The following is a 72,089-nucleotide window of genomic DNA, read 5'->3' on the forward strand; positions in this document are numbered from 1 at the left end:
ATGCTTTGGAATTGCTCAACTCTCTCCATAGAGGAGCTTTTCACGTTTTTGTGCAATTTCAAACATAACTTGTTCTATTCGCATCTTTATCTTATGAAAAGTGGCACGAAGGCTCAACTAGCAATTTAGACTTCTAAGAGCACTAAATAGAGTGTAACGGTCCACATTGATGCTTTGGAATTGCTCAACTCTCTCCATAGAGGAGCTTTTCACGTTTTTGTGCAATTTCAAACATAACTTGGTCTGTTGGCATCTTTACCTTACGAAACGTTGCATGAAGGCTAAACTACCAAGTTAGACTTGTAAGAACACAAAATAGAGTGCAACGGTTCACATTGATGCTTTTGAATTCCTCAACTCTCTCCACAGAGGAGCTTTTCACCTTTTTCTGCAATTTCAAACCTAAATTGGTCTATTCGCATCTTTTACTTACGAAACGTTGCACGAATGCTAAACTAGCAAGTTAGACTTCTAATAACAATAAATACAGTACAACGGTCCACATTGATGCTTTGGAATTGCTCAACTCTCTCCATAGAGGAGCTTTTCACGTTTTTGTGCAATTTCAAACATAACTTGGTCTGTTGGCATCTTTACCTTACGAAACGTTGCATGAAGGCTAAACTACCAAGTTAGACTTGTAAGAACACAAAATAGAGTGCAACGGTTCACATTGATGCTTTTGAATTGCTCAACTCTCTCCACAGAGGAGCTTTTCACCTTTTTCTGCAATTTCAAACCTAAATTGGTCTATTCGCATCTTTTACTTACGAAACGTTGCACGAAGGCTAAACTAGCAAGTTTCGGTTCTAAGAACAGTAAATAGAGTACAACGGTCCACATTGATGCTTTGGAATTACTCAACTCTCTCCATAGAGGAGCTTTTCACGTTTTTGTGCAATTTCAAACATAACTTGTTCTATTCGCATCTTTACCTTATGAAAAGTGGCACAAAGGCTCAACTAGCACTTTAGACTTTTAACAGCACTAAATAGAGTGTAACGGTCCACATTGATGCTTTGGAATTGCTCAACTCTCTCCATAGAGGAGCTTTTCACGTTTTTGTGCAATTTCAAACATAATTTGGTCTATTGGCATCTTTACCTTACGAAACGTTGCACGAAGGCTAAACTACAAAGTTAGACTTGTAAGAACACAAAATAGAGTGCAACGGTCCACATTGATGCTTTTGAATTGCTCAACTCTCTCCATAGAGGAGCTTTTCACTTTTTTGGGCAACTTCAAACACAAGTTGGTCTATTCGCATCTTTTACTTACGAAACGTTGCACGAATGCTAAACTAGCAAGTTAGACTTCTAAGAACAATAAATACAATACAACGGTCCACATTGATTCTTTGGAATTACTCAACTCTCTCCATAGAGGAGCTTTTCACGTTTTCGTGCAATTTCAAACATAACTTGTTCTATTCGCATCTTTACCTTATGAAAAGTGGCACAAAGGCTCAACTAGCACTTTAGACTTTTAAGAGCACTAAATAGAGTGTAACGGTCCACATTGATGCTTTGGAATTGTTCAACTCTCTCCATAGAGGAGCTTTTCACGTTTTTCTGCAATTTCAAACATAACTTGGTCTATTGGCATCTTTACCTTACGAAACGTTGCACGAAGGCTAAACTACCAAGTTAGACTTGTAATAACACAAAATAGTGTGCAACGGTCCACATTGATGCTTTTGAATTCCTCAAATCTCTCCATAGAGGAGCTTTTCACTTTTTTGTGCAACTTCAAACATAACTTGGTCTATTCGCATCTTTTACTTACGAAACGTTGCACGAATGCTAAACTAGCAAGTTAGACTTCTAATAACAATAAATACAGTACAACGGTCCACATTGATGCTTTGGAATTGCTCAACTCTCTCCATAGAGGAGCTTTTCACGTTTTTGTGCAATTTCAAACATAACTTGGTCTATCCGCGTCTTTACCTTACGAAACGTGGCACAAAGGCTCAAGTAGCAATTTAGACTTTTAAGAGCACTAAATAGAGCACAATTGTCGACATTGATGCTTTGGAAATGCTCAAATCTCTCCATGGAGGAGCTTTTCACGTTTTGGCACAATTTCAAAATCACTTGGTCTATTCGCATCTTTTACTTACGAAATGTTGCTCGAAGGCTAAAGTAGCAAGTTAGACTTCTAAGAACAATAAATAGAGTACAACGGTCCACAATGATGCTTTGTAATTGCTCAACTCTCTCCATAGATGAGCTTTTCACGTTTTTGTGCAATTTCAAACATAACTTGGTCTATTCGCATCTTTACTTTGCGAAAAGTGGCACGAATGCTTAACTCACAATTTAGACTTTTAATAGCACTAAATAGAGTACAACAGTACACATTGATGCTTTGGAATTCCTCAACTCTCTCCACGGAGGAGCTTTTCACGTTTTTGTGCAATTTGAGACATAACTTGGTCTATTCGAGTCTTTACCTTACGAAATGTGGCACGAAGCCTCAACTAGCAATTTAAAATTTTAAGAGCATTAAATAGATTACAACGGTCGACATTGATGCTTTGGAATTGCTCAACTGTCTCCATAGAGGAGCTTTTCACGTTTTTGTGCAATTTCAAACATAACTTGTTCTATTCGCATCTTTAACTTATGAAAAGTGGCACGAAGGCTCAACTAGCAATTTAGACTTTTAAGAGCACTAAATAGAGTGTAACGGTCCACATTGATGCTTTGGAATTGCTCAACTCTCTCCACGGAGGAGCTTTTCACGTTTTTGTGCAATTTCAAAAATAACTTGGTCTATTCGAGTCTTTACCTTACGAAATGTGGCACAAAGCCTCAACTAGCAATTTAAAATTTTAAGAGCACTAAATAGATTACAACGGTCGACATTGATGCTTTGGAATTGCTCAACTGTCTCCATAGAGGAGCTTTTCACGTTTTTGTGCAATTTCAAACATAACTTGTTCTATTCGCATCTTTAACTTATGAAAAGTGGCACGAAGGCTCAACTAGCAATTTAGACTTTTAAGAGCACTAAATAGAGTGTAACGGTCCACATTGATGCTTTGGAATTGCTCAACTCTCTCCATAGAGGAGCTTTTCACGTTTTTGTGCAATTTCAAACATAACTTGGTATATTGGCATCTTTACCTTACGAAACGTTGCACGAAGGCTAAACTAGCAAGTTAGACTTGTAAGAACACAAATAAAGAGTGCAACGGTCCACATTGATGCTTTTGAATTGCTCAACTCTCTCCATAGAGGAGCTTTTCACTTTTTTGTGCAACTTCAAACACAACTTGGTCTATTCACATCTTTTACTTACGAAACGTTGCACGAAGGCTAAACTAGCAGGTTAGACTTCTAAGAACAATAAATACAGTACAACGGTCCACATTGATGCTTTGGAATTATTCAACTCTCTCCATAGAGGAGCTTTTCACGTTTTTGTGCAATTTCAAACATAATTTGTTCTATTCGCATCTTTATCTTATGAAAAGTGGCACAAAGGCTCAACTAGCACTTTAGACTTTTAAGAGCACTAAATAGAGTGTAACGGTCCACATTGATGCTTTGGAATTGCTCAACTCTCTCCATGGAGGAGCTTTTCACGTTTTTGTGCAACTTCAAACATAACTTGGTCTATTGGCATCTTTACCTTACGAAACGTTGCACGAAGGCTTAACTACCAAGTTAGACTTGTAAGAACACAAAATAGAGTGCAACGGTCCACATTGATGCTTTTGAATTGCTCAACTCTCTCCATAGAGGAGCTTTTCACTTTTTTGTGCAACTTCAAACATAACTTGGTCTATTTGCATCTTTTACTTACGAAACGTTGCACGAAGGCTAAACTAGCAAGTTGGACTTATAAGAACAATAAATACAGTACAACTGTCCGCATTGATGCTTTGGAATTGCTCAACTCTCTCCATAGAGGAGCTTTTCACGTTTTTGTGCAATTTCAAACATAACTTGGTCTATTCGCGTCTTTACCTTACGAAAAGTGGCACGAAGGTTCAACTTGTAATTTAGACTTTTAAGAGCACTAAATAGAGTACAGCGGTCGACATTGATGCTTCGGACTTGCTCAACTCTCTCCATAGAGGAGCTTTTCACTTTTTTGTGCAATTCAAACATAACTTGGTCTATTCGGAACTTTACCTTACGAAACGTTGAACGAAGGCTCAACTAGCAAGTTAGACTTTTAAGGGCACTAAATGGAGTACAACGATCCACAATGATGTTTTGGAATTGCTCAACTCTCTCCATCGAGGAGCTTTTCACGTTTTTGTGCAATTTAAAACATAACTTGTTCTATTCGCATCTTTACCTTATGAAAAGTAGCACGAAGGCTCAACTAGCAATTTAGTCTTTTAAGAGCACTAAATAGAGTGTAACGGTTCACATTGATGCTTTGGTATTGCTCAACTCTCTCCATAGAGGAGCTTTTCACGTTTTTGTGCAATTTCAAACATAACTTGGTCTATTAGCATCTTTTATTTACAAAACGTTGCACGAAGGCTAAACTAGCAAGTTAGGCTTCTGAGAACAATAAATAGAGTACAACTGTCCACATTGATGCTTTCGAATTACTCAACTCTCTCCATAGAGGAGCGTTTCTCGTTTTTGTACAATTTCAAACATAACTTGTTTTATTCGCATCTTTACCTTATGAAAAGTGCCACAAAGGCTCAACTAGCACTTTAGACTTTTAAGAGCACTAAATAGAGTGTAACGGTCCACATTGATGCTTTTGAATTGCTCAACTCTCTCCATGGAGTAGCTTTTCACGTTTTTGTGCAATTTCAAACATAACTTGGTCTATTGGCATCTTTACCTTACGAAACGTTGCACGAAGGCTAAACTACCAAGTTAGACTTGTAAGAACACAAAATAGAGTGCAACGGTCCACATTGATGCTTTTGAATTGCTCAACTCTCTCCATAGAGGAGCTTTTCACTTTTTTGTCCAACTTCAAACACAACTTGGTCTATTCACATCTTTTACTTACGAAACGTTGCACGAATGATAAACTAGCAAGTTAGACTTCTAAGAACAATAAATACAGTACAACGGTCCACATTGATGCTTTGGAATTATTCAACTCTCTCCATAGAGGAGCTTTTCACGTTTTTGTGCAATTTCAAACATAATTTGTTCTATTCGCATCTTTACCTTATGAAAAGTGGCACAAAGGCTCAACTAGCACTTTAGACTTTTAAGAGCACTAAATAGAGTGTAACGGTCCACATTGATGCTTTGGAATTGCTCAACTCTCTCCATGGAGGAGCTTTTCACGTTTTTGTGCAATTTCAAACATAACTTGGTCTATTGGCATCTTTACCTTACAAAACGTTGCACGAAGGCTTAACTACCAAGTTAGACTTGTAAGAACACAAAATAGAGTGCAACGGTCCACATTGATGCTTTTGAATTGCTCAACTCTCTCCATAGAGAAGCTTTTCACTTTTTTGTGCAACTTCAAACATAACTTGGTCTATTTGCATCTTTTACTTACGAAACGTTGCACGAAGGCTAAACTAGCAAGTTGGACTTCTAAGAACAATAAATACAGTACAACAGTCCGCATTGATACTTTGGAATTGCTCAACTCTCTCCATAGAGGAGCTTTTCACGTTTTTGTGCAATTTCAAACATAACTTGGTCTATTCGAGTCTTTACCTTACGAAAAGTGGCACGAAGGTTCAACTCGTAATTTAGACTTTTAAGAGCACTAAATAGAGTACAGCGGTCGACATTGATGCTTCGGACTTCCTCAACTCTCTCCATCGAGGAGCTTTTCACGTTTTTGTGCAATTTAAAACATAACTTGTTCTATTCGCATCTTTACCTTATGAAAAGTGGCACGAAGGCTCAACTAGCAATTTAGAGTTTTAAGAGAACTAAATAGAGTGTAACAGTCCACATTGATGCTTTGGAATTGCTCAACTCTCTCCATAGAGGAGCTTTTCACGTTTTTGTGCAATTTCAAACTTAACTTGGTCTATTGGCATCTTTACCTTACGAAACGTTGCATGAAGGCTAAACTACCAAGTTAGACTTGTAAGAACACAAAATAGAGTGCAACGGTCCACATTGATGCTTTTGAATTGCTCAAATCTCTCCATAGAGGAGCTTTTAACCTTTTTTTGCAATTTCAAACATAAATTGGTCTATTCGCATCTTTTACTTACAAAACGTTGCACGAAGGCTAAACTAGCAAGTTAGGCTTCTGAGAACAATAAATAGAGTACAACGGTACACATTGATGCTTTGGAATTACTCAACTCTCTCCATAGAGGAGCGTTTCTCGTTTTTGTGCAATTTCAAACATAACTTGTTCTATTCGCATCTTTACCTTATGAAAAGTGGCACAAAGGCTCAACTAGCACTTTAGACTTTTAAGAGCACTAAATAGAGTGTAACGGTCCACATTGATGAGTTGGAATTGCTCAACTCTCTCCATAGAGGAGCTTTTCACGTTTTTGTGCAATTTCAAACATAACTTGGTCTATTGGCATCTTTACCTTACGAAACGTTGCATGAAGGCTAAACTACCAAGTTAGACTTGTAAGAACACAAAATAGAGTGCAACGGTACACATTGATGCTTTTGAATTGCTCAACTCTCTCCATAGAGGAGCTTTTCACTTTTTTGTGCAACTTCAAACATAACTTGGTCTATTCGCATCTTTTACTTACGAAACGTTGCACGAAGGCTAAACTAGCAAGTTAGACTTCTAAGAACAATAAATACATTACAACGGTCCACATTGATGCTTTGGAATTGCTCAACTCTCTCCATAGAAGAAGAGCTTTTCACGTTTTTGTGCAATTTCAGACATAACTTGGTCTATTCGCGTCTTTACCTTACGAAACGTGGCACAAAGGCTCAACTATCAATTTAGACTTTTAAGAGCACTAAATAGAGTACAATGGTCAACATTGATGCTTTGGAATTGCTCAAATCTCTCCATACAGGAGCTTTTCACGTTTTGGTGCAATTTGAAACATCACTTGGTCTATTCGCATCTTTTACTTACGAAATGTTGCACGAAGGCTAAACTAGCAAGTTAGACTTCTAAGAACAATAAATAGAGTACAACGGTCCATATTGACGCTTTGAAATTGCTCAACTCTCTCCATAGATGAGCTTTTCACGTTTTTGTGCAATTTCGAACGTAACTTGGTCTATTCGCATCTTTACTTTGCGAAAAGTGGCACGAATGCTCAACTCGCAATTTAGACTTTTAAGAGCACTAAATAGAGTACAACAGTACACATTGATGCTTTCGAATTGCTCAACTCTCTCCACGAAGGAGCTTTTCACGTTTTTGTGCAATTTGAGACATAACTTGGTCTATTCGAGTCTTTACCATACGAAATGTGGCACGAAGCCTCAACTAGCAATTTAAAATTTTAAGAGCACTAAATAGAGTACAACGGTCGACATTGATGCTTTGGAATTGCTCAACTCTCTCCATAGAGGAGCTTTTCACGTTTTTGTGCAATTTCAAACATAACTTGTTCTATTCGCATCTTTACCTTATGAAAAGTGGCACGAAGGCTCAACTAGCAATTTAGACTTTTAAGAGCACTAAATAGAGTGTAACTGTCCACATTGATGCTTTGGAATTGCTCAACTCTCTCCATAGAGGAGCTTTTCACGTTTTTGTGCAATTTCAAACATAACTTGGTCTACTGGCATCTTTACCTTACGAAACGTTGCACGAAGGCTAAACTAGCAAGTTAGACTGCTAAGAACAATAAATACAGTACAACAGTCCACATTTATGCTTTGGAATTGCTCAACTCTCTCCATAGAGGAGCTTTTCACGTTTTTGTGCAATTTCAAACATAACTTGGTCTATTCGCGTTTTTACCTTATGAAAAGTGGCACAAAGGTTCAACTAGCACTTTAGACTTTTAAGAACACTAAATATAGTACAAAGGTCCACATTGATGCTTTGGAATTGCTCAACTCTCTCCCTAGAGGAGCTTTTAACGTTTTTGTGCAATTTCAAACATAACTTGGTCTATTAACATTTTTAACTTACGAAACGTTGCACGAAGGCTAAATTAGCAAGTTGGACTTCTAAGAACATTAAATAGAGTACAACGGTCCACATTGATACTTTGGAATTGCTCAACTCTCTCCATAGAGGAGCTTTTCACCCTTTTCTGCAATTTCAAACATAACTTGGTCTATTCGCGCCTTTACCTTACGAAACGTGGCACGAAGGCTCAGCTAGCAAGTTAGACTTTTAATAGCACTAAATAGAGTACAATGGTACACATTGATGCTTTGGAATTGCTTAACTCTCTCCATAGAGGAGCTTTTCACGTTTTTCTACAATTTGAGACATAACTTGGTCTATTCGAGTCTTTACCTTACGAAACGTGGCACGAAGGCTCAACTAGCAAGTTAGACATGTAAAAGCACTAAATAGATTACAACGGCCCACATTGATGCTTTGAAATTGCTCAACTCTTTCCATAGGGGAGCTTTTCACGTTTTTGTGCAATTTTACACATAACTTGGCCTATTCGCATCTTTTACTTATGAAACGTGGCACGAAGGCTCAACTAGCAAGTTAGACTTTTAAAAGCACTAAATAGAGTACAACGTCCCACATTGATGCTTGAAATTGCTCATCTCTCTCCATATAGAAGCTTTTCACGTTTTTGTGCAATTTCAAACATAACTTGGTCTATTCGCATCTTTCACTTACGAAACGTTGCACGAAGGCTAAACCAGCAAGTTAGACTTGTAAGAACAATAAATAGAGTACAACGGTCCGCATTGATGCTTTGGAATTGCTCAACTCTCTCAATAGATGAGCTTTTCACATTTTTGTGCAATTTCGAACATCACTTGGTCTATTCGCATCTTTACTTTACGAAAGGTGGCACGAAGGCTAAACAACCAAGTTAGACTTGTAAGAACACTAAATAGAGTGCAATGGTCCACATTGATGCTTTGGAATTGCTCAACTCTCTCCATAGAAGAGCTTTTCACATTTTTGTGCAATTTCAAACATAGCTTGGTCTATTCGCATCTTTTACTTACGAAACGTTGCACGAAGGCTAAACTAGCAAGTTAGACTTCTAAGAACAATAAATAGAGTACAACGGTCCACATTGATGGTTTGGATTTTCTCAACTCTCTCCATAGAGGAGCTATTCACATTTTTGTGCAATTTCAAACATAACTTGGTCTATTCGCAACTTTACCTTATGAAACGTGGCACGAAGTCTCAACTACTAATTTAGACTTTTAAGAGCACTAAATAGAGTACAACGGTCGACATTGATGCTTTGGAATTGCTCGACTCTCTCCATAGAGGAGCTTTTCACGTTTTTGTGCAATTTCAAACATAACTTGGTCTATTCGCGTCTTTAGCTTACGAAACGTGGCACAAAGGCTCAAGTAGCAATTTAGACATTTAAGAGCACTAAATAGAGTCCAACGGTCCACATTGATGCTTTGGAATTGCTCAGCTCTCTCCATAGAGGAGCTTTTCACTCTTTTAGGCAATTTCAAACATATCTTGGTCTATTCGCATATTTACCTTACGAAATGTGGCACGAAGACTCAACTAGCAATTTAGACTTTTAACAGCACTAAATAAAGTACAACGGGCAACATTGACGTTTTGGTATTGCTCAACTCTCTCCATATAGTAGCTTTTCACGTTTTTGAGCAATTTCAAACATAACTTGGTCTATTCCCATCTTTACCTTACAAAACGTTGCACGAATGCTCAACTAGCAAATTAGACTCTTAAGAGCACTAAATAGAGTACAACGATCCACAATGATGTTTTGGAATTGCTCAACTCTCTCCATAGAGGAGCTTTTCACGTTCTTGTGCAATTTCAAACATAACTTGGTCTATTCGCATCTTTACCTTACGAAACGTTGCACGAAGGCTCAACTAGCAAATTAGACTTTTAAGAGCACTAAATCGAGTACAACGGTCCACATTGATGCTTTGGAATTGCTCAAATCTCTCCATAGAGTAGCTTTTCATGTTTTTGTGCAATTTGAGACATAACTTGGTCTATTCGAGTCTTTATCTTACGAAACGTGGCACGAAGGCTCAACTAGCAAGTTAGACTTTTAAAAGCACTAAATAGAGTACAACGGCCCTCATTGATGCTTTGAAATTGCTCAACTCTCTCCATAGAAGTGCTTTTCACGTTTTTGTGCAATTTCAAACATAACTTGGTCTATTCGCATCTTTTACTTACGAAACGTGGCACGAAGGCTCAACTAGCAACTTAGACTTTTAAAAGCACTAAATAGAGTAAAACGGCCCACATTGATGCTTTGAAATTGCTCAACTCTCTCCGTAGAGGAGCTTTTCATGTTTTTGTGCAATTTGGAACATAACTTGGTCTATTCGCGTCTTTAGCTTACGAAACATGGCACAAATGCTCAAGTAGCAATTTAGACTTTTAAGAGCACTAAAAAGAGTACAACGGTCCACATTGATGTTTTGGAATTGCTCAACTCTCTCCATAGAGGAGCTTTTCACGTTTTGGTGCAATTTCAAACATAACTTGATCTATTCGCATCTTTTACTTACGAAACGTTGCACGAAGGCTAAACTAGCAAGTTAGACTTCTAAGAACAATAAAGAGAGTACAACGGTACACATTGATGCTTTGTAATTGCTCAACTCTCTCCATAGATGAGCTTTTCACGTTTTTGTGCAATTTAAAACATAACTTGGTCTATTCGCATCTTTACCTTACGAAACGTGGCTCGAAGGCTCAACTAGCAATTTAGACTTTTCAGGGCACTAAATAGAGTACAACGGTCCACATTGATGCTTTGGAATTGCTCAACTCTCTCCATAGAGGAGCTTTTCACGTTTTTGTGCAATTTCAAACATAAATTGGTCTATTCGCATCTTTTACTTACGAAACGTTGCATGAAGGCTAAACTAGAAAGTTAGACTTCTAAGAACAATAAATAGAGTACAATGGTCTACAATGATGCTTTGGAATTGCTCAACTCTCTCCATAGATGAGCTTTTCACGTTTTTGTGCAATTTCAAACATAACTTGGTCTATTCGCATCTTTGCCTTACGAAACGTGGCACGAAGGCTCAACAAGTAATTTAGACTTTTTAGAGCACTAAATAGAGTACAACGGTCGACATTGGTGCTTCGGAGTTGCTCAACTCTCTCCATAGAGGAGCTTTTCACGTTTTTGTGCAATTTCAAACAGAACTTGGTCTATTAACATCTTTAACTTACGAAACGTTGCACGAAGGCTAAATTAGCAAGTTGGACTTCTAAGAACACTAAATAGAGTACAACGGTCCACATTGATGCTTTGGAATTGCTCAACTCTCTCCATAGAGTAGCTTTTCACCCTTTTATGCAATTCCAAACATAACATGGTCTATTCTCGCATTTATCTTACGAAATGTGGCACGAAGGCTTAGCTAGCAAGTTAGACTTTTAATAGCACTAAATAGAGTACAACGGTCCACATTGATGCTTTGGAATTGCTTAACTCTCTCCATAGAGGAGCTTTTCACATTTTTGTGCAATTTGAGACATAACTTGGTCTATTCGAGTCTTTACCTTACGAAACGTGGCATGAAGGCTCAACTAGCAAGTTAGACATGTAAAAGCACTAAATATATTACAACGGCCCACATTGATGCTTTGAAATTGCTCAACTCTCTCCATAGAGGAGCTTTTTACGTTTTTGTACATTTTCAAACATAACTTGGCCTATTCGCATCTTTTACTTACAAAACGTGGCACGAAGGCTCAACTAGCAAGTTAGACTTTTAAAAGCACTAAATAGAGTACAACGGCCCACATTGATGCTTTGAAATTGCTCATCTCTCTACATATAGGAGCTTTTCATGTTTTTGTGCAATTTCAAACATAACTTGGTCTATTCGCATCTTTTACTTACGAAACGTTGCACGAAGGCTAAATTAGCGAGTTAGACTTCTAACAACAATAAATAGAGTACAACGGTTCGCATTGATGCTTTTGAATTGCTCAACTCTCTCAATAGATGAGCTTTTCACGTTTTTGTGCAATTTCAAACATAACTTGGTCTATTCGCATCTTTTACATACGAAACGTTGCACGAAGGCTAAACTAGCAAGTTAGACTTCTAAGAACAATAAATAGACTACAACAGTCCACATTGATGGTTTGGATTTGCTCAATTCTCTCCATAGAGGAGCTATTCACGTTTTTGTGCAATTTCAAACATGACTTGCTATATTCGCAACTTTACCTTATGAAACGTGGCACGAAGGCTCAACTCGTAATTAAGACTTTTAAGAGCACTAAATAGAGTACAACGGTCGACATTGATGCTTTGGAATTGCTCGACTCTCTCCATAGAAGAGCTTTTCACGTTTTTGTACAATTTCAAACATAACTTGGTCTATTCGCATCTTTTACTTACAAAACGTTGCACGAAGGCTAAACTACCAAGTTAGACTTCTAAGAACAATAAGTAGAGTACAACGGTCCACATTGATGCTTTGGAATTGCTCAACTCTCTCCATGGATGAGCTTTTCACGTTTTTGTGCAATTTCAAACATAACTTGGTCGATTCGCATCTTTACCTTACGAAACGTGGCACGAAGGCTCCACTAGCAATTTAGACTTTCAAGAGCACTAAATAGAGTACAACGGTCGACATTGGTGCTTCGGTCTTGCTCAACTCTCTCCATAGAGGAGCTTTTCACGTTTTTGTGCAATTTCAAACATAACTTGGTCTATTCGCATCTTTACCTTACGAAACGTTGCACGAAGGCTCAGCTAGCAAGTTAGAATTTTAAGAGCACTAAATAGAGTACAACGATCCACAATGATGTTTTGGAATTGCTCAACTCTCTCCATAGAGGAGCTTTTCATGTTTTTGTGCAATTTCAAACCTAACTTGGTCTATTCGCATCTTTACCTTACGAAACGTGGCACGAATGCTTAACTAGCAGGTTAGACTTTTCAGACCACTAAATAGAGTACAACGCTTCACATTGATTCTTTGGAATTGCTCAACCCTCTCCATTGAGGAGCTTTTCACGTTTTTGTGCAATTTCAAACATAACTTGGTCTATTCGCATCTTCAACTTACGAAACGTTGCACGAAGGCTAAACTACCAATTTATACCTGTAAGAACACTAAATAGAGTGCAACGGTTCACATTGATGCTTTGGAATTGCTCAGCTCTCTTCATAGAGGAGATTTTCACCTTTTTGTGCAATTTCAAACATAACTTGGTCTATTCGCATATTTACCTTACGAAATGTGGCACGAAGGCTCAACTAGCAATTTAGACTTTTAACAGCACTAAACAGAGTACAACGGGCAACATTGACGTTTTGGAATTGCTCAACTCTCTCCATAGAGGAGCTTTTCACGTTTTTGATCAATTTCAAACATAACTTGGTCTATTCGAATCTTTACCTTACAAAACGTTGCACGAAGGCTCAACTAGCAAATTAGACTCTTAAGAGCACTAAATAGAGTACAACGATCCACAATGATGTTTTGGAATTGCTCAAATCTCTCCATAGAGGAGCATTTCACGTTTTTGTGCAAATTCAAACATAACTTGGTCTATTCGCATCTTTACCTTACGAAACGTTGCCCGAAGGCTCAGCTAGCAAGTTAGACTTTTAAGAGCACTAAATAGAGTACAACGATCCACATTGATGTTTTGGAATTGCTCAACTCTCTCCATAGAGGAGCTTTTCATGTTTTTGTGCAATTTCAAACCTAACTTGGTCTATTCGCATCTTTACCTTACGAAACGTGGCACGAAGGCTTAACAAGCAAATTAGACTTTTCAGAGCACTAAATAGAGTACAACGCTCCACATTGATTCTTTGGAATTGCTCAACTCTCTCCATTGAGGAGCTTTTCACGTTTTTGTGCAATTTCAAACATAACTTGGTCTATTCGCATATTTAACTTACGAAACGTTGCACGAAGGCTAAACTACCAAGTTAGACTTGTAAGAACACTAAATAGAGTGCAACGGTCCACATTGATGCTTTGGAATTGCTCAGCTCTCTCCATAGAGGAGATTTTCACCTTTTTGTGCAATTTCAAACATAACTTGGTCTATTCGCATATTTACCTTACGAAATGTGGCACGAAGGCTCAACTAGCAATTTAGACTTTTAACAGCAGTAAATAGAGTACAACGGGCAACATTGACGTTTTGGAATTGCTCAACTCTCTCCATAGAGGAGCTTTTCACGTTTTTGAGCAATTTCAAACGTAACATGGTCTATTCGAATCTTTACCTTACAAAACGTTGCACGAAGGCTCAGCTAGCAAATTAGACTCTTCAGAGCAATAAATAGAGTACAACGATCCACAATGATGTTTTGAAATTGCTCAACTCTCTCCATAGAGAAGCATTTCACGTTTTTGTGCAATTTCAAACATAACTTGGTCTATTCGCATCTTTGCCTTACGAAACGTTGCCCGAAAGCTCAGCTAGCAAGTTAGACTTTTAAGAGCACTAAATAGAGTACAACGATCCACATTGATGCTTTGGAATTGCTCAACTCTCTCCATAGAGGAGCTTTTCATGTTTTTGTGCAATTTCAAACCTAACTTGGTCTATTCGCATCTTTACCTTACGAAACGTGGCACGAAGGCTTAACAAGCAAATTAGACTTTTCAGAGCACTAAATAGAGTACAACGCTCCACATTGATTCTTTGGAATTGCTCAACTCTCTCCATTGAGGAGCTTTTCACGTTTTTGTGCAATTTCAAACATAACTTGGTCTATTCGCATATTTAACTTACGAAACGTTGCACGAAGGCTAAACTACCAAGTTAGACTTGTAAGAACACTAAATAGAGTGCAACGGTCCACATTGATGCTTTGGAATTGCTCAGCTCTCTCCATAGAGGAGATTTTCACCTTTTTGTGCAATTTCAAACATAACTTGGTCTATTCGCATATTTACCTTACGAAATGTGGCACGAAGGCTCAACTAGCAATTTAGACTTTTAACAGCAGTAAATAGAGTACAACGGGCAACATTGACGTTTTGGAATTGCTCAACTCTCTCCATAGAGGAGCTTTTCACGTTTTTGAGCAATTTCAAACGTAACATGGTCTATTCGAATCTTTACCTTACAAAACGTTGCACGAAGGCTCAGCTAGCAAATTAGACTCTTCAGAGCAATAAATAGAGTACAACGATCCACAATGATGTTTTGAAATTGCTCAACTCTCTCCATAGAGAAGCATTTCACGTTTTTGTGCAATTTCAAACATAACTTGGTCTATTCGCATCTTTGCCTTACGAAACGTTGCCCGAAAGCTCAGCTAGCAAGTTAGACTTTTAAGAGCACTAAATAGAGTACAACGATCCACATTGATGCTTTGGAATTGCTCAACTCTCTCCATAGAGGAGCTTTTCATGTTTTTGTGCAATTTCAAACCTAACTTGGTCTATTCGCATCTTTACCTTACGAAACGTGGCACGAAGGCTTAACAAGCAAATTAGACTTTTCAGAGCACTAAATAGAGTACAACGCTCCACATTGATTCTTTGGAATTGCTCAACTCTCTCCATTGAGGAGCTTTTCACGTTTTTGTGCAATTTCAAACATAACTTGGTCTATTCGCATATTTAACTTACGAAACGTTGCACGAAGGCTAAACTACCAAGTTAGACTTGTAAGAACACTAAATAGAGTGCAACGGTCCACATTGATGCTTTGGAATTGCTCAGCTCTCTCCATAGAGGAGATTTTCACCTTTTTGTGCAATTTCAAACATAACTTGGTCTATTCGCATATTTACCTTACGAAATGTGGCACGAAGGCTCAACTAGCAATTTAGACTTTTAACAGCAGTAAATAGAGTACAACGGGCAACATTGACGTTTTGGAATTGCTCAACTCTCTCCATAGAGGAGCTTTTCACGTTTTTGAGCAATTTCAAACGTAACATGGTCTATTCGAATCTTTACCTTACAAAACGTTGCACGAAGGCTCAGCTAGCAAATTAGACTCTTCAGAGCAATAAATAGAGTACAACGATCCACAATGATGTTTTGAAATTGCTCAACTCTCTCCATAGAGAAGCATTTCACGTTTTTGTGCAATTTCAAACATAACTTGGTCTATTCGCATCTTTGCCTTACGAAACGTTGCCCGAAAGCTCAGCTAGCAAGTTAGACTTTTAAGAGCACTAAATAGAGCACAACGATCCACAATGATGTTTTGGAATTGCTCAACTCTCTCCATAGAGGAGCTTTTCATGTTTTTGTGCAATTTCAAACCTAACTTGGTCTATTCGCTTCTTTACCTTACGAAACGTGGCACGAAGGCTCAACTAGCAACTTAGACTTTTAAAAGCACTAAATAGAGTAAAACGGCCCACATTGATGCTTTGAAATTGCTCAACTCTCTCCGTAGAGGAGCTTTTCATGTTTTTGTGCAATTTGGAACATAACTTGGTCTATTCGCGTCTTTCGCTTACGAAACATGGCACAAATGCTCAAGTAGCAATTTAGACTTTTAAGAGCACTAAAAAGAGTACAACGGTCCACATTGATGTTTTGGAATTGCTCAACTCTCTCCATAGAGGAGCTTTTCACGTTTTGGTGCAATTTCAAACATAACTTGATCTATTCGCATCTTTTACTTACGAAACGTTGCACGAAGGCTAAACTAGCAAGTTAGACTTCTAAGAACAATAAAGAGAGTACAACGGTACACATTGATGCTTTGTAATTGCTCAACTCTCTCCATAGATGAGCTTTTCACGTTTTTGTGCAATTTAAAACATAACTTGGTCTATTCGCATCTTTACCTTACGAAACGTGGCACGAAGGCTCAACAAGTAATTTAGACTTTTTAGAGCACTAAATAGAGTACAACGGTCGACATTGGTGCTTCGGAGTTGCTCAACTCTCTCCATAGAGGAGCTTTTCACGTTTTTGTGCAATTTCAAACATAACTTGGTCTATTAACATCTTTAACTTACGAAACGTTGCACGAAGGCTAAATTAGCAAGTTGGACTTCTAAGAACACTAAATAGAGTACAACGGTCCACATTGATGCTTTGGAATTGCTCAACTCTCTCCATAGAGTAGCTTTTCACCCTTTTATGCAATTCCAAACATAACATGGTCTATTCTCGCATTTATCTTACGAAATGTCGCACGAAGGCTTAGCTAGCAAGTTAGACTTTTAATAGCACTAAATAGAGTACAACGGTCCACATTGATGCTTTGGAATTGCTTAACTCTCTCCATGGAGGAGCTTTTCACATTTTTGTGCAATTTGAGACATAACTTGGTCTATTCGAGTCTTTACCTTACGAAACGTGGCATGAAGGCTCAACTAGCAAGTTAGACATGTAAAAGCACTAAATATATTACAACGGCCCACATTGATGCTTTGAAATTGCTCAACTCTCTCCATAGAGGAGCTTTTTACGTTTTTGTACATTTTCAAACATAACTTGGCCAATTCGCATCTTTTACTTACAAAACGTGGCACGAAGGCTCAACTAGCAAGTTAGACTTTTAAAAGCACTAAATAGAGTACAACGGCCCACATTGATGCTTTGAAATTGCTCATCTCTCTACATATAGGAGCTTTTCATGTTTTTGTGCAATTTCAAACATAACTTGGTCTATTCGCATCTTTTACTTACGAAACGTTGCACGAAGGCTAAATTAGCGAGTTAGACTTCTAACAACAATAAATAGAGTACAACGGTTCGCATTGATGCTTTTGAATTGCTCAACTCTCTCAATAGATGAGCTTTTCACGTTTTTGTGCAATTTCAAACATAACTTGGTCTATTCGCATCTTTTACATACGAAACGTTGCACGAAGGCTAAACTAGCAAGTTAGACTTCTAAGAACAATAAATAGACTACAACAGTCCACATTGATGGTTTGGATTTGCTCAATTCTCTCCATAGAGGAGCTATTCACGTTTTTGTGCAATTTCAAACATGACTTGCTATATTCGCAACTTTACCTTATGAAACGTGGCACGAAGGCTCAACTCGTAATTAAGACTTTTAAGAGCACTAAATAGAGTACAACGGTCGACATTGATGCTTTGGAATTGCTCGACTCTCTCCATAGAAGAGCTTTTCACGTTTTTCAAACATAACTTGGTCTATTCGCATCTTTTACTTACAAAACGTTGCACGAAGGCTAAACTACCAAGTTAGACTTCTAAGAACAATAAGTAGAGTACAACGGTCCACATTGATGCTTTGGAATTGCTCAACTCTCTCCATAGATGAGCTTTTCACGTTTTTGTGCAATTTCAAACATAACTTGGTCGATTCGCATCTTTACCTTACGAAACGTGGCACGAAGGCTCCACTAGCAATTTAGACTTTCAAGAGCACTAAATAGAGTACAACGGTCGACATTGGTGCTTCGGACTTGCTCAACTCTCTCCATAGAGGAGCTTTTCACGTTTTTGTGCAATTTCAAACATAACTTGGTCTATTCGCATCTTTACCTTACGAAACGTTGCACGAAGGCTCAGCTAGCAAGTTAGAATTTTAAGAGCACTAAATAGAGTACAACGATCCACAATGATGTTTTGGAATTGCTCAACTCTCTCCATAGAGGAGCTTTTCATGTTTTTGTGCAATTTCAAACCTAACTTGGTCTATTCGCATCTTTACCTTACGAAACGTGGCACGAATGCTTAACTAGCAGGTTAGACTTTTCAGACCACTAAATAGAGTACAACGCTTCACATTGATTCTTTGGAATTGCTCAACCCTCTCCATTGAGGAGGTTTTCACGTTTTTGTGCAATTTCAAACATAACTTGGTCTATGCGCATCTTCAACTTACGAAACGTTGCACGAAGGCTAAACTACCAATTTATACCTCTAAGAACACTAAATAGAGTGCAACGGTTCACATTGATGCTTTGGAATTGCTCAGCTCTCTTCATAGAGGAGATTTTCACCTTTTTGTGCAATTTCAAACATAACTTGGTCTATTCGCATATTTACCTTACGAAATGTGGCACGAAGGCTCAACTAGCAATTTAGACTTTTAACAGCACTAAACAGAGTACAACGGGCAACATTGACGTTTTGGAATTGCTCAACTCTCTCCATAGAGGAGCTTTTCACGTTTTTGATCAATTTCAAACATAACTTGGTCTATTCGAATCTTTACCTTACAAAACGTTGCACGAAGGCTCAACTAGCAAATTAGACTCTTAAGAGCACTAAATAGAGTACAACGATCCACAATGATGTTTTGGAATTGCTCAAATCTCTCCATAGAGGAGCATTTCACGTTTTTGTGCAATTTCAAACATAACTTGGTCTATTCGCATCTTTACCTTACGAAACGTTGCCCGAAGGCTCAGCTAGCAAGTTAGACTTTTAAGAGCACTAAATAGAGTACAACGATCCACATTGATGTTTTGGAATTGCTCAACTCTCTCCATAGAGGAGCTTTTCATGTTTTTCCGCAATTTCAAACCTAACTTGGTCTATTCGCATCTTTACCTTACGAAACGTGGCACGAAGGCTTAACAAGCAAGTTAGACTTTTCAGAGCACTAAATAGAGTACAACGCTCCACATTGATTCTTTGGAATTGCTCAACTCTCTCCATTGAGGAGCTTTTCACGTTTTTGTGCAATTTCAAACATAACTTGGTCTATTCGCATATTTAACTTACGAAACGTTGCACGAAGGCTAAACTACCAAGTTAGACTTGTAAGAACACTAAATAGAGTGCAACGGTCCACATTGATGCTTTGGAATTGCTCAGCTCTCTCCATAGAGGAGATTTTCACCTTTTTGTGCAATTCCAAACATAACTTGGTCTATTCGCATATTTACCTTACGAAATGTGGCACGAAGGCTCAACTAGCAATTTAAACTTTTAACAGCGGTAAATAGAGTACAACGGGCAACATTGACGTTTCGGAATTGCTCAACTCTCTCCATAGAGGAGCTTTTCACGTTTTTGAGCAATTTCAAACGTAACATGGTCTATTCGAATCTTTACCTTACAAAACGTTGCACGAAGGCTCAGCTAGCAAATTAGACTCTTCAGAGCAATAAATAGAGTACAACGATCCACAATGATGTTTTGAAATTGCTCAACTCTCTCCATAGAGAAGCATTTCACGTTTTTGTGCAATTTCAAACATAACTTGGTCTATTCGCATCTTTGCCTTACGAAACGTTGCCCGAAAGCTCAGCTAGCAAGTTAGACTTTTAAGAGCACTAAATAGAGCACAACGATCCACAATGATGTTTTGGAATTGCTCAACTCTCTCCATAGAGGAGCTTTTCATGTTTTTGTGCAATTTCAAACCTAACTTGGTCTATTCGCTTCTTTACCTTACGAAACGTGGCACGAAGGCTTAACTAGCAAGTTAGACTTTTCAGAGCACTAAATAGAGTAAAACGCTCGTCATTGATTCTTTGGAATTGCTCAACTCTCTCCATTGAGGAGCTTTTCACGTTTTTGTGCAATTTCAAACATAACTTGGTCTATTCGTATCTTTAACTTACGAAACATTGCACGCTAAACTACCAAGTTAGACTTGTAAGAACACTAAATAGAGTGCAACGGTACACATTGATGCTTCGGAATTGCTCAGCTCTCTCCATAGAGGAGATTTTCACATTTTTGTGCAATTTCAAACATAACTTGGTCTATTCGAATATTTACCTTACGAAATGTGGCACGAAGGCTCAACTAGCAATTTATACTTTTAACAGCACTAAATAGAGTACAATGGGCAACATTGACGTTTTGGAATTGCTCAACTCTCTCCATAGAGGAGCTTTTCACGTTTTTGAGCAATTTCAAACATAACTTGGTCTATTCGCATCTTTACGTTACAAAACGTTGCACGAAGGCTCAACTAGCAAATTAGACTCTTAAGAGCACTAAATAGAGTACAACGATCCACAATGATGTTTTGGAATTGCTTAACTCTCTCCATAGAGGAGCATTTCACGTTTTTGTCGAATTTCAAACATAACTTGGTCTATTCGCATCTTTACCTTACGAAACGTTGCACGAAGGCTCAGCTAGCAAGTTAGACTTTTAAGAGCACTAAATAGAGTACAACGATCGACAATGATGTTTTGGAATTCCTCAACTCTCTCCATAGAGGAGCTTTTCATGTTTTTGTGCAATTTCAAACCTAACTTGGTCTAATCGCATCTTTACCTTACGAAACGTGGCACGAAGGCTTAACTAGCAAGTTAGACTTTTCAGAGCACTAAATAGAGTGCAGCGCTCCACATTGATGCTTTGGAATTGCTCAACTCTCTCCATCGAGTAGCTTTTCACGTTTTTGTGCGATTTGAGACATAACTTGGTCTATTCGAGTTTTTACCTTACGAAACGTGGCACGAAGGCTCAACTAGCAAGTTAGACTTTTAAAAGCACTAAATAGAGTACAACGGCCCACATTGATGATTTGAAATTGCTCAACTCTCTCCATAGAGGAGCTTTTCATGTTTTTGTGCAATTTCAAACATAAGTTGGTCTATTCGCGTCTTTAGCTTACGAAACATGGCACAAATGCTCAAGTAGCAATTTAGACTTTTAAGAGCACTACATAGAGTACAACGGTCCACATTGATGCTTTGGAATTGCTCAACTCTCTCTATAGTGGAGCTTTTCACGTTTTGGTGCAATTTCAAACATAACTTGGTCTATTCGCATCTTTTACTTACCAAACGTTGCACGAAGGCTAAACTAGCAAGTTAGACTTCGAAGAACAATAAAGAGAGTACAACGGTCCACATTGATGCTTTGGAATTGCTCAACTCTCTCCATAGATGAGCTTTTCACGTTTTTGTGCAATTTCAAACATAACTTAGTCTATTCGCATTTTTACCTAACGAAACGTGGCACGAAGGCTCAACTAGCAATTTAGACTTTTAAGAGCACTAAATAGAGTACACCGATCCACAATCATGTTTTGGAATTGCTCAACTCTCTCCATGGAGGAGCTTTTCACGGTTTTGGTCAATTTCAAACATAACTTGGTCTATTCGCATCTTCACCTTACGAAACGTGGCACGAAGGCTTAATTAGCAAGTTAGACTTCTGAGAGCACTAAATAGAGTACAACGGTCCACATTGATGCTTTGGAATTGCTCAACTCTCTCCATTGAGGAGCTTTTAACGTTTTTGTGCAATTTCAAACATAACTTGGTCTATTCGCATCTTCAACTTACAGAACGTTACACGAAGGCTAAACTACCAAGTTAGACTTGTAAGAACACTAAATAGAGTGCAACGCTGCACATTGATCCTTTGGAATTGCTCAGCTCTCTCCATAGAGGAGCTTTTCACCTTTTTGTGCAATTTCAAACATAACTTGGTCCATTCGCATATTTACCTTACGAAACGTGGCACGAAGGCTCAACTAGCAAGTTAGACTTTTAAGAGCACTAAATAGAGTACAACGGTCCACATTGATTCTTTGGAATTGCTCAACTCTCTCCATAGAGGAGCGTTTCTCGTTTTTGTGCAATTTCAAACATAACTTGCTCTATTCCCATCTTTACCTTACGAAACGTGGCATGAATGCTTAAACTACCAAGTTAGACTTGTAAGAACACTAAATAGAGTGAAACGCTCCGCGTTGATGCTTTGTAATTGGTCAGCTCTCTCCATAGAGGAGCATTTCACTTTTTTGTGCAATTTCAAAATAACTTGGTCTATTCGCATATTTACCTTACGAAATGTGGCACGAAGGCTCAACTAGCAAGTTAGACTTTTAAGAGCACTAAATAGAGTACAACGGTCCACATGGATGCTTTGGAGTTGCTAACCTCTCTCCATAGAGGAGCTTTTCACGTTTTTGTGCAACTTCAAACGTGACTTGGTCTATTCACATCTTTCACTTACGAAACATTGCACGAAGGCTAAACTAGTAAGTTAGACTTCTAAGAACATTAAATAGAGTACAACGGTCCACATTGATGCTTTGGAAATGTTCAACTCTCCCCATAGAGCAGCTTTTCACGTTTTTGTGAAATTTCAAACATAACTTGGTCTATTCGCATCTTTTACTTACGAAAGGTTGCACGAAGGCTAAACTAGAAAGTTAGACTTCTAAGAACAATAAATAGAGTACAACGGTCCACATTTTGATGCTTTGGAATTGCTCAACTCTCTCCATAGAGGAGCGTTTCTCGTTTTTGTGCAATTTCAAACATAACTTGCTCTATTCCCATCTTTACCTTACGAAACGTGGCATGAATGCTTAAACTACCAAGTTAGACTTGTAAGAACACTAAATAGAGTGAAACGCTCCGCGTTGATAGTTTGTAATTGGTCAGCTCTCTCCATAGATGAGCATTTCACCTTTTTGTGCAATTTCAAAATAACTTGGTCTATTCGCATATTTACCTTACGAAATGTGGCACGAAGGCTCAACTAGCAAGTTAGACTTTTAAGAGCACTAAATAGAGTACAACGGTCCACATTGATGCTTTGGAGTTGCTAACCTCTCTCCATAGAGGAGCTTTTCACGTTTTTGTGCAACTTCAAACGTGACTTGGTCTATTCACATCTTTCACTTACGAAACATTGCACGAAGGCTAAACTAGTAAGTTAGACTTCTAAGAACATTAAATAGAGTACAACGGTCCACATTGATGCTTTGGAAATGTTCAACTCTCCCCATAGAGCAGCTTTTCACGTTTTTGTGAAATTTCAAACATAACTTGGTCTATTCGCATCTTTTACTTACGAAAGGTTGCACGAAGGCTAAACTAGAAAGTTAGACTTCTAAGAACAATAAATAGAGTACAACGGTCCACATTTTGATGCTTTGGAATTGCTCAACTCTCTCCATAGAGGAGCGTTTCTCGTTTTTGTGCAATTTCAAACATAACTTGCTCTATTCCCATCTTTACCTTACGAAACGTGGCATGAATGCTTAAACTACCAAGTTAGACTTGTAAGAACACTAAATAGAGTGAAACGCTCCGCGTTGATAGTTTGTAATTGGTCAGCTCTCTCCATAGATGAGCATTTCACCTTTTTGTGCAATTTCAAAATAACTTGGTCTATTCGCATATTTACCTTACGAAATGTGGCACGAAGGCTCAACTAGCAAGTTAGACTTTTAAGAGCACTAAATAGAGTACAACGGTCCACATTGATGCTTTGGAGTTGCTAACCTCTCTCCATAGAGGAGCTTTTCACGTTTTTGTGCAACTTCAAACGTGACTTGGTCTATTCACATCTTTCACTTACGAAACATTGCACGAAGGCTAAACTAGTAAGTTAGACTTCTAAGAACATTAAATAGAGTACAACGGTCCACATTGATGCTTTGGAAATGTTCAACTCTCCCCATAGAGCAGCTTTTCACGTTTTTGTGAAATTTCAAACATAACTTGGTCTATTCGCATCTTTTACTTACGAAAGGTTGCACGAAGGCTAAACTAGAAAGTTAGACTTCTAAGAACAATAAATAGAGTACAACGGTCCACATTTTGATGCTTTGGAGTTGCTCAACTCTCTCCATAGATGAGCTTTTCACGTTTTTGTGCAATTTCAAACATAACTTGGTCTATTCGCATCTTTACCTTACGAAACGTGGCACGAAGGCTCCACTAGCAATTTAGACTTTCAAGAGCACTAAATAGAGTACAACGGTCGACATTGGTGCTTCGGACTTGCTCAACTCTCTCCATAGAGGAGCTTTTCACGTTTTTGTGCAATTTCAAACATAACTTGGTCTATTCGCATCTTTACCTTACGAAACGTTGCACGAAGGCTCAACTAGCAAATTAGACTTTTAAGGGCACTAAATAGAGTACACCGATCCACAATCATGTTTTGGAATTGCTCAACTCTCTCCATAGAGGAGCTTTTCACGTTTTTGTGCAATTTCAAACATAACTTGGTCTATTCGCATCTTCACCTTACGAAACGTGGCACGAAGGCTTAATTAGCAAGTTAGACTTCTGAGAGCACTAAATAGAGTACAACGGTACACATTGATGCTTTGGAATTGCTCAACTCTCTCCATTGAGGAGCTTTTAACGTTTTTGTGCAATTTCAAACATAACTTGGTCTATTCGCATCTTTAACTTACAAAACGTTACACGAAGGGTAAACTACCAAGTTAGACTTGTAAGAACACTAAATAGAGTGCAACGCTGCACATTGATCCTTTGGAATTGCTCAGCTCTCTCCATAGAGGAGCTTTTCACCTTTTTGTGCAATTTCAAACATAACTTGGTCCATTCGCATATTTACCTTACGAAACGTGGCACGAAGGCTCAACTAGCAAGTTAGACTTTTAAGAGCACTAAATAGAGTACAACGGTCCACATTGATGCTTTGGAATTGCTCAACTCTCTCCATAGAGGAGCGTTTCACGTTTTTGTGCAATTTCAAACATAACTTGGTCTATTCCCATCTTTACCTTACGAAACGTAGCACGAAGGCTTAAACTACCAAGTTAGACTTGTAAGAACACTAAATAGAGTGAAACGCTCCGCGTTGATGCTTTGTAATTTGTCAGCTCTCTCCATAGAGGAGCATTTCACCTTTTTGTGCAATTTCAAAATAACTTGGTCTATTCGCATATTTACCTTACGAAATGTGGCACGAAGGCTCAACTAGCATGTTAGACTTCTAAGAGCACTAAATAGAGTACAACGGTCCACATTGATGCTTTGGAGTTGCTCAACTCTCTCCATAGAGGAGCTTTTCACGTTTTTGTGCAACTTCAAACGTGACTTGGCCTATTCGCATCTTTCACTTACGAAACATTGCACGAAGGCTAAACTAGTAAGTTAGACTTCTAAGAACATTAAATAGAGTACAAAGGTCCACATTGATGCTTTGGAAATGTTCAACTCTCCCCATAGGGCAGCTTTTCACGTTTTTGTGCAATTTCAAACATAACTTGGTCTATTCGCATCTTTTACTTACGAAAGGTTGCACGAAGGCTAAACTAGCAAGTTAGACTTCTAAGAACAATAAATAGAGTACAACGGTCCACATTTTGATGCTTTGGAATTGCTCAACTCTCTCCATAGAGAAGCATTTCACGTTTTTGTGCAATTTCAAACATAACTTTGTCTATTCGCATCTTTACCTTATGAAACGTTGTACGAAGGCTCAGCTAGCAAGTTAGAATTTTAAGAGCACTAAATAGAGTACAATGATCCACAATGATGTTTTGGAATTGCTCAACTCTCTCCATAGAGGAGCTTTTCATGTTTTTGTGCAATTTCAAACCTAACTTGGTCTATTCGCATCTTTACCTTACGAAACGTGGCACGAAGGCTTAACTAGCAGGTTAGACTTTTCAGAGCACTAAATAGAGTACAACACTCCACATTGATTCTTTGGAATTGCTCAACCCTCTCCATTGAGGAGCTTTTCACGTTTTTGTGCAATTTCAAACATAACTTGGTCTATTCGCATCTTCAACTTACGAAACGTTGCACGAAGGCTAAACTACCAAGTTACACTTGTAAGAACACTAAAGAGAGTGCAACGGTTCACATTGATGCTTTGGAATTGCTCAGCTCTCTTCATAGAGGAGATTTTCACCTTTTTGTGCAATTTCAAACATAACTTGGTCTATTCGCATATTTACCTTACGAAATGTGGCACGAAGGCTCAACTAGCAATTTAGACTTTTAACAGCACTAAATAGAGTACAACGGGCAACATTGACGTTTTGGAATTGCTCAACTCTCTCCATAGAGGAGCTTTTCACGTTTTTGAGCAATTTGAAACATAACTTGGTCTATTCGAATCTTTACCTTACAAAACGTTGCACGAAGGCTCAACTAGCAAATTAGACTCTTAAGAGAACTAAACAGAGTACAACGATCCACAATGATGTTTTGGAATTGCTCAACTCTCTCCATAGAGGAGCTTTTCATGTTTTTGTGCAATTTCAAACCTAACTTGGTCTATTCGCATCTTTACCTTACGAAACGTGGCACGAAGGCTTAACTAGCAAGTTAGATTTTTCAGAGCACTAAATAGAGTACAACACTCCACATTGATTCTTTGGAATTGCTCAACTCTCTCCATTGAGGAGCTTTTCACGTTTTTGTGCAATTTCAAACATAACTTGGTCTATTCGCATCTTTAACTTACGAAACGTTGCACGAAAGCTAAACTACCAAGTTAGACTTGTAAGAACACTAAATAGAGTGCAACGGTCCACATTGATGCTTTGGAATTGCTCAACTCTCTCCATAGAGAAGATTTTCACCTTTTTGTGCAATTTCAAACATAACTTGGTCTATTCGCATACTTATCTTACGAAATGTGGCACGAATGCTCAACTAGCAATTTAGACTTTTAACAGCACTAAATAGAGTACAACGGGCAACATTGACGTTTTGGAATTGCTCAACTCTCTCCATAGAGGAGCTTTTCACGTTTTTGAGCAATTTCAAATATAACATGGTATATTCGAATCTTTACCTTACAAAACGTTGCACGAAGGCTCAACTAGCAAATTAGACTCTTAAGAGCACTAAATAGAGTACAACGATCCACAATGATGTTTTGGAATTGCTCAACTCTCTCCATGGAGGAGCATTTCACGTTTTTGTACAATTTCAAACATAAGTTGGTCTATTCGCATCTTTACCTTACGAAATGTTGCCCGAAGGCTCAGCTAGCAAGTTAGACTTTTAAGAGCACTAAATAGAGTACAACGATCCACATTGATGTTTTGGAATTGCTCAACTCTCTCCATTGAAGAGCTTTTCATGTTTTTGTGCAATTTCAAACCTAACTTCGTCTATTCGCATCTTTACCTTACGAAACGTGGCACGAAGGCTTAACTAGCAAGTTAGACTTTTCAGAGCATTAAATAGAGTACAACGCTCCACATTGATTCTTTGGAATTGCTCAACTCTCTCCATTTAGGAGCTTTTCACGTTTTTGTGCAATTTCAAACATAACTTGGTCTATTGGCATCTTTAACTTACGAAACGTTGCACGAAGGCTAGACTACCAAGTTAGACTTGTAAGAACACTAAATAGAGTGCAACGGTCCACATTGATGCTTTGGAATTGCTCAGCTCTCTCCATAGAGGAGATTTTCACCTTTTTGTGCAATTTCAAACCTAACTTGGTCTATTCGCATCTTTACCTTACGAAACGTGGCACGAAGGCTTAACTAGCAAGTTAGACTTTTCAGAGCACTAAATAGAGTACAACGCTCCACATTGATTCTTTGGAATTGCTCAACTCTCTCCATAGATGAGCTTTTCACGTTTTTGTGCAATTTCAAACATAACTTGGTCTATTCGCATCTTTACCTAACGAAACGTGGCACGAAGGCTCAACTAGCAATTTAGACTTTTAAGATCACTAAATAGAGTACAACGGTCGACATTGGTGCTTCGGACTTGCTCAACTCTCTCCATAGAGGAGCTTTTCACATTTTTGTGCAATTTCAAACATAACTTGGTCTATTCGCATCTTTACCTGACGAAACGTTGCACGAAGGCTCAACTAGAAAATTAGACTTTTAAGAGCACTAAATAGAGTACACCGATCCACAATCATGTTTTGGAATTGCTCAACTCTCTCCATGGAGGAGCTTTTCACGTTTTTGTGCAATTTCAAACATAACTTGGTCTATTCGCATCTTCACCTTACGAAACGTGGCACAAAGGCTTAATTAGCAAGTTAGACTTCTGAGAGCACTAAATAGAGTACAACGGTCCACATTGATGCTTTGGAATTGCTCAACTCTCTCCATTGAGGAGCTTTTAACGTTTTTGTGCAATTTCAAACATAACTTGGTCTATTCGCATCTTTAACTTACAAAACGTTACACGAAGGCTAAACTACCAAGTTAGACCTGTAAGAACACTAAATAGAGTGCAACGCTGCACATTGATCCTTTGGAATTGCTCAGCTCTCTCCATAGAAGAGCTTTTCACCTTTTTGTGCAATTTCAAACATAACTTGGTCCATTCGCATATTTACCTTACGAAACGTGGCACGAAGGCTCAACTAGCAAGTTAGACTTTTAAGAGCACTAAATAGAGTACAAAGGTCCACATTGATGCTTTGGAATTGCTCAACTCTCTCCATAGAGGAGCGTTTCACGTTTTTATGCAATTTCAAACATAACTTGGTCAATTCCCATCTTTACCTTACGAAACGTGGCACGAAGGCTTAAACTACCAAGTTAGACTTGTAAGAACACTAAATAGAGTGAAACGCTCCGCGTTGATGCTTTGGAACTGGTCACATTTATACTTTTAAGAGCACTAAATAGAGTACAACGGTCCACATTGATGCTTTGTAGTTGCTCAACTCTCTCCATAGAGGAGCTTTTCACGTTTTTGTGCAACTTCAAACGTGACTTGGTCTATTCACATCTTTCACTTACGAAACATTGCACGAAGGCTAACCTAGTAAGTTAGACTTCTAATAACATTAAATAGAGTACAACGGTCCACATTGATGCTTTGGAAATGTTCAACTCTCCCCATGGAGCAGCTTTTCACGTTTTTGTGCAATTTCAAACATAACTTGGTCTATTCGCATCTTTTACTTACGAAAGGTTGCACGAAGGCTAAACTAGCAAGTTAGACTTCTAAGAACAATAAATAGAGTACAACAGTCCACATTTTGATGCTTTGGAATTGCTCAACTCTCTCCATAGAGGAGCTTTTCACGTTTTTGTGCAATTTCAAACATAACTTGGTCTATTCGTGTCTTTACCTTATGAAACATGGCACGAATGCTCAACTAGAAATTTAGACTTTTAAGATCACTAAATAGAGTACAACGGTCCACATTGATGCTTTGGAATTGCTGAACTCTCTCCATAGAGGAGCTTTTAACGTTTTTGTGCAATTTCAAACATAACTTGGTCTATTCGCATATTTTACTTACGAAACGTGGCACGAATACTAAACTAGCAAGTTAGACTACTAAGAACACTAAATAGAATACAACGGTCAACATTGATGCTTTGGAATTGCTCCACTCTCTCCATAGAGGTGCTTTTCACGTTTTTGTTCAATTTCAAACATAACTTGGTCAATTCGCGTCTTTACCTTACGAGACGTGGCACGAAGGCTCAACCAGCAATTTAGACTTTTAACAGCACTAAATAGAGTACAACGGCCCACATTGATGTTTTGGAATTGCTCAACTCTCTCCATAGAGGAGCTTTTCGCGTTTTTGTGCAATTTCAATCATAACTTGGTCTATTCGCATCTTTACCTTATGAAACGTTGCAAGAAGGCTCAACTAGCAAGTAAGACTTTTAAGAGCACTAAATAGAGTACAAAGGTCCACATTGATGTTTTGGAATTGCTCAACTCTCTCTCTAGAGGAGCTTTTCACGTTTTTGTGCAATTTCAAACATAACTTGGTCTATTCGCGTATTTACCTTACGAAACGTGGCTCGAAGGCTCAGCTAGCAAGTTAGACTTTTAATAGCACTAAATAGAGTACAACGGTCCACATTGATGCTTTGGAGTTGCTCAACTCTCTGCATATAGGAGCTTTTCTCTTTTTTGTCCAATGTCAAACATAACTTGGTCTATTCGAATATTTACCTTAGAAAACGTGTCACGAAGGCTCAACTAGCAACTTAGACTTCTAAGAACACTAAATCGCGTACAACAGCACACGTTGATGCTTTGGAATTGCACAACTCTCCCCATAGAAGAGCTTTTTACGTTTTTGTGCAATTTAACACAGAACTTGGTCTATTCGCGTCTTTACCTTACGAAACGTGGCACGAAGGCTCAACTAGCGAGTTAGACTTTTAAGAGCACTAAATAGGGTACAACAGTCCACATTGATGCTCTGGAATTGCTCAACTCTCTCCATAGGGGAGCTTTTCACGTTTTGGTTCAATTTCAAACATAACTTGGTCTATTCGCATCTTTACCTTACGAAATGTGGCACGAAGGCTCAACTAGAAATTTAGACTTTTAAGAGCACTAAATAGAGTACAACGGTCGACAATGATGCTTCGGAATTGCTCAACTCTCTCCATAGAGGAGCTTTTCACGTTTGTATGCAATTTCAAACATAACTTGGTCTATTCGCATTTTACCTTACGAAACGATGCACGAAGGCTCAACTAGCAAGTTAGACTTTTAGAAGCACTAAATAGAGTACAACGGTCCACATTGATGCTTTGGAATTGCTCAACTCTCTCCATAGAGGAGCTTTTAACGTTTTTGTGCAATTTCAAACATAACTTGGTCTATTCGCATATTTTACTTACGAAACGTGGCACGAATACTAAACTAGCAAGTTAGACTTCTAAGAACACTAAATAGATTACAACGGTCCACATTGATGCTTTGGAATTGCTCCACTCTCTCCATAGAGGTGCTTTTCACTTTTTTGTGCAATTTCAAACATCACTTCGTCTATTCGCGTCTTTACTTTACGAAACGTGGCACAAAGGCTCAACTAGCATTTTAGACTTTTAACAGCACTAAATAGAGTACAACGGTCCAAATTATCGCTTTGGAAATGCTCAACTCTCTCCATAGAGGAGCTTTTCATGTTTTTTTGCAATTTCAAACATAACTTCGTCTATTCGCATCATTACCTTACAAAAAGTGGCACGAATGCTCAACTAGCAAGTTAGACTTTTAAAAGCACCAAATAGAGTACAACGGCCCACATTGTTGCTTTGGAATTGCTCAACTCTCTCCATAGAGGAGCTTTTCAGATTTTTGTGCAATTTCAGAAATAACTTGGTCTATTCGCGTCTTTACCTTACGAAACGTGGCACGAAGGCTCAAATAGCAATTTAGACTTTGAATAGCACTAGATAGAGTACAACGGTCGACATTGATGCTTTGGAATTGCTCAACTCTCTCCATAGAGGAGCTTTTAACGTTTTTGTTCAATTTCAAACATAACTTGGTCTATTCACGTATTTACCTTACGAAACGTGGCATGAAGGCTCAACTACTAATGTAGACTTTTAACAGCACTAAATAGAGTACAACGGTCCACATTGATGCTTTGGAATTGCTCAACTCTCTCTATAGAGGAGCTTTTTGTCTTTTGTGGAATTTCAATCATAACTTGGTCTATTCGCATCTTTACCTTACGAAACGTTGCAAGAAGGCTCAACTAGCAAGTAATACTTTTCAGAGCACTAAATAGAGTACAACTGTCCACATTGATGCTTTGGAATTGCTTAACTCTCTCCCTAGAGGAGCTTTTCACGTTTTTGTGCAATTTCAAACATAACTTGGTCTATTCACGTCTTTAACTTACGAAACGTTGTACGAAAGCTAAATAAGCAAGTTGGACTTATTACAACACTAAATGGAGTACAACGGTCCACATTGATGCTTTGAAATTGCTCCACTCTCTCCATAGAGGAGCTTTTCACCTTTTTGTGCAATTTCAAACGTAACTTGGTCCATTCGCATATTTACCTTACGAAACGTGGCACGAAGGCTCAACTAGCAAGTTAGACTTTTAAGAGCACTAAATAGAGTACAACGGACCACATTGATGCTTTGGAATTGCTCAACTCTCTCCATAGAGGAGCGTTTCACGTTTTTGTGCAATTTCAAACATAACTTGGTCTATTCGCATCTTTACCTTACGAAACGTGGCACGAAAGCTTAAACTACCAAGTCAGACTTGTAAGAACACTAAATAGAGTGCACGAAGGCTCAACTAGCAAGTTAGCATTTTAAGAGCACTAAATAGAGTACAACGGTCCACATTGATGCTTTGGAGTTGCTCAACTCTCTCCATAGAGGAGCTTTTCACGTTTTTGTGCAACTTCAAACGTGACTTGGTCTATTCACATCTTTTACTTACGAAACGTTGCACGAAGGCTAAACTAGTAAGTTAGACTTCTAAGAACATTAAATAGAGTACAACGGTCCACATTGATGCTTTGGAAATGTTCAACTCTCCCCATAGAGGAGCTTTTCACGTTTTTGTACAATTTCAAACATAACTTGGTCTATTCGCATCTTTTACTTACGAAAGGTTGCACGAAGGCTAAACTAGCAAGTTAGACTTCTAATAACAATAAATAGAGTACAACGGTCCACATTTTGATGCTTTGGAATTGCTCAACTCTCTCCATGGAGGAGCTTTTCACGTTTTTGTGCAATTTCAAATATAACTTGGTCTATTCGTGTCTTTACCTTATGAAACGTGGCACGAATGCTCAACTAGAAATTTAGACTTTTAAGATCACTAAATAGAGTACAACGGTCCACATTGATGCTTTGGAATTGCTCAATTCTCTCCATAGAAGAGCTTTTAACGTTTTTGTGCAATTTCAAACATAACTTGGTCTATTCGCGTATTTACCTTACGAAACGTGGCTCGAAGGCTCAGCTAGCAAGTTAGACTTTGAATAGCACTAAATAGAGTACAACGGTCCACATTGATGCTTTGGAGTTGCTCAACTCTCTGCATATAGGAGCTTTTCACTTTTTTGTGCAATGTCAAACATAACTTGGTCTATTCGAATATTTACCTTAGAAAACGTGTCACGAAGGCTCAACTAGCAACTTAGACTTCTAAGAACACTAAATCGCGTACAACAGCACACGTTGATGCTTTGGAATTGCTCAACTCTCCCCATAGAAGAGCTTTTTATGTTTTTGTGCAATTTAACACAGAACTTGGTCTATTCGCGTCTTTACCTTACGAAACGTGGCACGAAGGCTCAACTAGCGAGTTAGACTTTTAAGAGCACTAAATAGGGTACAACAGTCCACATTGATGCTCTGGAATTGCTCAACTCTCTCCATAGGGGAGCTTTTCACGTTTTGGTTCAATTTCAAACATAACTTGGTCTATTCGCATCTTTACCTTACGAAATGTGGCACGAAGGCTCAACTAGAAATTTAGACTTTTAAGAGCACTAAATAGAGTACAACGGTCGACAATGATGCTTCGGAATTGCTCAACTCTCTCCATAGAGGAGCTTTTCACGTTTGTATGCAATTTCAAACATAACTTGGTCTATTCGCATTTTACCTTACGAAACGTTGCACGAAGGCTCAACTAGCAAGTTAGACTTTTAGAAGCACTAAATAGAGTACAACGGTCCACATTGATGCTTTGGAATTGCTCAACTCTCTCCATAGAGGAGCTTTTAACGTTTTTGTGCAATTTCAAACATAACTTGGTCTATTCGCATATTTTACTTACGAAACGTGGCACGAATACTAAACTAGCAAGTTAGACTTCTAAGAACACTAAATAGATTACAACGGTCCACATTGATGCTTTGGAATTGCTCCACTCTCTCCATAGAGGTGCTTTTCACTTTTTTGTGCAATTTCAAACATCACTTCGTCTATTCGCGTCTTTACCTTACGAAACGTGGCACAAAGGCTCAACTAGCATTTTAGACTTTTAACAGCACTAAATAGAGTACAACGGTCCAAATTATCGCTTTGGAAATGCTCAACTCTCTCCATAGAGGAGCTTTTCATGTTTTTTTGCAATTTCAAACATAACTTCGTCTATTCGCATCATTACCTTACAAAAAGTGGCACGAATGCTCAACTAGCAAGTTAGACTTTTAAAAGCACCAAATAGAGTACAACGGCCCACATTGTTGCTTTGGAATTGCTCAACTCTCTCCATAGAGGAGCTTTTCAGATTTTTGTGCAATTTCAGAAATAACTTGGTCTATTCGCGTCTTTACCTTACGAAACGTGGCACGAAGGCTCAAATAGCAATTTAGACTTTGAATAGCACTAGATAGAGTACAACGGTCGACATTGATGCTTTGGAATTGCTCAACTCTCTCCATAGAGGAGCTTTTAACGTTTTTGTTCAATTTCAAACATAACTTGGTCTATTCACGTATTTACCTTACGAAACGTGGCATGAAGGCTCAACTACTAATGTAGACTTTTAACAGCACTAAATAGAGTACAACGGTCCACATTGATGCTTTGGAATTGCTCAACTCTCTCTATAGAGGAGCTTTTTGTCTTTTGTGGAATTTCAATCATAACTTGGTCTATTCGCATCTTTACCTTACGAAACGTTGCAAGAAGGCTCAACTAGCAAGTAATACTTTTCAGAGCACTAAATAGAGTACAACTGTCCACATTGATGCTTTGGAATTGCTTAACTCTCTCCCTAGAGGAGCTTTTCACGTTTTTGTGCAATTTCAAACATAACTTGGTCTATTCACGTCTTTAACTTACGAAACGTTGTACGAAAGCTAAATAAGCAAGTTGGACTTATTACAACACTAAATGGAGTACAACGGTCCACATTGATGCTTTGAAATTGCTCCACTCTCTCCATAGAGGAGCTTTTCACCTTTTTGTGCAATTTCAAACGTAACTTGGTCCATTCGCATATTTACCTTACGAAACGTGGCACGAAGGCTCAACTAGCAAGTTAGACTTTTAAGAGCACTAAATAGAGTACAACGGACCACATTGATGCTTTGGAATTGCTCAACTCTCTCCATAGAGGAGCGTTTCACGTTTTTGTGCAATTTCAAACATAACTTGGTCTATTCGCATCTTTACCTTACGAAACGTGGCACGAAAGCTTAAACTACCAAGTCAGACTTGTAAGAACACTAAATAGAGTGCAACGCTCCGCGTTGATGCTTTGGAATTGGTCAGCTCTCTCCATAGAGGAGCATTTCACCATTTTGTGCAATTTCAAAATAACTTGGTCTATTCGCATATTTACCTTACGAAACGTGGCACGAAGGCTCAACTAGCAAGTTAGCATTTTAAGAGCACTAAATAGAGTACAACGGTCCACATTGATGCTTTGGAGTTGCTCAACTCTCTCCATAGAGGAGCTTTTCACGTTTTTGTGCAACTTCAAACGTGACTTGGTCTATTCACATCTTTTACTTACGAAACGTTGCACGAAGGCTAAACTAGTAAGTTAGACTTCTAAGAACATTAAATAGAGTACAACGGTCCACATTGATGCTTTGGAAATGTTCAACTCTCCCCATAGAGGAGCTTTTCACGTTTTTGTACAATTTCAAACATAACTTGGTCTATTCGCATCTTTTACTTACGAAAGGTTGCACGAAGGCTAAACTAGCAAGTTAGACTTCTAATAACAATAAATAGAGTACAACGGTCCACATTTTGATGCTTTGGAATTGCTCAACTCTCTCCATGGAGGAGCTTTTCACGTTTTTGTGCAATTTCAAATATAACTTGGTCTATTCGTGTCTTTACCTTATGAAACGTGGCACGAATGCTCAACTAGAAATTTAGACTTTTAAGATCACTAAATAGAGTACAACGGTCCACATTGATGCTTTGGAATTGCTCAATTCTCTCCATAGAAGAGCTTTTAACGTTTTTGTGCAATTTCAAACATAACTTGGTCTATTCGCGTATTTACCTTACGAAACGTGGCTCGAAGGCTCAGCTAGCAAGTTAGACTTTGAATAGCACTAAATAGAGTACAACGGTCCACATTGATGCTTTGGAGTTGCTCAACTCTCTGCATATAGGAGCTTTTCACTTTTTTGTGCAATGTCAAACATAACTTGGTCTATTCGAATATTTACCTTAGAAAACGTGTCACGAAGGCTCAACTAGCAACTTAGACTTCTAAGAACACTAAATCGCGTACAACAGCACACGTTGATGCTTTGGAATTGCTCAACTCTCCCCATAGAAGAGCTTTTTATGTTTTTGTGCAATTTAACACAGAACTTGGTCTATTCGCGTCTTTACCTTACGAAACGTGGCACGAAGGCTCAACTAGCGAGTTAGACTTTTAAGAGCACTAAATAGGGTACAACAGTCCACATTGATGCTCTGGAATTGCTCAACTCTCTCCATAGGGGAGCTTTTCACGTTTTGGTTCAATTTCAAACATAACTTGGTCTATTCGCATCTTTACCTTACGAAATGTGGCACGAAGGCTCAACTAGAAATTTAGACTTTTAAGAGCACTAAATAGAGTACAACGGTCGACAATGATGCTTCGGAATTGCTCAACTCTCTCCATAGAGGAGCTTTTCACGTTTGTATGCAATTTCAAACATAACTTGGTCTATTCGCATTTTACCTTACGAAACGTTGCACGAAGGCTCAACTAGCAAGTTAGACTTTTAGAAGCACTAAATAGAGTACAACGGTCCACATTGATGCTTTGGAATTGCTCAACTCTCTCCATAGAGGAGCTTTTAACGTTTTTGTGCAATTTCAAACATAACTTGGTCTATTCGCATATTTTACTTACGAAACGTGGCACGAATACTAAACTAGCAAGTTAGACTTCTAAGAACACTAAATAGATTACAACGGTCCACATTGATGCTTTGGAATTGCTCCACTCTCTCCATAGAGGTGCTTTTCACTTTTTTGTGCAATTTCAAACATCACTTCGTCTATTCGCGTCTTTACCTTACGAAACGTGGCACAAAGGCTCAACTAGCATTTTAGACTTTTAACAGCACTAAATAGAGTACAACGGTCCAAATTATCGCTTTGGAAATGCTCAACTCTCTCCATAGAGGAGCTTTTCATGTTTTTTTGCAATTTCAAACATAACTTCGTCTATTCGCATCATTACCTTACAAAAAGTGGCACGAATGCTCAACTAGCAAGTTAGACTTTTAAAAGCACCAAATAGAGTACAACGGCCCACATTGTTGCTTTGGAATTGCTCAACTCTCTCCATAGAGGAGCTTTTCAGATTTTTGTGCAATTTCAGAAATAACTTGGTCTATTCGCGTCTTTACCTTACGAAACGTGGCACGAAGGCTCAAATAGCAATTTAGACTTTGAATAGCACTAGATAGAGTACAACGGTCGACATTGATGCTTTGGAATTGCTCAACTCTCTCCATAGAGGAGCTTTTAACGTTTTTGTTCAATTTCAAACATAACTTGGTCTATTCACGTATTTACCTTACGAAACGTGGCATGAAGGCTCAACTACTAATGTAGACTTTTAACAGCACTAAATAGAGTACAACGGTCCACATTGATGCTTTGGAATTGCTCAACTCTCTCTATAGAGGAGCTTTTTGTCTTTTGTGGAATTTCAATCATAACTTGGTCTATTCGCATCTTTACCTTACGAAACGTTGCAAGAAGGCTCAACTAGCAAGTAATACTTTTCAGAGCACTAAATAGAGTACAACTGTCCACATTGATGCTTTGGAATTGCTTAACTCTCTCCCTAGAGGAGCTTTTCACGTTTTTGTGCAATTTCAAACATAACTTGGTCTATTCACGTCTTTAACTTACGAAACGTTGTACGAAAGCTAAATAAGCAAGTTGGACTTATTACAACACTAAATGGAGTACAACGGTCCACATTGATGCTTTGAAATTGCTCCACTCTCTCCATAGAGGAGCTTTTCACCTTTTTGTGCAATTTCAAACGTAACTTGGTCCATTCGCATATTTACCTTACGAAACGTGGCACGAAGGCTCAACTAGCAAGTTAGACTTTTAAGAGCACTAAATAGAGTACAACGGACCACATTGATGCTTTGGAATTGCTCAACTCTCTCCATAGAGGAGCGTTTCACGTTTTTGTGCAATTTCAAACATAACTTGGTCTATTCGCATCTTTACCTTACGAAACGTGGCACGAAAGCTTAAACTACCAAGTCAGACTTGTAAGAACACTAAATAGAGTGCAACGCTCCGCGTTGATGCTTTGGAATTGGTCAGCTCTCTCCATAGAGGAGCATTTCACCATTTTGTGCAATTTCAAAATAACTTGGTCTATTCGCATATTTACCTTACGAAACGTGGCACGAAGGCTCAACTAGCAAGTTAGCATTTTAAGAGCACTAAATAGAGTACAACGGTCCACATTGATGCTTTGGAGTTGCTCAACTCTCTCCATAGAGGAGCTTTTCACGTTTTTGTGCAACTTCAAACGTGACTTGGTCTATTCACATCTTTTACTTACGAAACGTTGCACGAAGGCTAAACTAGTAAGTTAGACTTCTAAGAACATTAAATAGAGTACAACGGTCCACATTGATGCTTTGGAAATGTTCAAGTCTCCCCATAGAGGAGCTTTTCACGTTTTTGTACAATTTCAAACATAACTTGGTCTATTCGCATCTTTTACTTACGAAAGGTTGCACGAAGGCTAAACTAGCAAGTTAGACTTCTAATAACAATAAATAGAGTACAACGGTCCACATTTTGATGCTTTGGAATTGCTCAACTCTCTCCATGGAGGAGCTTTTCACGTTTTTGTGCAATTTCAAATATAACTTGGTCTATTCGTGTCTTTACCTTATGAAACGTGGCACGAATGCTCAACTAGAAATTTAGACTTTTAAGATCACTAAATAGAGTACAACGGTCCACATTGATGCTTTGGAATTGCTCAATTCTCTCCATAGAAGAGCTTTTAACGTTTTTGTGCAATTTCAAACATAACTTGGTCTATTCGCGTATTTACCTTACGAAACGTGGCTCGAAGGCTCAGCTAGCAAGTTAGACTTTGAATAGCACTAAATAGAGTACAACGGTCCACATTGATGCTTTGGAGTTGCTCAACTCTCTGCATATAGGAGCTTTTCACTTTTTTGTGCAATGTCAAACATAACTTGGTCTATTCGAATATTTACCTTAGAAAACGTGTCACGAAGGCTCAACTAGCAACTTAGACTTCTAAGAACACTAAATCGCGTACAACAGCACACGTTGATGCTTTGGAATTGCTTAACTCTCCCCATAGAAGAGCTTTTTATGTTTTTGTGCAATTTAACACAGAACTTGGTCTATTCGCGTCTTTACCTTACGAAACGTGGCACGAAGGCTCAACTAGCGAGTTAGACTTTTAAGAGCACTAAATAGGGTACAACAGTCCACATTGATGCTCTGGAATTGCTCAACTCTCTCCATAGGGGAGCTTTTCACGTTTTGGTTCAATTTCAAACATAACTTGGTCTATTCGCATCTTTACCTTACGAAATGTGGCACGAAGGCTCAACTAGAAATTTAGACTTTTAAGAGCACTAAATAGAGTACAACGGTCGACAATGATGCTTCGGAATTGCTCAACTCTCTCCATAGAGGAGCTTTTCACGTTTGTATGCAATTTCAAACATAACTTGGTCTATTCGCATTTTACCTTACGAAACGTTGCACGAAGGCTCAACTAGCAAGTTAGACTTTTAGAAGCACTAAATAGAGTACAACGGTCCACATTGATGCTTTGGAATTGCTCAACTCTCTCCATAGAGGAGCTTTTAACGTTTTTGTGCAATTTCAAACATAACTTGGTCTATTCGCATATTTTACTTACGAAACGTGGCACGAATACTAAACTAGCAAGTTAGACTTCTAAGAACACTAAATAGATTACAACGGTCCACATTGATGCTTTGGAATTGCTCCACTCTCTCCATAGAGGTGCTTTTCACTTTTTTGTGCAATTTCAAACATCACTTCGTCTATTCGCGTCTTTACCTTACGAAACGTGGCACAAAGGCTCAACTAGCATTTTAGACTTTTAACAGCACTAAATAGAGTACAACGGTCCAAATTATTGCTTTGGAAATGCTCAACTCTCTCCATAGAGGAGCTTTTCACGTTTTTTTGCAATTTCAAACATAACTTCGTCTATTCGCATCTTTACCTTACAAAAAGTGGCACGAATGCTCAACTAGCAAGTTAGACTTTTAAAAGCACCAAATAGAGTACAACGGCCCACATTGTTACTTTGGAATTGCTCAACTCTCTCCATAGAGGAGCTTTTCAGATTTTTGTGCAATTTCAGAAATAACTTGGTCTATTCGCGTCTTTACCTTACGAAACGTGGCACAAAGGCTCAAATAGCAATTTAGACTTTGAATAGCACTAGATAGAGTACAACGGTCGACATTGATGCTTTGGAATTGCTCAAATCTCTCCATAGAGGAGCTTTTAACGTTTTTGTTCAATTTCAAACATAACTTGGTCTATTCACGTATTTACCTTACGAAACGTGGCATGAAGGCTCAACTACTAATGTAGACTTTTAACAGCACTAAATAGAGTACAACGGTCCACATTGATGATTTGGAATTGCTCAACTCTCTCTATAGAGGAGCTTTTTGCCTTTTGTGGAATTTCAATCATAACTTGGTCTATTCGCATCTTTACCTTACGAAACGTTGCAAGAAGGCTCAACTAGCAAGTAATACTTTTCAGAGCACTAAATAGAGTACAACTGTCCACATTGATGCTTTGGAATTGCTTAACTCTCTCCCTAGAGGAGCTTTTCACGTTTTTGTGCAATTTCAAACATAACTTGGTCTATTCACGTCTTTAACTTACGAAACGTTGTACGAAAGCTAAATAAGCAAGTTGGACTTCTAACAACACTAAATAGAGTACAACGGTCCACATTGATGCTTTGAAATTGCTCCACTCTCTCCATAGAGGAGCTTTTCACTTTTTTGTGCAATTTCAAACGTAACTTGGTCCATTCGCATATTTACCTTACGAAACGTGGCACGAAGGCTCAACTAGCAAGTTAGACTTTTAAGAGCACTAAATAGAGTACAACGGACCACATTGATGCTTTGGAATTGCTCAACTCTCTCCATAGAGGAGCGTTTCACGTTTTTGTGCAATTTCAAACATAACTTGGTCTATTCGCATCTCTACCTTACGAAACGTGGCACGAAAGCTTAAACTACCAAGTCAGACTTGTAAGAACACTAAATAGAGTGCAACGCTCCGCGTTGATGCTTTGGAATTGGTCAGCTCTCTCCATAGAGGAGCATTTCACCATTTTGTGCAATTTCAAAATAACTTGGTCTATTCGCATATTTACCTTACGAAACGTGGCACGAAGGCTCAACTAGCAAGTTAGACTTTTAAGAGCACTAAATAGAGTACAACGGTCCACATTGATGCTTTGGAGTTGCTCAACTCTCTCCATAGAGGAGCTTTTCACGTTTTTGTGCAACTTCAAACGTGACTTGGTCTATTCACATCTTTTACTTACGAAACGTTGCACGAAGGCTAAACTAGTAAGTTAGACTTCTAAGAACATTAAATAGAGTCCAACGGTCCACATTGATGCTTTGGAAATGTTCAACTCTCCCCATAGAGGAGCTTTTCACGTTTTTGTACAATTTCAAACATAACTTGGTCTATTCGCATCTTTTACTTACGAAAGGTTGCACGAAGGCTAAACTAGCAAGTTAGACTTCTAATAACAATAAATAGAGTACAACGGTCCACATTTTGATGCTTTGGAATTGCTCAACTCTCTCCATAGAGGAGCTTTTCACGTTTTTGTGTAATTTCAAATATAACTTGGTCTATTCGTGTCTTTACCTTATGAAACGTGGCACGAATGCTCAACTAGAAATTTAGACTTTTAAGATCACTAAATAGAGTACAACGGTCCACATTGATGCTTTGGAATTGCTCAATTCTCTCCATAGAAGAGCTTTTAACGTTTTTGTGCAATTTCAAACATATCTTGGTCTATTCGCGTATTTACCTTACGAAACGTGGCTCGAAGGCTCAGCTAGCAAGTTAGACTTTGAATAGCACTAAATAGAGTACAACGGTCCACATTGATGCTTTGGAGTTGCTCAACTCTCTGCATATAGGAGCTTTTCACTTTTTTGTGCAATGTCAAACATAACTTGGTCTATTCGAATATTTACCTTAGAAAACGTGTCACGAAGGCTCAACTATTAACTTAGACTTCTAAGAACACTAAATCGCGTACAACAGCACACGTTGATGCTTTGGAATTGCTCAACTCTCCCCATAGAAGTGCTTTTTATGTTTTTGTGCAATTTAACACAGAACTTAGTCTATTCGCGTCTTTACCTTACGAAACGTGGCACGAAGGCTCAACTAGCGAGTTAGACTTTTAAGAGCACTAAATAGGGTACAACAGTCCACATTGATGCTCTGGAATTGCTCAACTCTCTCCATAGGGGAGCTTTTCACGTTTTGGTTCAATTTCAAACATAACTTGGTCTATTCGCATCTTTACCTTACGAAATGTGGCACGAAGGCTCAACTAGAAATTTAGACTTTTAAGAGCACTAAATAGAGTACAACGGTCGACAATGATGCTTCGGAATTGCTCAACTCTCTCCATAGAGGAGCTTTTCACGTTTGTATGCAATTTCAAACATAACTTGGTCTATTCGCATTTTACCTTACGAAACGTTGCACGAAGGCTCAACTAGCAAGTTAGACTTTTAGAAGCACTAAATAGAGTACAACGGTCCACATTGATGCTTTGGAATTGCTCAACTCTCTCCATAGAGGAGCTTTTAACGTTTTTGTGCAATTTCAAACATAACTTGGTCTATTCGCATATTTTACTTACGAAACGTGGCACGAATACTAAACTAGCAAGTTAGACTTCTAAGAACACTAGATAGATTACAACGGTCCACATTGATGCTTTGGAATTGCTCCACTCTCTCCATAGAGGTGCTTTTCACTTTTTTGTGCAATTTCAAACATCACTTCGTCTATTCGCGTCTTTACCTTACGAAACGTGGCACAAAGGCTCAACTAGCATTTTAGACTTTTAACAGCACTAAATAGAGTACAACGGTCCAAATTATTGCTTTGGAAATGCTCAACTCTCTCCATAGAGGAGCTTTTCATGTTTTTTTGCAATTTCAAACATAACTTCGTCTATTCGCATCTTTACCTTACAAAAAGTGGCACGAATGCTCAACTAGCAAGTTAGACTTTTAAAAGCACCAAATAGAGTACAACGGCCCACATTGTTACTTTGGAATTGCTCAACTCTCTCCATAGAGGAGCTTTTCAGATTTTTGTGCAATTTCAGAAATAACTTGGTCTATTCGCGTCTTTACCTTACGAAACGTGGCACAAAGGCTCAAATAGCAATTTAGACTTTGAATAGCACTAGATAGAGTACAACGGTCGACATTGATGCTTTGGAATTGCTCAAATCTCTCCATAGAGGAGCTTTTAACGTTTTTGTTCAATTTCAAACATAACTTGGTCTATTCACGTATTTACCTTACGAAACGTGGCATGAAGGCTCAACTACTAATGTAGACTTTTAACAGCACTAAATAGAGTACAACGGTCCACATTGATGCTTTGGAATTGCTCAACTCTCTCTATAGAGGAGCTTTTTGCCTTTTGTGGAATTTCAATCATAACTTGGTCTATTCGCATCTTTACCTTACGAAACGTTGCAAGAAGGCTCAACTAGCAAGTAATACTTTTCAGAGCACTAAATAGAGTACAACTGTCCACATTGATGCTTTGGAATTGCTTAACTCTCTCCCTAGAGGAGCTTTTCACGTTTTTGTGCAATTTCAAACATAACTTGGTCTATTCACGTCTTTAACTTACGAAACGTTGTACGAAAGCTAAATAAGCAAGTTGGACTTCTAACAACACTAAATAGAGTACAACGGTCCACATTGATGCTTTGAAATTGCTCCACTCTCTCCATAGAGGAGCTTTTCACTTTTTTGTGCAATTTCAAACGTAACTTGGTCCATTCGCATATTTACCTTACGAAACGTGGCACGAAGGCTCAACTAGCAAGTTAGACTTTTAAGAGCACTAAATAGAGTACAACGGACCACATTGATGCTTTGGAATTGCTCCACTCTCTCCATAGAGGTGCTTTTCACTTTTTTGTGCAATTTCAAACATCACTTCGTCTATTCGCGTCTTTACCTTACGAAACGTGGCACAAAGGCTCAACTAGCATTTTAGACTTTTAACAGCACTAAATAGAGTACAACGGTCCAAATTATTGCTTTGGAAATGCTCAACTCTCTCCATAGAGGAGCTTTTCATGTTTTTTTGCAATTTCAAACATAACTTCGTCTATTCGCATCTTTACCTTACAAAAAGTGGCACGAATGCTCAACTAGCAAGTTAGACTTTTAAAAGCACCAAATAGAGTACAACGGCCCACATTGTTACTTTGGAATTGCTCAACTCTCTCCATCGAGGAGCTTTTCAGATTTTTGTGCAATTTCAGAAATAACTTGGTCTATTCGCGTCTTTACCTTACGAAACGTGGCACAAAGGCTCAAATAGCAATTTAGACTTTGAATAGCACTAGATAGAGTACAACGGTCGACATTGATGCTTTGGAATTGCTCAAATCTCTCCATAGAGGAGCTTTTAACGTTTTTGTTCAATTTCAAACATAACTTGGTCTATTCACGTATTTACCTTACGAAACGTGGCATGAAGGCTCAACTACTAATGTAGACTTTTAACAGCACTAAATAGAGTACAACGGTCCGCATTGATGCTTTGGAATTGCTCAACTCTCTCTATAGAGGAGCTTTTTGCCTTTTGTGGAATTTCAATCATAACTTGGTCTATTCGCATCTTTACCTTACGAAACGTTGCAAGAAGGCTCAACTAGCAAGTAATACTTTTCAGAGCACTAAATAGAGTACAACTGTCCACATTGATGCTTTGGAATTGCTTAACTCTCTCCCTAGAGGAGCTTTTCACGTTTTTGTGCAATTTCAAACATAACTTGGTCTATTCACGTCTTTAACTTACGAAACGTTGTACGAAAGCTAAATAAGCAAGTTGGACTTCTAACAACACTAAATAGAGTACAACGGTCCACATTGATGCTTTGAAATTGCTCCACTCTCTCCATAGAGGAGCTTTTCACTTTTTTGTGCAATTTCAAACGTAACTTGGTCCATTCGCATATTTACCTTACGAAACGTGGCACGAAGGCTCAACTAGCAAGTTAGACTTTTAAGAGCACTAAATAGAGTACAACGGACCACATTGATGCTTTGGAATTGCTCAACTCTCTCCATAGAGGAGCGTTTCACGTTTTTGTGCAATTTCAAACATAACTTGGTCTATTCGCATCTCTACCTTACGAAACGTGGCACGAAAGCTTAAACTACCAAGTCAGACTTGTAAGAACACTAAATAGAGTGCAACGCTCCGCGTTGATGCTTTGGATTTGGTCAGCTCTCTCCATAGAGGAGCATTTCACCATTTTGTGCAATTTCAAAATAATTGGTCTATTCGCATATTTACCTTACGAAACGTGGCACGAAGGCTCAACTAGCAAGTTAGACTTTTAAGAGCACTAAATAGAGTACAACGGTCCACATTGATGCTTTGGAGTTGCTCAACTCTCTCCATAGAGGAGCTTTTCACGTTTTTGTGCAACTTCAAACGTGACTTGGTCTATTCACATCTTTTACTTACGAAACGTTGCACGAAGGCTAAACTAGTAAGTTAGACTTCTAAGAACATTAAATAGAGTCCAACGGTCCACATTGATGCTTTGAAAATGTTCAACTCTCCCCATAGAGGAGCTTTTCACGTTTTTGTACAATTTCAAACATAACTTGGTCTATTCGCATCTTTTACTTACGAAAGGTTGCACGAAGGCTAAACTAGCAAGTTAGACTTCTAATAACAATAAATAGAGTACAACGGTCCACATTTTGATGCTTTGGAATTGCTCAACTCTCTCCATAGAGGAGCTTTTTCGCGTTTCTGTTCAATTTCAATCATAACTTGGTCTATTCGCATCTTTACCTTATGAAACGTTGCAAGATGGCTCAACTAGAAAGTAAGACTTTTAAGAGCACTAAATAGAGTACAACGGTCGACAATGATGCTTCGGAATTGCTCAACTCTCTCCATAGAGGAGCTTTTCACGTTTGTATGCAATTTCAAACATAACTTGGTATATTCGCATTTTACCTTATGAAACGTTGCAAGAAGGCTCAACTAGCAAGTTAGACTTTTAGGAGCACTAAATAGAGTACAACGGTGCACATTGATGCTTTGGAATTGCTCAACTCTCTCCATAGAGAAGCTTTTCACGTTTTTGTGCAATTTGAGACATAACTTGGTCCATTCGCGTCTTTACCTTATGAAACGTGGCACGAATTCTCAACTAGCAAGTTAGACTTCTAAAAGCACTAAATAGAGTACAACGGCCGGCATTGATGCTTTGAAATTTCTCAACTCTCTCCATACAGGAGCTTTTCACGCTTTTGTGCAATTTCAAACATAACTTGGTCTATTCGCCTCTTTACCTTAAGAAACGTGGCACGAAGGCTCAAATAGCAATTTAGACTTTTAACAGCACTAAATAGAGTACAACGGTCCACATTGATGTTTTGGAGTTGCTCAACTCTCTCCATAGAGGAGCTTTTCGCGTTTCTGTTCAATTTCAATCATAACTTGGTCTATTCGCATCTTTACCTTATGAAACGTTGCAAGATGGCTCAACTAGAAAGTAAGACTTTTAAGAGCACTAAATAGAGTACAACGGTCGACAATGATGCTTCGGAATTGCTCAACTCTCTCCATAGAGGAGCTTTTCACGTTTGTATGCAATTTCAAACATAACTTGGTATATTCGCATTTTACCTTACGAAACGTTGCAAGAAGGCTCAACTAGCAAGTTAGACTTTTAGGAGCACTAAATAGAGTACAACGGTCCACATTGATGCTTTGGAATTGCTCAACTCTCTCCATAGAGAAGCTTTTCATGTTTTTGTGCAATTTGAGACATAACTTGGTCCATTCGCGTCTTTACCTTACGAAACGTGGCACGAAGTCTCAACTAGCAAGTTAGACTTCTAAAAGCACTAAATAGAGTACAACGGCCGGCATTGATGCTTTGAAATTTCTCAACTCTCTCCATACAGGAGCTTTTCACGCTTTTGTGCAATTTCAAACATAACTTGGTCTATTCGCCTCTTTACCTTAAGAAACGTGGCACGAAGGCTCAAATAGCAATTTAGACTTTGAAGAGCACTAGATAGACTACAACGGTCGACATTGATGCTTTGAAATTGTTCAACTCTCTCCATAGAGGAGCTTTTCACGTTTTTGTGCAATTTCAAACATCACTTCGTCTATTCGCGTCTTTACCTTACGAAACGTGGCACAAAGGCTCAACTAGCATTTTAGACTTTTAACAGCACTAAATAGAGTACAATGGTCCAAATTATTGCTTTGGAAATGCTCAACTCTCTCCATAGAGAAGCTTTTCACGTTTTTGTGCAATTTCAAACATAACTTCGTCTATTCGCATCTTTACCTTAGAAAAAGTGGCACGAAGGCTCAACTAGCAAGTTAGACTTTTAAAAGCACCAAATAGAGTACAACGGCCCACATTGTTGCTTTGGAATTGCTCAACTCTCTCCATAGAGGCGCTTTTCACATTTTTGTGCAATTTCAGAAATAACTTGGTCTATTCGCGTCTTTACCTTACGAAACGTGGCACGAATGCTCAAATAGCATTTTAGACTTTGAAGAGCACTAGATAGAGTACAACGGTCGACATTGATGCTTTGGAATTGCTCAACTCTCTCCATAGAAGAGCTTTTAACGTTTTTGTTCAATTTCAAACATAACTTGGTCTATTCACGTCTTTACCTTACGAAACGTGGCATGAAGGCTCAACTAATAATGTAGACTTTTAACGGCACTAAATAGAGTACAACAGTCCACATTGATGCTTTGTAATTGCTCAACTCTCTCTATAGAGGAGCTTTTTGCCTTTTGTGCAATTTCAATCATAACTTGGTCTATTCGCATCTTTACCTTACGAAACGTTGCAATAAGGCTCAACTAGCAAGTAAGACTTTTCAGAGCACTAAATAGAGTACAACTGTCCACATTGATGCTTTGAAATTGCTTAACTCTCTCCCTAGAGGAGCTTTTCACGTTTTTGTGCAATTTTAAACATAACTTGGTCTATTCACGTGTTTAACTTACGAAACGTTGTACGAAAGCTAAATAAGCAAGTTGGACTTCAAACAACACTAAATAGAGTACAACGGTCCACATTGATGCTTTGAAATTGCTCCACTCTCTCCATAGAGGAGCTTTTCACCTTTTTGTGCAATTTCAAACATAATTTGGTCTATTCGCGTCTTTACCTTACGAAACGTGGCACGAATGCTGAGCTAGCAAGTTAGACTTTTAATAGCACTAAATAGAGTACAATGGTCCACATTGTTGCTTTAGAATTGCTCAACTCTCTCCATAGAGGAGCATTTCACGTTTTTGTGCATTTCACGTAGAACTTGGTCTATTCGCATCTTTACCTTACGAAATGCTGCACGATGGCTCAACTATCAAGTTAGACTGTAAATAGCACTAAATAGGGTCAAACGGTCCACATTTATGCTTTGGAATTGCTCAACTCTTCCCATAGAGGAGCTTTTCACGTTTTTGTGCAATTTCAAACATAAGTTGGTCTATTCGCATTTTTACCTTACATAACGTGGCATGAAGGCTCAACTAGCAAGGTAGACTTCTAAGAACACTAAATAGAGTACAACGGTCTGCGTTGATGCTTTGGAATTGCGCAACTCTCTCCATAGAAGGGCTTTTCACGTTTTTGTGCAACTTCACACAGAACTTGGTCTATTCGCGTCTTTACCTTATGAAACGTGGCATGAAGGCTCAACTAGCAAGTTAGACTTTTAAGAGCACTAAATAGAGTACAACGGTCCACATTGATGCTTTGGAATTACTCGACCCTCTCCCTAGAGGAGCTTTTGACGTTTTTATGCAATTTCAAACATAACTTGGTCTATTCACGTCTTTACCTTGCGAAACGTGGCACGAAGGCTCAACTAGCAATTTAGACTTTTAGAGCACTAGATAGAGTACAACGGTCCACATTGATGCTTTGGAATTGCTCAACTCTCTGCATAAGGGAGCTTTTGACGTTTTTATGCAATTTGAAACATAACTTGGTCTATTCGCATCTTTACCTTACGAAACGTTGCACGCAGGCTCAACTAGCAAGTTAGACTTTTAAGAGCACTAAATAGAGTACAACAGTTCACATTCATGCTTCGGAATTACTCAACTCTCTCCATAGGGGAGCTTTTCACCTTTTTTTGCAATTTGAGACATAACTTGGTCTATTCGTGTCTTTACCTTAGGAAACGTGGCACGAAGGCTCAACTAGCAAGTTAGACTTTTAAAAGCACTAAATAGAGTATAACGGCTCACATTAATGCTTTGGAATTGCTCAACTCTCTACAGAGAGAAGCTTTTCACGTTTTTGTGCAATTTCAAACATAAGTTGGTCTATTCGCGTCTTTACCTTACGAAACGTGGCACGAAAGCTCAGCTAGAAAGTTAGACTTTTAATAGCACTAAATAGAGTACAATGGTCCACATTGATGCTTTAGAATCGCTCAACTCTCTCCATAGAGAAGCTTTTCACGTTTTTGTGCAATTTCACACATAACTTGGTCTATTCGCATCTTTACCTTACGAAACGTTGCACAAAGGCTCAACTAGCAAGTTAGACTTTTAAGAGCACTAAATAGAGTACAACGGTCTACATTGATGCTTTGGAATTGCTCAACTCTCTCCATAGGAAAGCTTTTCACATTTTTTTGCAATATGAGACATAACTTGGTCTATTCGCTTCTTTGCCTTACGAAATGTGGGATGAAGGCTCAACTAGAATTTAGACTTTTAAGAGCACTAAATAGAGTACAACGGTCGACAATGATGCTTCGGAATTGCTCAACTCTCTCCATAGAGGAGCTTTTCACGTTTGTATGCAATTTCAAACATAACTTGGTCTATTCGCATTTTACCTTACGAAACGTTGCACGAAGGCTCAACTAGCAAGTTAGACTTTTAGGAGCACTAAATAGAGTACAACGGTCCACATTGATGCTTTGGAATTGCTCAACTCTCTCCATAGAGGAGCTTTTCACGTTTATGTGCAATTTGAGACATAACTTGGTCCATTCGCGTCTTTACCTTACAAAACGTGGCACGAAGGCTCAACTAGCAAGTTAGACTTCTAAAAGCACTAAATAGAGTACAACGGCCGGCATTGATGCTTTGAAATTTCTCAACTCTCTCCATACAGGAGCTTTTCACGTTTTTGTGCAATTTCAAACATAACTTGGTCTATTCGCCTCTTTACCTTCAGAAACGTGGCACGAAGGCTCAAATAGCAATTCAGACTTTGAAGAGCACTAGATAGACTACAACGGTCGACATTGATGCTTTGAAATTGCTCAACTCTCTCCATAGAGAAGCTTTTAACGTTTTTGTTCAATTTCGAACATAACTTGGTCTATTCACGTCTTTACCTTACGAAACGTGGCATGAAGGCTCAACTAATAATGTAGACTTTTAATAGCACTAAATAGAGTACAACAGTTCACATTGATGTTTTGGAATTGCTCAACTCTCTCTATAGAGAAGCTTTTTGCCTTTTGTGCAATTTCAATCATAACTTGGTCTATTCGCATATTTACCTTACATAACGTGGCATGAAGGCTCAACTAGCAAGTTAGACTTATAAGAACACTAAATAGAGTACAACGGTCTGCGTTGATGCTTTGGAATTGCGCAACTCTCCCCATAGAAGGGCTTTTCACGTTTTTGTGCAACTTCACACAGAACTTGGTCTATTCGCGTCTTTACCTTATGAAACGTGGCACGAAGGCTCAACTAGCAAGTTAGACTTTTAAGAGCACTAAATAGAGTACAACGGTCCACATTGATGATTTGGAATTGCTCGACCCTCTCCCTAGAGGAGCTTTTGACGTTTTTATGCAATTTCAAACATAACTTGGTCTATTCACGTCTTTACCTTGCGAAACGTGGCACGAAGGCTCAACTAGCAATTTAGACTTTTAGAGCACTAGATAGAGTACAACGGTCCACATTGATGCCTTGGAATTGCTCAACTCTCTGCATAGAGGAGCTTTTGACGTTTTTATGCAATTTCAAACATAACTTGGTGTATTCGCATCTTTACCTTACGAAACGTTGCACGAAGGCTCAACTAGCAAGCTAGACTTTTAAGAGCACTAAATAGAGTACAACGGTCCACATTGATGCTTCGGAATTACTCAACTCTCTTCATAGGGGAGCTTTTCACCTTTTTTTGCAATTTGAGACATAACTTAGTCTATTCGTGTGTTTACCTTACGAAACGTGGCACGAAGGCTCAACTAGCAAGTTAGACTTTTAAAAGCACTAAATAGAGTATAACGGCCCACATTAATGCTTTGGAATTGCTCAACTCTCTACAGAGAAAAGCTTTTCACGTTTTTGTGCAATTTCAAACATAACTTGGTCTATTCGCGTCTTTACCTTACGAAACGTGGCACGAAGGCTCAGCTAGAAACTTAGACTTTTAATAGCACTAAATAGAGTACAAAGGTCCACATTGATGCTTTAGAATCGCTCAACTCTCTCCATAGAGGAGCTTTTCACGTTTTTGTGCAATTTCACACATAACTTGGTCTATTCGCATCTTTAACTTATGAAACGTTGCACAAAGGCTCAACTAGCAAGTTAGACTTTTAAGAGCACTAAATAGAGTACAACGGTCCACATTGATGCTTTGGAATTGCTCAACTCTCTCCACAGGGGAGCTTTTCACATTTTTTTGCAATTTGAGACATAACTTGTTCTATTCGCTTCTTTATGTTACGAAACGTGGCACGAAGGTTCAACTAGCAAGTTAGACTTTTAAAAGCACTAAATAGAGTACAACGGCCCACATTAACGCTTTGGAATAGCTCAACTCTCTGCATAGAGGAGGTTTTCACGTTTTTGTGCAATTTCAAACATAACTTGGTCTATTCACATCTTTTACTGACGAAACGTTGCACGAAGGCTAAACTAGCAAGTTAGACATCTAAGAACACTAAATAGAGTACAACGGTCCACATTGATGCTTTGGAATTACTCAATTCTCTCCATAGAGGAGTTTTTCACGTTTTTGAGCAATTTCAAACATAACTTGGTCTATTCACGTCTTTACCTTACAAAACGTGGCACGAAGGCTCAACTAGCAATTTAGACTTTTAAGAGCACTAAATAGAGTACAACGGTCCACATTGATGCTTTGGAATTGCTCAACTCTCTCCATAGAGGAGCTTTTCACGTTTATGTGCAATTTGAGACATAACTTGGTCCATTCGCGTCTTTACCTTACAAAACGTGGCACGAAGGCTCAACTAGCAAGTTAGACTTCTAAAAGCACTAAATAGAGTACAACGGCCGGCATTGATGCTTTGAAATTTCTCAACTCTCTCCATACAGGAGCTTTTCACGTTTTTGTGCAATTTCAAACATAACTTGGTCTATTCGCCTCTTTACCTTCAGAAACGTGGCACGAAGGCTCAAATAGCAATTCAGACTTTGAAGAGCACTAGATAGACTACAACGGTCGACATTGATGCTTTGAAATTGCTCAACTCTCTCCATAGAGAAGCTTTTAACGTTTTTGTTCAATTTCGAACATAACTTGGTCTATTCACGTCTTTACCTTACGAAACGTGGCATGAAGGCTCAACTAATAATGTAGACTTTTAATAGCACTAAATAGAGTACAACAGTTCACATTGATGCTTTGGAATTGCTCAACTCTCTCTATAGAGAAGCTTTTTGCCTTTTGTGCAATTTCAATCATAACTTGGTCTATTCGCATATTTACCTTACATAACGTGGCATGAAGGCTCAACTAGCAAGTTAGACTTATAAGAACACTAAATAGAGTACAACGGTCTGCGTTGATGCTTTGGAATTGCGCAACTCTCCCCATAGAAGGGCTTTTCACGTTTTTGTGCAACTTCACACAGAACTTGGTCTATTCGCGTCTTTACCTTATGAAACGTGGCACGAAGGCTAAACTAGCAAGTTAGACTTTTAAGAGCACTAAATAGAGTACAACGGTCCACATTGATGATTTGGAATTGCTCGACCCTCTCCCTAGAGGAGCTTTTGACGTTTTTATGCAATTTCAAACATAACTTGGTCTATTCACGTCTTTACCTTGCGAAACGTGGCACGAAGGCTCAACTAGCAATTTAGACTTTTAGAGCACTAGATAGAGTACAACGGTCCACATTGATGCCTTGGAATTGCTCAACTCTCTGCATAGAGGAGCTTTTGACGTTTTTATGCAATTTCAAACATAACTTGGTGTATTCGCATCTTTACCTTACGAAACGTTGCACGAAGGCTCAACTAGCAAGCTAGACTTTTAAGAGCACTAAATAGAGTACAACGGTCCACATTGATGCTTCGGAATTACTCAACTCTCTTCATAGGGGAGCTTTTCACCTTTTTTTGCAATTTGAGACATAACTTAGTCTATTCGTGTGTTTACCTTACGAAACGTGGCACGAAGGCTCAACTAGCAAGTTAGACTTTTAAAAGCACTAAATAGAGTATAACGGCCCACATTAATGCTTTGGAATTGCTCAACTCTCTACAGAGAAAAGCTTTTCACGTTTTTGTGCAATTTCAAACATAACTTGGTCTATTCGCGTCTTTACCTTACGAAACGTGGCACGAAGGCTCAGCTAGAAACTTTGACTTTTAATAGCACTAAATAGAGTACAAAGGTCCACATTGATGCTTTAGAATCGCTCAACTCTCTCCATAGAGGAGCTTTTCACGTTTTTGTGCAATTTCACACATAACTTGGTCTATTCGCATCTTTAACTTATGAAACGTTGCACAAAGGCTCAACTAGCAAGTTAGACTTTTAAGAGCACTAAATAGAGTACAACGGTCCACATTGATGCTTTGGAATTGCTCAACTCTCTCCACAGGGGAGCTTTTCACATTTTTTTGCAATTTGAGACATAACTTGTTCTATTCGCTTCTTTATGTTACGAAACGTGGCACGAAGGTTCAACTAGCAAGTTAGACTTTTAAAAGCACTAAATAGAGTACAACGGCCCACATTAACGCTTTGGAATAGCTCAACTCTCTGCATAGAGGAGGTTTTCACGTTTTTGTGCAATTTCAAACATAACTTGGTCTATTCACATCTTTTACTGACGAAACGTTGCACGAAGGCTAAACTAGCAAGTTAGACATCTAAGAACACTAAATAGAGTACAACGGTCCACATTGATGCTTTGGAATTACTCAATTCTCTCCATAGAGGAGTTTTTCACGTTTTTGAGCAATTTCAAACATAACTTGGTCTATTCACGTCTTTACCTTACAAAACGTGGCACGAAGGCTCAACTAGCAATTTAGACTTTTAAGAGCACTAAATAGAGTACAACGGTCCACATTGATGCTCTGGAATTGCTCAACTCTCTCCATAGAGGAGCTTTTCACGTTTATGTGCAATTTGAGACATAACTTGGTCCATTCGCGTCTTTACCTTACAAAACGTGGCACGAAGGCTCAACTAGCAAGTTAGACTTCTAAAAGCACTAAATAGAGTACAACGGCCGGCATTGATGCTTTGAAATTTCTCAACTCTCTCCATACAGGAGCTTTTCACGTTTTTGTGCAATTTCAAACATAACTTGGTCTATTCGCCTCTTTACCTTCAGAAACGTGGCACGAAGGCTCAAATAGCAATTCAGACTTTGAAGAGCACTAGATAGACTACAACGGTCGACATTGATGCTTTGAAATTGCTCAACTCTCTCCATAGAGAAGCTTTTAACGTTTTTGTTCAATTTCGAACATAACTTGGTCTATTCACGTCTTTACCTTACGAAACGTGGCATGAAGGCTCAACTAATAATGTAGACTTTTAATAGCACTAAATAGAGTACAACAGTTCACATTGATGCTTTGGAATTGCTCAACTCTCTCTATAGAGAAGCTTTTTGCCTTTTGTGCAATTTCAATCATAACTTGGTCTATTCGCATATTTACCTTACATAACGTGGCATGAAGGCTCAACTAGCAAGTTAGACTTATAAGAACACTAAATAGAGTACAACGGTCTGCGTTGATGCTTTGGAATTGCGCAACTCTCCCCATAGAAGGGCTTTTCACGTTTTTGTGCAACTTCACACAGAACTTGGTCTATTCGCGTCTTTACCTTATGAAACGTGGCACGAAGGCTAAACTAGCAAGTTAGACTTTTAAGAGCACTAAATAGAGTACAACGGTCCACATTGATGATTTGGAATTGCTCGACCCTCTCCCTAGAGGAGCTTTTGACGTTTTTATGCAATTTCAAACATAACTTGGTCTATTCACGTCTTTACCTTGCGAAACGTGGCACGAAGGCTCAACTAGCAATTTAGACTTTTAGAGCACTAGATAGAGTACAACGGTCCACATTGATGCCTTGGAATTGCTCAACTCTCTGCATAGAGGAGCTTTTGACGTTTTTATGCAATTTCAAACATAACTTGGTCTATTCGCATCTTTACCTTACGAAACGTTGCACGAAGGCTCAACTAGCAAGCTAGACTTTTAAGGGCACTAAATAGAGTACAACGGTCCACATTGATGCTTCGGAATTACTCAACTCTCTTCATAGGGGAGCTTTTCACCTTTTTTTGCAATTTGAGACATAACTTAGTCTATTCGTGTCTTTACCTTACGAAACGTGGCACGAAGGCTCAACTAGCAAGTTAGACTTTTAAAAGCACTAAATAGAGTATAACGGCCCACATTAATGCTTTGGAATTGCTCAACTCTCTACAGAGAAAAGCTTTTCACGTTTTTGTGCAATTTCAAACATAACTTGGTCTATTCGCGTCTTTACCTTACGAAACGTGGCACGAAGGCTCAGCTAGAAACTTAGACTTTTAATAGCACTAAATAGAGTACAAAGGTCCACATTGATGCTTTAGAATCGCTCAACTCTCTCCATTGAGGAGCTTTTCACGTTTTTGTGCAATTTCACACATAACTTGGTCTATTCGCATCTTTAACTTATGAAACGTTGCACAAAGGCTCAACTAGCAAGTTAGACTTTTAAGAGCACTAAATAGAGTACAACGGTCCACATTGATGCTTTGGAATTGCTCAACTCTCTCCACAGGGGAGCTTTTCACATTTTTTTGCAATTTGAGACATAACTTGTTCTATTCGCTTCTTTATGTTACGAAACGTGGCACGAAGGTTCAACTAGCAAGTTAGACTTTTAAAAGCACTAAATAGAGTACAACGGCCCACATTAACGCTTTGGAATAGCTCAACTCTCTGCATAGAGGAGGTTTTCACGTTTTTGTGCAATTTCAAACATAACTTGGTCTATTCACATCTTTTACTGACGAAACGTTGCACGAAGGCTATAAACTAGCAAGTTAGACATCTAAGAACACTAAATAGAGTACAACGGTCCACATTGATGCTTTGGAATTACTCAATTCTCTCCATAGAGGAGTTTTTCACGTTTTTGAGCAATTTCAAACATAACTTGGTCTATTCACGTCTTTACCTTACAAAACGTGGCACGAAGGCTCAACTAGCAATTTAGACTCTTAACAGCACTAAATCGAGTACAACTATCCACATTGATGCTTTGGAATTACTCAATTCTCTCCCTAGAGGAGCTTTTCACGTTTTTGTGCAATTTCAAACATAACTTGGTATATTCACATCTTTAACTTACGAAACGTTGTACGAAATCTAAATTAGCAAGTTCGACTTCTAAAAACACTAAATAGAGTACAACGGTCCACATTAATGCTTTGGAATTGCTCAACTCTCTCCATAGAGGAGCTTTTTTCGTTTTTGTGCAATTTCACACAGAACTTGGTCTATTCGCATCTTTACCTTACGAAATGCTGCACGAAGGCTCAACTAGCAAGTTAGACTGTTAATAGCACTAAATAGAGCCCAACGGTCCACATTGATGCTTTGGAATTTCTCAACTCTCTCCATAGAGGAGCTTTTCACTTTTTGTGCAATTTCAAACATAACAAGGTCTATTCGCGTCTTTACCTTACGAAACATTGCACGAAGGCTAAACTAGCAAGTTAGACTTCTAAAAACACTAAATAGAGTACAACAATCCACATTGACGCTTTGAAATTGCTCAACTCTCCCCATAGAGGAGCTTTTCATTTTCTTGTGCAATTTTAAACATAACTTGGTCTATTCGCATATTTACCCTACAAAACGTGGCACGAATGCTCAACTAGCAAGTTAGACATCTAAGAACACTAAATAGAGTACAACGTTCCACATTGATGCTTTGGAATTGCTCAACTCTCCCCTTAGAAGGGCTTTTCACGTTTTTGTGCAATTTCACACAGAACTTGGTCCATTCGCGTCTTTACCTTACGAAACGTGGCACGAAGGCTCAACTAGCAAGTTAGACTTTTAAGAGCAATAAATAGAGTACAACAGTCCACATAGATGCTTTGGAATTGCTCAACTCTCTCCATAGAGGAGCTTTTCACGTTTTTGTGCAATTTCAAACATAACTTGGTCTATTCGCATCTATACCATACGAAACGTGGCACGAAGGCTCAACTAGCAATTTAGACTTTTAAGAGCACTAAATAGAGTACAATGGTCGACATTGATGCTTTGCAATTACTCAACTCTCTCATTAGATGAGCTTTTGACGTTTTTATGCAACTTCAAACATAACTTGGTCTATTCGCATCTTTACCTTACGAAACGTTGCACGAAGTCTCAACTAGCAAGTTAGACTTTTAAGAGCACTAGATAGAGTAAAACGGTCCACATTGATGCTTTGGAATTGCTCAACTCTCTCCATAGGGGAGCTTTTCACCTTTTTTTGCAATTTGAGACGTAACTTGGTCTATTCGTGTCTTTACCTTACGAAACGTGGCACGAAGGCTCAACTAGCAAGTTACACTTTTAAAAGCGCTAAATAGAGTACAACGGCCCACATTGATGCTTTGGAAAGGCTCAACTCTCTGCGTAGAGGAGCTTTTCACCTTTTTGTGCAATTTCAAACATAACTTGGTCTATTCACATATTTAACTTATGAAACGTTGTACGAAGGCTAAATTAGCAAGTTGGACTTCTAACAACATTAAATAGAGTACAACGGTCCACATTGATGCTTTGGAATTTCTCAACTCTCCCCATAGAGGAGATTTTCACGTTTTTGTGCAATTTCAAACATAAGTTGGTCTATTCGCATATTTACCTTACATAACGTGGCACGAAGGCTCAACCAGCAAGTTAGACTTCTAAGAATACTAATTGGAGTAAAACGGTCCATATTGACATTTTGAAATTGCTCAGCTCTCTTCATAGAGGAGCTTTTCAAGTTTTTGTGTAATTTTACATAGAACTTGGTCTGTTCGCGTCTTTACCTTACGAAACGTGGCACGAATGCTCAACTAGCAAGTGAGACTTTTAAGAGCACTAAATAGAGTACAACGGTCCTCATTGATGCTTTGGAATTGCTCAAATCTCTCCATAGAGGAGCTTTTCACGTTTTTGTGCAATTTCACATAGAACTTGGTCTATTCGCATCTTTACCTTATGAAACGCTGCACGAAGGCTCAACTAGCAAGTTAGACTGTTAATAGCACTAAATAAACTCCAACGGTCCACATTGATGCTTTGGAATTGCTCAACTCTCTTCATAGAGGAGCATTTCACGTTGTTGTGCAAATTCAAACATAACTTGGTCTGTTCGCATCTTTACCATACGAAACATGGCACGAAGGCTCAACTAGCAATTTAGACTTATAAGAGCACTAAATAGAGTACAACGGTCGACATTGATGCTTTGCAATTACTCAACTCTCTCCATAGATGAGCTTTTGACGTTTTTATGCAATTTCAAACACAACTTGGCCTATTCGCGTCTTTACCTTACAAAACGTTGCACGAAGGTTAAACTAGCAAGTTAGACTTCCAAAAACACAAAATAGAGTACAACAGTCCACATTGATGCTTTGGAATTGCTCAACTCTCTACAGAGAGAAGCTTTTCACGTTTTTGTGCAATTTCAAACATAACTTGGTCTATTCGCGTCTTTACCTTACGAAACGTGGCATGAAGGCTCAGCTAGAAAGTTAGACTTTTAATAGCACTAAATAGAGTACAAAGGTCCACATTGATGCTTTAGAATCGCTCAACTCTCTCCATAGAGGAGCTTTTCACGTTTTTGTGCAATTTCAAACATAACTTCGTCTATTCGCATCTTTACCTTACAAAAAGTGGCACGAAGTCTCAACTAGCAAGTTAGACTTTTAAAAGCACCAAAGAGAGTGCAACGGACCACATTGTTGCTTTGGAATTGCTCAACTCTCTCTATAGAGGAGCTTTTCACATTTTTGTGCAATTTCAGAAATAACTTGGTCTATTCGCGTCGTTACCCTACGAAACGTGGCACGAAGTCTCAAATAGCAATTTAGACTTCGAAGAGCACTAGATAGAGTACAACGGTCGACATTGATGCTTTGGAATTGCTCAACTCTCTCCATAGAGAAGCTTTTAACGTTTTTGTTCAATTTCGAACATAACTTGGTCTATTCATGTCTTTACCTTACGAAACGTGGCATGAAGGCTCAACTAATAATGTAGACTTTTAACAGCACTAAATAGAGTACAACAGTTCACATTGATGCTTTGGAATTGCTCAACTCTCTCTATAGAGAAGCTTTTTGCCTTTTGTGCAATTTCAATCATAACTTGGTCTATTCGCATATTTACCTTACATAACGTGGCATGAAGGCTCAACTAGCAAGTTAGACTTATAAGAACACTAAATAGAGTACAACGGTGTGCGTTGATGCTTTGGAATTGCGCAACTCTCCCCATAGAAGGGCTTTTCACGTTTTTGTGCAACTTCACTCAGAACTTGGTCTATTCGCGTCTTTACCTTATGAAACATGGCACGAAGGCTCAACTAGCAAGTTAGACTTTTAAGAGCACTAAATAGAGTACAACGGTCCACATTGATGATTTGGAATTGCTCGACCCTCTCCCTAGAGGAGCTTTTGACGTTTTTATGCAATTTCAAACATAACTTGGTCTATTCACGTCTTTACCTTGCGAAACGTGGCACGAAGGCTCAACTAGCAATTTAGACTTTTAGAGCACTAGATAGAGTACAACGGTCCACATTGATGCATTGGAATTGCTCAACTCTCTGCATAGAGGAGCTTTTGACGTTTTTATGCAATTTCAAACATAACTTGGTCTATTCGCATCTTTACCTTACGAAACGTTGCACGAAGGCTCAACTAGCAAGTTAGACTTTTAAGAGCACTAAATAGAGTACAACGGTCCACATTGATGCTTCGGAATTACTCAACTCTCTCCATAGGGGAGCTTTTCACCTTTTTTTGCAATTTGAGACATAACTTAGTCTATTCGTGTCTTTACCTTACGAAACGTGGCACGAAGGCTCAACTAGCAAGTTAGACTTTTAAAAGCACTAAATAGCGTATAACGGCCCACATTAATGCTTTGGAATTGCTCAACTCTCTACAGAGAGAAGCTTTTCACGTTTTTGTGCAATTTCAAACATAACTTGGTCTATTCGCGTCTCTACCTTACGAAACGTGGCACGAAGGCTCAGCTAGAAAGTTAGACTTTTAATAGCACTAAATAGAGTACAAAGGTCCACATTGATGCTTTAGAATCGCTCAACTCTCTCCATAGAGGAGCTTTTCACGTTTTTGTGCAATTTCACACATAACTTGGTCTATTCGCATCTTTAACTTATGAAACGTTGCACAAAGGCTCAACTAGCAAGTTAGACTCTTAAGAGCACTAAGTAGAGTACAACGGTCCACATTGATGCTTTGGAATTGCTCAACTCTCTCCATAGGGGAGCTTTTCACATTTGTTTGCAATTTGAGACATAACTTGTTCTATTCGCTTCTTTATGTTACGAAACGTGGCACGAAGGCTCAACTAGCAAGTTAGACTTTTAAAAGCACTAAATAGAGTACAACGGCCCACATTAACGCTTTGGAATAGCTCAACTCTCTGCATAGAGGAGGTTTTCACGTTTTTGTGCAATTTCAAACATAACTTGGTCTATTCACATCTTTTACTGACGAAACGTTGCACGAAGGCTAAACTAGCAAGTTAGACATCTAAGAACACTAAATAGAGTACAACGGTCCACATTGATGCTTTGGAATTACTCAATTCTCTCCATAGAGGAGTTTTTCACGTTTTTGAGCAATTTCAAACATAACTTGGTCTATTCACGTCTTTACCTTACAAAACGTGGCACGAAGGCTCAACTAGCAATTTAGACTCTTAACAGCACTAAATCGAGTACAACTATCCACATTGATGCTTTGGAATTACTCAATTCTCTCCCTAGAGGAGCTTTTCACATTTTTGTGCAATTTCAAACATAACTTGGTATATTCACATCTTTAACTTACGAAACGTTGTATGAAATCTAAATTAGCAAGTTCGACTTCTAACAACACTAAATAGAGTACAACGGTCCACATTGATGCTTTGGAATTGCTCAACTCTCTCCATAGAGGAGCTTTTCACGTTTTTGTGCAATTTCAAACATAACTTGGTATATTCACATCTTTAACTTACGAAACGTTGTATGAAATCTAAATTAGCAAGTTCGACTTCTAACAACACTAAATAGAGTACAACGGTCCACATTGATGCTTTGGAATTACTCAATTCTCTCCCTAGAGGAGCTTTTCACGTTTTTGTGCAATTTCAAACATAACTTGGTATATTCACATCTTTAACTTACGAAACGTTGTATGAAATCTAAATTAGCAAGTTCGACTTCTAACAACACTAAATAGAGTACAACGGTCCACATTGATGCTTTGGAATTGCTCAACTCTCTCCATAGAGGAGCTTTTCACGTTTTTGTGCAATTTCAAACATAACTTGGTATATTCACATCTTTAACTTACGAAACGTTGTATGAAATCTAAATTAGCAAGTTCGACTTCTAACAACACTAAATAGAGTACAACGGTCCACATTGATGCTTTGGAATTACTCAATTCTCTCCCTAGAGGAGCTTTTCACGTTTTTGTGCAATTTCAAACATAACTTGGTATATTCACATCTTTAACTTACGAAACGTTGTACGAAATCTAAATTAGCAAGTTCGACTTCTAAAAACACTAAATAGAGTACAACGGTCCACATTCATGCTTTGGAATTGCTCAACTCTCTCCATGGAGGAGCTTTTTTCGTTTTTGTGCAATTTCACACAGAACTTGGTCTATTCGCATCTTTACCTTACGAAATGCTGCACGAAGGCTCAACTAGCAAGTTAGACTGTTAATAGCACTAAATAGAGCCCAACGGTCCACATTGATGCTTTGGAATTTCTCAACTCTCTCCATAGAGGAGCTTTTCACTTTTTGTGCAATTTCAAACATAACAAGGTCTATTCGCGTCTTTACCTTACGAAACATTGCACGAAGGCTAAACTAGCAAGTTAGACTTCTAAAAACACTAAATAGAGTACAACAATCCACATTGACGCTTTGGAATTGCTCAACTCTCCCCATCGAGGAGCTTTTCATTTTCTTGTGCAATTTTAAACATAACTTGGTCTATTCGCATATTTACCTTACAAAACGTGGCACGAATGCTGAACTAGCAAGTTAGACTTCTAAGAACACTAAATAGAGTACAACGTTCCACATTGATGCTTTGGAATTGCTCAACTCTCCCCTTAGAAGGGCTTTTCACGTTTTTGTGCAATTTCACACAGAACTTGGTCTATTCGCGTCTTTACCTTACGAAACGTGGCACGAAGGCTCAACTAGCAAGTTAGACTTTTAAGAGCAATAAATAGAGTACAACAGTCCACATAGATGCTTTGGAATTGCTCAACTCTCTCCATAGAGGAGCTTTTCACGTTTTTGTGCAATTTCAAACATAACTTGGTCTATTCGCATCTTTACCATACGAAACGTGGCACGAAGGCTCAACTAGCAATTTAGACTTTTAAGAGCACTAAATAGAGTACAATGGTCGACATTGATGCTTTGCAATTACTCAACTCTCTCATTAGATGAGCTTTTGACGTTTTTATGCAACTTCAAACATAACTTGGTCTATTCGCATCTTTACCTTACGAAACGTTGCACGAAGTCTCAACTAGCAAGTTAGACTTTTAAGAGCACTAGATAGAGTAAAACGGTCCACATTGATGCTTTGGAATTGCTCAACTCTCTCCATAGGGGAGCTTTTCACCTTTTTTTGCAATTTGAGACATAACTTGGTCTATTCGTGTCTTTACCTTACGAAACGTGGCACGAAGGCTCAACTAGCAAGTTACACTTTTAAAAGCGCTAAATAGAGTACAACGGCCCACATTGATGCTTTGGAAAGGCTCAACTCTCTGCGTAGAGGAGCTTTTTACCTTTTTGTGCAATTTCAAACATAACTTGGTCTATTCACATATTTAACTTATGAAACGTTGTACGAAGGCTAAATTAGCAAGTTGGACTTCTAACAACATTAAATAGAGTACAACGGTCCACATTGATGCTTTGGAATTTCTCAACTCTCCCCATAGAGGAGATTTTCACGTTTTTGTGCAATTTCAAACATAAGTTGGTCTATTCGCATATTTACCTTACATAACGTGGCACGAAGGCTCAACCAGCAAGTTAGACTTCTAAGAATACTAAATGGAGTAAAACGGTCCATATTGACTCTTTGAAATTGCTCAGCTCTCTTCATAGAGGAGCTTTTCACGTTTTTGTGTAATTTTACATAGAACTTGGTCTGTTCGCGTCTTTACCTTACGAAACGTGGCACGAATGCTCAACTAGCAAGTGAGACTTTTAAGAGCACTAAATAGAGTACAACGGTCCTCATTGATGCTTTGGAATTGCTCAAATCTCTCCATAGAAGAGCTTTTCACGTTTTTGTGCAATTTCACACAGAACTTGGTCTATTCGCATCTTTACCTTATGAAACGCTGCACGAAGGCTCAACTAGCGAGTTAGACTGTTAATAGCACTAAATAAACTCCAACGGTCCATATTGATGCTTTGGAATTGCTCAATTCTCTTCATAGAGGAGCATTTCACGTTGTTGTGCAATTTCAAACATAACTTGGTCTGTTCGCATCTTTACCATACGAAACATGGCACGAAGGCTCAACTAGCAATTTAGACTTATAAGAGCACTAAATAGAGTACAACGGTCGACATTGATGCTTTGCAATTACTCAACTCTCTCCATAGATGAGCTTTTGACGTTTTTATGCAATTTCAAACATAACTTGGCCTATTCGCGTCTTCACCTTACAAAACGTTGCACGAAGGTTAAACTAGCAAGTTAGACTTCCAAAAACACAAAATAGAGTACAACAGTCCACATTGATGCTTTGGAATTGCTCAACTCTCCCCATACAGGAGCTTTTCACTTTCTTGTGTAATTTTAAACATAACTTGGTCTATTCGCATATTTACCTTACAAAACGTGGCACGCATGCTCAACTAGCAAGTTAGACTTCTAAAAACACTAAATAGAGTACAATGGTCCACATTGATGCTTTGGAATTGCTCAAGTCTCCCCTTAGAAGGGCTTTTCACGTTTTTTTGCAATTTCAAACATAACTTGGTCTATTCGCATCTTTACCATACGAAACATGGCACGAAGGCTCAACTAGCAATTTAGACTTTTCAAAGCACTAAATAGAGTACAAAGGTCGACATTGATGCTTTGCAATTACTCAACTCTCTCCATAGAGGAGCTTTTGACGTTTTTAGCAATTTCAAACATGACTTGGCCTATTCGCGTCTTTACCATTTGAAACGTTGCACGAAGGCTCAACTAGCAAGTTAGACTTTTAAAAGCACTAAATAGAGTACAACGGCCCACATTGATGCTTTGGAATTGCTCAACTCTCTGCATAGAGGTGCTTTTCGCCTTTTTGTACAATTTCAAACATAACTTGGTCTATTCACATCTTGAACTTACGAAACGTTGTACGAAGGCTAAATTAGCAAGTTAGACTTCTAACAACACTAAATAGAGTGCAACGGTCCTCATTGATGCTTTGGAATTGCTCAACTCCCCTATGGGGGGAGCTTTTCACCTTTTTGTGCAATTTCAAACATAACTTGGTCTATTCGCGTCTTTACCTTACGAAACGTGGCACGAAGGCTCAGCTAACAATTTAGACTTTTAAGAGCACTAAATAGAGTACAACAGTCCAAATTGATGAATTGGAATTGCTCAACTCTCTCAATTGAGGAGCTTCTGACCTTTTTGTGCAATTTCAAACATAACTTGGTCTATTCGCGTCTTTACCCTACAAAAAGTTGCACGAAGGCTAAACTAGCAAGTTAGACTTCTAAAATCACTAAATAGAGTACAACAGTCCACATTGACGCTTTGGAATTGCTCAACTCTCCCCATAGATGAGCTTTTCACGTTTTTGTGCAATTTCAAACATAAGTTGGTCTATTCGCATATTTACCTTACATAACGTGGCACGAAGGCTCAACTAGCAAGTTAGACTTCTAAGAACACTAAATGGAGTACAACGGTTCACGTTGATGCTTTGAAATTGCTCAACTCTCTTCATAGAGGAGCTTTTCACGTTTTTGTACAATTTCAAACATAAGTTGTTCTATTCGCATATTTACCTTACATAACGTGGCACGAAGGCTCAACTAGCAAGTTAGACTTCTAAGAACACTAAATGGAGTACAACGGTCCACAGTCCACATTGATGCTTTGGAATTGCCCAACTCTCTCCATAAAGGAGCTTTTCACGTTTTTGTGCAATTTCAAACATAACTTGGTCTATTCACATCTTTAACTTACGAAACATTTTACGAAGGCTAAATTAGGAAGTTGGACTTCTAACAACACTAAATAGAGTACAACGGTCCACATTGATGCTTTAGAATTGCTCAACTCTCCCCATAGAGGAGCTTTTCACGTTTTTCTGCAATTTCAAACATAACTTGGTCTATTCGCATCTTTACCTTACGAAACGTCGAATGAAGGCTCAACTAGCAAGTTAGACTTTTAAGAGCACTAAATAGAGTACAACGGTCCACATTGATGCTTTGAAATTGCTCAACTCTCTCCATAGAGGAGCTTTTCACGTTTTTTTGCAATTTGAGACATAACTTGGTCTATTCGCGTCTTTACCTTATGAAACGTAGCGTGAAGGCTGAACTAGCAAGTTAGACTTTTAAAAGCACTAAATAGAGTACAACGGCCCACATTGATGCTTTCGAATTGCTCAACTCTCTCCATAGAGAAACTTTTCACCTTTTTGTGCAATTTCAAACATAACTTGGTCTATTCGCGTCTTTACCTTACGAAACGTGGCACGAAGGCTCAGCTAGATAGTTAGACTTTTAATACCACTAAATAGAGTACAATGGTGCACAATGATGCTTTGGAATTGCTCAACTCTCTCCATAGAGGAGCTTTTCACCTTTTTGTGCTATTTCAAACATAACTTGTTCTATTCGCGTCTTTACCTTACGAAACATGGCACGAAGGCTCAGCTAGCAATTTATACTTTTAAGAGCACTAAATAGAGTACAACGGTCCACATTGATGCATTGGAATTGCTCAACTCTCTCCATAGAGAAGCTTCCCACCTTTTTGTGTAATTTCAAACATAACTTGGTCTATTCGCGTCTTTGCCCTACGAAACGTTGCATGAAAGTTAAACTAGCAAGTTAGACTTCTAAAAACACTAAATAGAGTACAATAGTCCACATTGATGCTTTGGAATTGCTCAACTCTCCCCATAGAGGAGCTTTTCACGTTTTTGTGGAAGTTCAAACATAAGTTGGTATATTCGCATATTTACCTTACATAACGTGGCACGAAGGCTCAACCAGCAAGTTAGACTTCTAAGAACACTAAATGGAGTAAAACGGTCCACGTTGATGCTTTGAAATTGCTCAACTCTCTCCATATAGGAGCTTTTCACGTTTTTGTGCAATTTCAAACATAAGTTAATCTATTCGCATATTTACCTTACATAACGTGGCACGAAGGCTCAACTAACAAGTTAGACTTCTAATAACATTAAATGGAGTACAACGGTCCATATTGATGCTTTGGAATTGCTCAACTCTCTCCATAGAGGAGCTTTTCACGTTTTTATGCAATTTCAAACATAACTTGGTCTATTCACATCTTTAACTTATGAAACATTGTACGAAGGCTAAATTAGCAAGTTGGGCTTCTAACAACACTAAATAGAGTACAACGGTCCACATTGATGCTTTGGAATTGCTCAACTCTCCCCATAGAGGAGCTTTTTACGTTTTTGTGCAATTTCACACAAAAGTTGGTCTATTCGCATATTTACCTTACATAACGTGGCACGTAGCCTGAACTAGCAAGTTAGACTTCTAAGAACACTAAATAGAGTACAACGGTCCATGTTGATGCTTTCGAATTGCGCAACTCTCTCCATAGAGGAGCTTTTCACGTTTTTGTGCAATTTCAAACATAACTTGGTCTATTCGCATATTTACCTTACAAAACGTGGCACGAATGCTCAACTAGCAATTTAGACTTATAAAAACACTAAATAGAGTACAACGGACCACATTGATGCTTTGGAATTGCTCAACTCTCCCCTTAGAAGTGCTTTTCACATTTTTATGCAATTTCACACGGAACTTGTTCTATTCGCGTCTTTACCTTACGAAACGTGGCACGAAGGCTGAACTAGCAAGTTAGACTTTTAAGAGCACTAAATAGAGTACAACGGTCCACATTGATGCTTTGGAATAGCTCAACTCTCTCCATAGAGGAGCTTTTCACGTTTTTGTGCAATTTCAAACATAACTTGGTCTATTCGCGTCTTTACCATACAAAACGTGGCACGAAGGCTCAACTAGCAATTTAGACTTTTAACAGCACTAAATAGAGTACAACGTTCAACATTAATGCTTTGCAAGTACTCAAGTCTCTTCATAGATGAGCTTTTGATGTTTTTATGCAATTTGAGACATAACTTGGTCAATTCGTGTCTTTACCTTACGAAACGTGGCACAAAGGCTCAACTAACAAGTTAGAATTTTAAAAAGGACTAAATAGAGTGCAACGGCCCACATTGATGCTTTGGAATTGCTCAACTCTCAGCATAGAGGAGCTTTGCACCTTTTTGGGCAATTTCAAACATAACTTGGTCTATTCACATCTTTAACTTACGAAACGTTGTACGAAGGCTAAATTAGCAAGTTGGACTTCTAACAACACTAAATAGAGTGCAACGGTCCGCGTTGATGCCTTGGAATTGCGCAACTCTCTCCATAGAGGAGCTTTTCACGTTTTTGTGCAATTTCAAACATAAGTTCGTCTATTCGCATATTTACCTTACATAACGTGGCACGCAGGCTCAACTAGCAAGTTAGACTTCTAAGAACACTGAATAGAGTACAACGGCCCGCGTTGATGCCTTGGAATTACGCAACGCTCCCCATAGAAGGGCTTTTCACGTTTTTGTGCAATTTCACACAGAAATTGGTCTATTCGCGTCTTTACCTTACGAAACGTGGCACGAATGCTCAACTAGCAAGTGAGACTTTTAAGAGCAATAAATAGAGTACAACGGTCCAATTTGATGCGTTGGAATTGCTCAACTCTATCGATAGATGAGCTTTTCACATTGATGCCTTGGAATTACGCAACGCTCCCCATAGAAGGGCTTTTCACGTTTTTGTGTAATTTCACACAGAACTTGGTCTATTCGCATCTTTACCTTATGAAACGTGGCACGAAGGTTCAACTAGATATTTTGACTTTTAAGAGCACTAAATAGAGTACAACGGTCCACATTGAAGCTTTGGAATTGCTGAACTCTCTCCATAGTGGAGCTTTTCACGTTTTTGTGCAATTTCAAACATAACTTGGTCTATTCGCATCTTTACCTTACGAAACGTGGCACAAAGGCTCAAGTAGCAATTTAGACTTTTAAGAGCACTAAATAGAGTACAATGGTCAAGATTGATGCTTTGGAATTGCTCAAGTTTCTCCATACAGGAGCTTTTCACGTTTTGGTGCAATTTCAAACATCACTTGGTCTATTCGCATCTTTTACTTACGAAATGTTGCACGAAGGCTAAACTAGCAAGTTAGACTTCTAAGAACAATAAATAGAGTACAACGGTCTACATTGATGCTTTGGAATTGCTCAACTCTCTCCATAGATGAGCTTTTCACGTTTTTGTGCAATGTCGAACATAACATGGTCTATTCGCATCTTTACTTTGCGAAAAGTGGCAGGAATGCTCAACTCGCAATTTAGACTTTTAAGAGCACTAAATAGAGTACAACAGTACACATTGATGCTTTGTAATTGCTCAACTCTCTCCACGGAGTAGCTTTTCACGTTTTTGTGCAATTTGAGACATAACTTGGTCTATTCGAGTCTTTACCTTACGAAATATGGCACGAAGCCTCAAGTAGGAATTTAAAATTTTAAGAGCACTAAATAGAGTACAACAGTCGACATTGATGCTTTGGAATTGCTCAACTCTCTCCATAGAGGAGCTTTTCACGTTTTGGTGCAATTTCAAACATCACTTGGTCTATTCGCTTCTTTTACTTACGAAATGTTGGACGAAGGCTAAACTAGCAAGTTAGACTTCTACGAACAATAAATAGAGTACAACGGTCCACATTTATGCTTTGGAATTGCTCAACTCTCTCCATAGATGAGCTTTTCACCTTTTTGTGCAATTTCGAACATAACTTGGTCTATTCGCATCTTTACCTTACGAAAAGTGGCACGAAGGTTCAACTCGTAATTTAAACTTTTAAGAGCACTAAATAGAGTACAGCGGTCGACATTGATGCTTCGGACTTGCTCAACTCTCTCTATAGAGGAGCTTTTCACGTTTTTGTGCAATTCAAACATAACTTGGTCTATTCGCATCTTTACCATACGAAACGTCGAACGAAGGCTCAACTAGCAAGTTAGACTTTTAAGATCACTAAATGGAGTACAACGATCCACAATGATGTTTTGGAATTGCTCAACTCTCTCCATAGAGGAGCTTTTCACGTTTTTTTTGCAATTTCAAACATAACTTGGTCTATTCGCATCTTTACCTTTCGAAACGTGGCACGAAGGCTTAACTAGCAAGTTAGACTTTTCAGAGCACTAAATAGAGTACAACGGTCCACATTGATGATTTGGAGATGCTCAACTCTCTCCATTGAGGAGCTTTTCGCGTTTTTGTGCAATTTCAAACATAACTTGGTCTATTCGCATCTTTACCTTACGAAACGTGGCACAAAGGCTCAAGTAGCAATTTAGACTTTTAAGAGCACTAAATAGAGTACAATCGTCAAGATTGATGCTTTGGAATTGCTCAAGTTTCTCCATACAGGAGCTTTTTACGTTTTGGTGCAATTTCAAACATCACTTGGTCTATTCGCATATTTTACTTACGAAATGTTGCACGAAGGCTAAACTAGCAAGTTAGACTTCTAAGAACAATAAATAGAGTACAACGGTCCACATTTATGCTTTGGAATTGCTCAACTCTCTCCATGGATGAGCTTTTCACGTTTTTGTGCAATGTCGAACATAACATGGTCTATTCACATCTTTACTTTGCGAAAAGTGGCAGGAATGCTCAACTCGCAATTTAGACTTTTAAGAGCACTAAATAGAGTACAACAGTACACATTGATGCTTTGGAATTGCTCAACTCTCTCCACGGAGTAGCTTTTCACGTTTTTGTTCAATTTGATACATAACTTGGTCTATTCGAGTCTTTACCTTACGAAATATGGCACGAAGCCTCAAGTAGGAATTTAAAATTTTAAGAGTACTAAATAGAGTACAACGGTCGACATTGATGCTTTGGAATTGCTCAACTCTCTCCATAGAGGAGCTTTTCACGTTTTGGTGCAATTTCAAACATCACTTGGTCTATTCGCATGTTTTAGTTACGAAATGTTGCACGAAGGCTAAACTAGCAAGTTAGACTTCTACGAACAATAAATAGAGTACAACGGTCCACATTGATGCTTTGGAATTGCTCAACTCTGTCCATAGATGAGTTTTTCACGTTTTTGTGCAATTTCGAACATAACTTGGTCTATTCGCATCTTTACCTTACGAAAAGTGGCACAAAGGTTCAACTCGTAATTTAGACTTTTAAGAGCACTAAATAGAGTACAACGTTCGACATTGATGCTTCGGACTTGCTCAACTCTCTCTATAGAGGAGCTTTTCACGTTTTTGTGCAATTCAAACATAACTTGGTCTATTCGCATCTTTACCTTACGAAACGTTAAACGAAGGCTCAACTAGCAAGTTAGACTTTTAAGAGCACTAAATGGAGTACAACGATCCACAATGATGTTTTGGAATTGCTCAACTCTCTCCATAGAGGAGCTTTTCACGTTTTTTTTGCAATTTCAAACAAAACTTGGTCTATTCGCATCTTTACCTTTCGAAACGTGGCACGAA

Source organism: Tripterygium wilfordii, chromosome 3 (genome assembly GCF_013401445.1).
Source record: "Tripterygium wilfordii isolate XIE 37 chromosome 3, ASM1340144v1, whole genome shotgun sequence".
Classification (NCBI taxonomy): Eukaryota; Viridiplantae; Streptophyta; class Magnoliopsida; order Celastrales; family Celastraceae; genus Tripterygium; species Tripterygium wilfordii.